This window comes from Chenopodium quinoa, unplaced genomic scaffold (assembly GCF_001683475.1).
Source record: "Chenopodium quinoa cultivar QQ74 unplaced genomic scaffold, ASM168347v1, whole genome shotgun sequence".
In the NCBI taxonomy this organism is placed as follows: Eukaryota; Viridiplantae; Streptophyta; class Magnoliopsida; order Caryophyllales; family Amaranthaceae; genus Chenopodium; species Chenopodium quinoa.
Genome location: NW_018743942.1, coordinates 1,173,103 through 1,245,191, shown reverse-complemented (window position 1 = coordinate 1,245,191; position 72,089 = coordinate 1,173,103). Strand labels below are relative to the sequence as shown.

General features: G+C 32.0%; 6 protein-coding genes across 6 annotated transcripts; 2 read left to right on the top strand and 4 right to left on the bottom strand.

Moving 5' to 3' along the window:
- Window positions 1–17,579: 17,579 nt before the first annotated feature.
- LOC110688883 lies at window positions 17,580–19,102 on the top strand. The gene is made up of 2 exons (XM_021865642.1): window positions 17,580–17,958; window positions 18,126–19,102. Exons 1-2 carry the CDS (start codon window positions 17,580–17,582, stop codon window positions 19,100–19,102), a joined length of 1,356 nt encoding a protein of 451 aa, XP_021721334.1.
- A 17,741-nt stretch (window positions 19,103–36,843) lies between these two features.
- On the top strand, window positions 36,844–39,762 carry LOC110688826 (40S ribosomal protein S3-3-like). The gene is made up of 5 exons (XM_021865582.1): window positions 36,844–37,137; window positions 37,229–37,400; window positions 38,902–38,956; window positions 39,039–39,170; window positions 39,275–39,762. Exons 1-5 carry the CDS (start codon window positions 36,960–36,962, stop codon window positions 39,467–39,469), a joined length of 732 nt encoding a protein of 243 aa, XP_021721274.1. The 5' UTR covers window positions 36,844–36,959; the 3' UTR covers window positions 39,470–39,762.
- Window positions 39,763–40,740: 978 nt separating this feature from the next.
- Window positions 40,741–46,289, bottom strand: LOC110688825 (beta-glucosidase BoGH3B-like). Its single transcript, XM_021865581.1, has 10 exons — window positions 46,208–46,289; window positions 45,314–45,572; window positions 44,996–45,200; window positions 44,773–44,863; window positions 44,499–44,644; window positions 42,989–43,232; window positions 42,771–42,875; window positions 42,465–42,647; window positions 42,156–42,360; window positions 40,741–41,463 (listed from the first exon to the last, which is right to left on the bottom strand). Exons 2-10 carry the CDS (start codon window positions 45,534–45,536, stop codon window positions 40,976–40,978), a joined length of 1,890 nt encoding a protein of 629 aa, XP_021721273.1. The 5' UTR covers window positions 45,537–45,572; window positions 46,208–46,289; the 3' UTR covers window positions 40,741–40,975.
- A 531-nt stretch (window positions 46,290–46,820) lies between these two features.
- On the bottom strand, window positions 46,821–48,380 carry LOC110688881. Its single transcript, XM_021865641.1, has one exon. The coding sequence runs from the start codon at window positions 48,378–48,380 to the stop codon at window positions 47,094–47,096; it is 1,287 nt and encodes a 428-aa protein (XP_021721333.1). The 3' UTR covers window positions 46,821–47,093.
- A 640-nt stretch (window positions 48,381–49,020) lies between these two features.
- On the bottom strand, window positions 49,021–50,130 carry LOC110688880 (glutathione S-transferase T3-like). Its single transcript, XM_021865640.1, has one exon. The coding sequence runs from the start codon at window positions 50,128–50,130 to the stop codon at window positions 49,021–49,023; it is 1,110 nt and encodes a 369-aa protein (XP_021721332.1).
- A 19,520-nt stretch (window positions 50,131–69,650) lies between these two features.
- LOC110688879 (protein FAR1-RELATED SEQUENCE 5-like) lies at window positions 69,651–71,369 on the bottom strand. The gene is made up of 2 exons (XM_021865639.1): window positions 71,278–71,369; window positions 69,651–70,167 (listed from the first exon to the last, which is right to left on the bottom strand). The coding sequence occupies exons 1-2, from the start codon at window positions 71,367–71,369 to the stop codon at window positions 69,651–69,653; spliced, it is 609 nt and encodes a 202-aa protein (XP_021721331.1).
- Between the last annotated feature and the right edge of the window lie 720 nt (window positions 71,370–72,089).

Sequence of the window (72,089 nt, the reverse complement as noted above, 5' to 3'; positions counted from 1 at the left end):
TTTGATTGCAAGACTTTTGTTTCGTGTTTTTTTTACATTTATGGAAATGAAACTTTTGTGTGTTTAGACAAAATTGTTTATTATGATCCCAAAAGAGTTAAGACCATGGAATCAAATCAGACTTACTTATGGCATTGTCTTCTTGGCCACATTAACATCAAATGCATCAAGAAGCTTCTACAAGAAGGAATTCTTGACTCATTTGATTTAGAACCTTTTGAGAATTGCGAAGGATGTTTATTTGGCAAGATGATCAAACAACCATTCTCTAAGTTAGGAGAAAGAGCAAGTGATTTATTAGGCATAATACATACCGATGTATATGGACCAATGAGTACACCCTCAAGGAATGGTTATCGATATTTCATAACCTTCACGGACGAATATAGTAGATATGGATATGTCTACCTAATGTCGCACAAATCTGAATCGTTTGATAAATTTTAAGAATTTCAAAGTGAAGTTGAAAATCAACTAGGCAAGAAAATCAAAGCGCTTCGATCGGATCGTGGTGGCGAATATTTGAGCCAAGAATTCGATGACCATTTGAAAGATCATGGCATACTTTCAGAACTGACACCTCCCGGAACTCCTCAATGGAACGGAGTATCCGAATGGAGAAATCGAACCTTGTTAGACATGGTAAGATCGACTATGAGCTTAGTGATCTTCCAATCTCTTTCTGGGGACATGCACTTTCAACCGCGGCACAAACATTGAATCATGCTCCATCAAAAGCTGTGGAAAAGACTCCATATGAATTATGGAAGAAGAAACCTCCAAGGTTGTCTTTTCTCAAGATTTGGGGTTGCGAAGCATATGTCAAGAGACTAATGTCTGACAAACTTCACCCAAAATTTGACAAATGTTTCTTTGTGGGTTACCCAAAGGAAACCAAAGGGTATTACTTCTACAAAAAATCCGAGAACAAATTGTTTGTTGCTCGTGATGGTGTCTTTTTGGAAAAGGAGCATCTTTCCAAAATGACAAGTGGGAGCAAAATCAAACTCAACGAAGTTCGAGAGGACAAGCAACAAGGACAAATTAACGATCAAAGTGCTCCTGAAGCATCTGTCAACATTGGTCAAAGTCAAAATGTGCAAAGTCAAACAGACAATGCAAGTGCTCAATCCATTACCCTACGTAGGTCAACTCGGCCAAGATCAACCTGATAGGTATCTCGGTGTTGTATTAACAGAAGATCAGAACATCCTAATAGTGGATGGAGATGAGCCGACAACCTACAAGCAAGCTATGATGTGCCCCAACTCTGCAAAATGGCAAGAGGCCATGAAATCCGAAATGGACTCCATGTTTGAAAATCAAGTATGGGACTTGGTTGATTTACCCGAAGGTTAAACACCTATCGGTTGTAAATGGATTTTCAAGTTAAAAACCGACAAAGATGGAAATGTATTCATTTACAAAGCTAGACTGGTAGCAAAAGGTTATAGGAAAATTCACGGAGTTGATTATGATGAAACCTTTTCTCCAGTTGAAATGCTTAAGTCCGTTCGGATTATCCTAGTGATTGCCGCATATTACGATTACAAAATATGTCATATGGACATCAAAATCGCCTTCCTTAATGGAATTTTGGAAGAAACTGTGTACATGACACAGCTTGAAGTTTTTATCGACCAAAACAACGCTGGAAAGGTATGCAAGCTTAAGAAGTCCATTTATGGATTAAAGCAAGCAAGCAGAAGTTGGAATCTGTGATTCGATGAAGCCATTAGTAAGTTTGGTTTTATCAAGAATCCAGATGAGTCTTATGTTTACAAGAAGGTCAGTGGGAGTGACATCGCCTTCCTAGTCTTATATGTCAATGACATATTACTCATTAGAAACATCATTCCATTATTAGAGTCTGTAAAGGCTTGGCTCGGAAAATGTTTTTCAATGAAAGACTTGGGAGAAGCTCAGTTCATACTAGGCATCAAGATCTATAGGGATAGATCGGAAAGGATAATAGGATTGAGTCAAAGTACTTATATTGATAAGGTAATAGCTCGATTCCAAATGGAAGGGGCCAAGAGAGGTCACCTACCCATGTCACATGGCATAACCCTAAGCAAGAAGTAGTGTCCAAAGACACCTGATGAGCGAGAAAGGATGAATCAGATTCCATATGCTTCGCTTATTGGATCGAACATGTATGCCATGATATGTACTAGGCCAGATGTATCGTATGCCTTGAGCACTACGAGCCAATACCAATCAGACCCATGAGAGGCACATTGGACTGCGGCCAATAATATCCTAAAGTACCTGAAAAGGAACAAGGATAAATTCCTGGTCCATGGTGGAAAAGATGAATTGGTTGTTGAAGGTGACACCAACGCAAGCTTCCAGATAGATAGAGACGACTTCAAGTCACATTCTAGGTACATATTCTATCTCAATGGAGGAGCGTATAGTTGGAAGAGTTCTAAGCAAAGCACAACTGCAGATCCTACAATTGAAGTCGAGTAGTTGGCAGCATTTGAGGTAGCTAAGGAGGCAGTTTGGATTTGCAAGTTCATTGGGGAACTTGATGTTTTACCCTCCATCAAGGGTCCAATAGACCTCTATTGTGACAACAATGAGGCTATTGCTCAGGCTAGAGAGCCTCAGGAACATCAGAAGGTCAAACATGTCCAGAGGCGATTTCACATGATTAGAGAATGGAAATCATAAGGTGAAATCAGAATTTGTAAAGTTGGAATGGATGACAATGTAGCCGATCCACTCACTAAACCTTTGTCTAAAGTGAAGCACAACAAGCACGTTGAGACAATGGGAATCGGGCACATCGGAGATTAGCTTTGATTTCCTTATTTTAGTGTTTTAATTAATTTTGGACAATTTTAATGTAAAGCATTATGATGAACCATTCAGTTTTGGAGTAATTAAATTTTTCATGCAATTTAAGTCACTCCGTTGAATATTTAACTGTGGTTTAGAATTAAATATTTAGTCTATTCGATTTTGAGAATATTCAAAATAGGGTATCAAGACAATGTCTTGGATAAAGAAACACCTATTAAGTGAACATTGAATATTTTAATCGAAAATTATCCCTAATCGAGGTCATTTAAATGGTGGACGCTTAGTGACGAATTGAAATTAGTGTGTAGTATGATTTATAGCACCGTTTCTTGTGCTAAGATGACATAAATGTCTTAAATCATTTACACAGGTATTGGTTTAGGACCTTACTAGATCGACCTATGAGAATACTTTAAGAGATTCAAAATTGTCATAAGTATACTTCTCATTATTGCTATCAAAACCTTTTTCCTCGACCATGAGTATTGTGAGTTCTCTTGTCTGAGTACTAGTCCGTTTTGGTGTCGGTCAAACGTCTGTCGTACATGGAGATTATAATGACGACATATGAGCGGATAGGTCCTCTTAGTAAGAGAAGCTTACATTAAAAGACTATAAATGTCCCCTACTAACAATAAGGAACATGTCTTTGTTGTTCACAAGGCCTCTCGAAGAGCGAGACTGTGAAAATGCATGGTCGTGCTCGGATGGATTTTAATGATCATCTGTTTATTGACGGTCAAACTCGGATTTCGAGATACACTTCTGGACGTAATAGGGATGACGAATAATCTTACCTTATAGTTCATGAAGAGACATTAAGTGACATAGGAAAAGGGCTATACACTAAAAGCTCACTTGTCCGGAAGGACGGGTGGGAGATTGAAAGGAATGGTGTCCTTTGAACAAGTGTATTATTTCGATAAGGGGTTCGAAATTATTAGAAAGCTAATTATTCAGTGAGGTCAAGTGATCGAAATGCCTAGGTGGAGGCCGCTTCTGATCAATAATATTAATGTATAATTAATATTACAGCTTAATCTTGACTAAACCCTTTGGGTCACACCCAAATAACTAACGAGCCAAAGCGACGAATTAATTCGTAAATAATTAATGAGTCAACCGAGTAATTAATATTTAGACGTCGAAAATTTGAGCTTGGAGCGTCAAAACCAAGCGTCGGAAGTCGAGTCGAAAATAGTACTCCCTCTGTCCCAAATTACTCGCAACGGTTTGACTTTTTACACTATTCACACACCTCCCTTTGACCATCTTTTTTAACTATTATATGAAAGTCAATGTAATCATGTAAAATGTTGTTGGGTCTATTTTAATGTACAGTTTCTTAATATAAACTTTTTATAACTTATATAAATATATAATAAAAGATATCAACGGTCACACATGTGCATCGGCAAGCGTGTTCAGTCAAAATTTTGCAAGTAAACTGGGACAGTGGGAGTAAAAGACGAGGCGTGAAAATACTAATAAATCAACAATGACCAAAATACCCCTAGCATCGGAATATCAAGTGCTAGGGGAGCGGCCATGCTAGCAGCACGCACCAAGTTCGGGGCTTGGCTAGCATGCCGCAGCTAGCAGCCCGCACCAATGTGCGAGGCATGCTAGCATGCAGCAGCTAGCAGCCCGCGCATGGCGCACGGCGTGCTGGCTGTAGACACCAAATTTTGATCCCATATTTTCCATACTTTTCTTTTTACTTTCAATTAACTAATAAATTTTGCATAATTTCATAATTATTATAACAACTCTAATTTTACTAAACAACAACCGCAATAAATTGGACATGAGAGACCAATCCAAGAGATGTTTATTTATAATTTTAGAGTATACAAAACCCTTACAATTTGTACTCCTAATTTATGAACAAAACACGAGGTTAATTTGAAGCACAACTCAAACCTTGTACACTCCGTGCCGGAAACTTCAAGTCGTCATTTATTCATGATTATGCAAATCATTAACGCCATTAGTAGCACCACTAACGCCATAATCAAAGCTAAATATAAATTTAGCACTCGAAAATGCTCGTCGAACGGAGATGGAGTTTGACGGTTTTGGTTGCTGGGAGCCATGGAAACCGAAGAGGAAAAGGCATGGGGTGTGTTTTTTGAGTAAAGGGTGATTTCGGATAAGGGAAATCTCCCTTTTATAGGGGATAAATCTTATCCGTATTTTTATCATATCTCAATCGTGTAATTGTTTAGTCTAATAATAGTAGTAAGTGTATCTTTTAAAAATAAAATGAAATAAAAACAATGTTGTTAGGACTTGTTATCACTGACGTATATAACAATTATTCCATATCCAGGTTTAGAGTATCAAATATTGACCCTTTAATCTATACAATTTGAAAACTGTGATCGTTCTTCAGTATCACTTTCTAACCCCGAATAAAAGTTTAGTACTACTGATTTTATATATCCTGTTATTATTATTCTAATATTTTCAATCATTTTTTTAAAAAAAAAGGAAAATACAAATCACAAAAGATGATTTAGCATATTTTGATAAATGGAAATGCATGCATACAAAATCAAATCCAATGCATGTATGCATGTAATACGGCTCCCCCAACACTACTACAAAAAATGGTTTAGAGAACAGTTAAAATAGGCTTTATAGAACGCCTCATGACCGTTCTTCTGCTAAGCGATGTATAAAGTATATAGAACGGTTTCATCAGGCGTTTTATATACTCAACTATAGAGAACGATTGTGCCTGAACACCGCTCTCTATTCCCCACCTAAAATTAGAAAATAATAAAGGAAAAGAGAACGGTCCTCATACATAACCGTTTTGTTTTTCTTTATTAAAGAGAACGGCAACCGTTCTCTATTCCTCCTATTTTTTAAAAAAAAAATGAAATTATTTGCGAGATTTTAGGTAGCTAATTTGCAAATTGAAAAACTTACTCGTAATAAATACATAGTAAAAGTCAAATTAAGATACCAACTACCAAATTATCAAGTACTGAAAAGTTATCAAAACTTATAATTAGATTGATAAAATTTTCATACAACTTCGCAAATGAAAAACGAATAACAAGTTTCAAATAAAAAAATCTACAAGGATCTCTTTTCTTTTGTTGATGTTGACCCGTAACAAACCATATATGCAGTACTTGATCTTCTTGTTTATGATCGATTAATCTGCATCAACATGAAAAGAAACATATGAGTATCGAATCTACAAGACATGTCCAATAATTATAACAAATATTCTAGATTGTTAAAAAAATCTTCCAAATTGAACAATTGACAATGATAAAAACAAAAACAAAAACAAAAAAAAAAAAAAAAAAAAAAAAAAAAAAAAAAAAAAAAAAAAAGCAAAATCTAAATTTCGAAGTTTGTGAGAAATATATTTTCAAAACATCAAAATTAAGTCCTGACTAAGAATCAAACAAAATCCAACAGTTAAATCGAAATCATAAGAATTTGATTATATCAGTATTACACAGTACAAAAATTTCGATCATATACCAAACATTGTTGGGTTTTTGCAGAAGTGTTCAAAAAAATTAAAAAGAATTAATTAATTTGGATTGATTTTGGCACATGTTAAAATAAAAAACTAAAACTTAAATCATATTACATCTGAAAAAAAAAGTTAAGTTAAAAAAATGATAAAATGAAACTGGATGAATATAAACCATAACAACATCTGAAAAAACTAAATTGAAACTAAATTTAATGAAATAAAAGAGGAATGATTTACCTTGAAATCGGATCTCATTGACTTCGATCTGTTGATATTGCTTTGAAATTGTTCAAACGGACAAACTTATAACTATCAATCGTGGCCATGGGAGCAATGGAAATTGCAGGAATAATATTATCATCCTTGTTGTGCCATTGTCAAGCGTCTTTAAGGTCAAAGCTTTTTTTTCCTTATTAATGAACCAATCAGTTATAATGGAGGTAGGAACTCTAATCGGGTCTGCCTATCTGAGGAGAAGAGAAAGAGGAAATTTGTGAGATGGGATGAGATTGAAGGCACTAAGCGGCGGTTGAAAAGTTAGAGCAAAGAAAGAAAGAGGATGGAAAGTCGTGCTAGGGTTATGTTATCTAGGGTTTTTTTTTTAAATCTTAAAATCAAATAGAACGGTTATCCATGAAAGGTGTTCTTTATGTAAAATCATATTTTTATAAAAAAAATAATAATAAATCAAATAGAACGGTTAACCAAGGAGGCGTTCTATAAGATTCAACATACAGAATGCTCATCTAACAAAGGCGTTCTAAAAACCCTGTAGATCGCCTATTATACTTAACCGTTGTGTACTATTTGTTCCTTTTTTCACTTTTTGTAGTAGTGCAACTTGTATTATTATTGTAGACACCCATTTGTGTCTCCCCAAAAAACCAAACCCAGTGATAAATATCTTTCGCGTCGAATCATAATCGAATAAAGTGAAAGTGTGGAAAGTTTAATGTTGCGGTTATTAAAATCTCTCTTTCTGTTTTTGAAAACTCATTCTATTTTATGAAAATAGCCAATCAAATTTATTTTCGTCCATGACAAGAGTCCAATAATGGTGTAGTTAGATGGGGCTTGAAAAGACCTTTCTAACGATATATTATAAGCTCAATTTCGATGAATAATGAGGAAGTTATGGCCAAAATACTAAACTGGGCCCGGTTTGGTTCTTAAATACGGCCCAATGATCTAGAGGAGGGCCTATTATGAATTATCATTCCTAATGCAATTAGGATTGATTATAGTCTTCTAGAATCTTCTAGAAGGTTCTTTTGAATCCTAGCCTAATGGGATTAGGATTAATAATTAAGTTTTATGAGTTTTATTTGGAAAAAAAGAAGTTTTAAATGAAATTACGATTTTACCCCTCGTACGGACTTTTACGACTTAATTTTATCAAAAAACAGAAAACGTGTGGAAAAATCTCCTACAACGCTGAACGTCAAGATGTCGCCTAGCGATAGACCCTGTCACGCGGCGACAGAGACTGTTGCGGCAACAGAGGCGTGTTATATTCCTCTTCAAACTCCAATTCTTTTTATCAAATCTGGACTATTTTCATTATAAATAGCGTCCTTAGACCTCCGTTTTAAATCATCAACTCTCATCAAGAAATTCTTGATACTCTCTTTCGGCCATTATTGGGTTAGAAATTAGACTTTAAGATCTTTCCAACGACATATTATATGACTTATTTGGACATCTGGATCAAAAGATATGATAAAAACAAAATCCGCAGAAAAGTTGTCTTGGCGCCAAACGACAGGTCTGTCGCCTGGCGACGAGCTTGTCGTCTGGTGCTGCTCCTGTCGTTGGCGACAAGAGGTCTTTTATTTCGAATAGGACTCGAACTCTTTTCTATCGTTTCCGTGCTATTTTTTCTGTAAATAGGGGTCGTATCTCCCCATATTTTTAATCATTAACCATCATCTCTCTCTTTCTCTCCCTAAAAGCTAGAAGCTTTATCTCTCTCTATTCTTTTTCTAAACCTTCCCTCTCTCAAAATTCCTCACTCATTAGTCCTAGACACACCTAGCCAAGTTCGAAGTTGTCTTTGCCCTAGGCGTGAAAGGTTGATAATTTCTGAGGGTTTGGTCCCAAATCTGTATTTCAATTATTTAATTTAATTGTTTGATTTATTATTTTCCTTGAATTTACTAACGGGTGTATTTTGTTATTATAAAGAGATACGAGGCATCCAAGTAAGTATTTTAATTGTTTTAATTGATCTTAGGATATAGAGATCATGCTTAGATTGTTATTTTGATTCCTAGTATCATGTTAGGATGTTTTATTGCTTCCTAGTATCATGTTTAGGGTAACAACTAAAAATTTCTAATATCAAGTATGATTGTTGTGATGCTTCCTATTTTCTTTCCTAATAGCATGTTAGTATCATGTTAGGGTTAAAGCTTTGATCTTTATTTTTTAGTGACATGCTAGGGTTTGTTATTAATCTTGTTAGTATCATGCCTAGGATCTTGCTATTATTATGCTTTATTTTTAACATGAATATGATTATGATAATCATGATTATTATTATTATTATTTTGATGATTATAGTCATTATTATTTTGATTATTATTATGTTTCTTGATTTATATTGCTTGATCACGCCTTTTATGCATGTTTAAAGGGAATTGGTATTTGTAATCACGCTTAATAAGATAATTAATAATCTTGTTTAGGTTGATATGATTATAATTCAAGTGATCGCCAATAATATATTTGTTTGTGCATTAATATTCAACCAACATAGATTAAACAGGTTTAGGGTTAACCTATTGATTGCATGTTAGTCAGAAAGCACACATGAATACGAGAAGAATAAAGTAGAGGCCTATTTTATAGGGCAAACTCTTTCTCTTTTAGATTGAATTCGTACCCTCATCCCCGAACTTTCAGTCTTGGTTCCAAACCTATTGAAGTTAACGATCTCTTGGATCGTTAAGGGGTGTAACCTTCACCTTGTGAACGGTTTACAAGTTCCTAAAACTTGTTGGCGACTCTTTTGCTCTACCTTCTTTCCCTTTGGACGCTACCATGCTTTAGTGTATGATCACAGTGGGGTTCAAGTTTGGGGTAATACTTGAAATTTATTCCCTATAATTTTTTTTTTTTGTTTTTGTTTAACTTATTTAATTTTGACTTGTTTTAATCCTACCATTTTACTTTGTTAATAACATACTACTATTTCATATTACATCTTGGATCTTCTTTCCTTTCAACTTCCCACCAAAACACCAATACCACTATACCTTCATGACTCACTTCTTTCCTCTGTTTTATACACTCAGAAATAACAAGTGTAAGTATGCATGCTATTTCTCTTCCTGGTTATTGCAATGACGACAATATTTGACAGTGAAAGAGTGGCTCTAAGCAAAGATACCTCTGCCGTTACCACTCACTTGATATGTCAAATCTCTACATAAAAAGAAAATGGTAAGCTGTGGTTGTAATTTAGCAACGAAAATCCGAAAATGGTGTGATATGATAATACGTTGTATCACTGAGCTGTGTTTCTTCCCAAACGGTAAGGTGATATGACCATCCACAATCAATGAAAAACAACATTTTTCTCCTTGTTATTTTCTGATAAATGAGTTTTGTAATAGTCTTGTTTAGTTATAGTAAGTTTGAAATACGGAGAGTAAATACACTCTTTGAAGGAAAGTAATACTAATTAACAATTGTATTAAAATTATATTAGTACTTTTAATTTTTTTAGTCATTAATAATATTGTCGTTTTTTTAGTAAAATTAGTAATAAAGTTTTGCATGAAGTATTAGGCTAATTCTATTTGTCCTCTACCTCATTAAGATGAATTTTGGTTACAATTTCTACCTAACTCTTGTATTCGTACATATTTATTTCGTATAACAGTATATTATTTGTATTTTGTATTCTAGCTCTCATTTGCTCCCATATATATACCACCCACTCTTCACGAGAAAAAGGGGGACGGAAAAAAAAAAAAAAAGGAGATCGAAGAGTACAGCTAAAAAAAAAAGACTTATAAAAGAAGTCTAAATTATATATATATATATAGGAAAAAAAATATATATTGTAGAAAGACTTGACCTCAAATTAAATCGATCATTTTAACACTACCTTGACTAATTCCTCAAGATAGCTACTCAAAGTCAAAGGTAATATCTTCTTTCTTTACATTTGTGATTTCATATTATTTTTTGCATACATTAACTAACTTTTCTAGACTTTTGTGTGTTTCATAACCCCTAGGGCACTATTCGTACTGGTTTCCTAATTGGGAAATCAAGTAGAATTTGACCGACCGCGAGCGAGTTTGAGCGTGAGTACACATGGTTTGTTTGATTTTTTTTTCTTTTTATATGTATCATCATTACGTGGAGTATGAAATGAAAGCAACGATAATTGTACAAAATGCATAAGGAAGCTCTAAAGAATGAATGATGGAATTCTAGCAAAATACCACAATCGACCATTATTTTTATTATGTAAAAAATCGTTTCTCATAATAAAATTAAGAAATAAAATTTTCACAGTAATATTATGTATTTAGGAGTTTATGAGACTTGGAATTTTATAAAAATAAATTTTAACCAACCCACAAAAAATCAGACATTAAGGCTTAGTAATACCACAAATTTCTTACTATAGGTCTGTCCATTTTCCAATTTCGACCAACATTATTTTTTAATAATAAAATTTGAATTGACTACCTAGAAAGTAGATTCCTGAAGCTTTGTAAATAGGGGTCACATGTTCTCATAGGATAAATACTCTATTTTTTATGATTTTTACAAAATAAGGTATTAAAATGTTAAACTGATTTGAGGTCGTTTTTACCAACCAAAAACACTTTTTTATTTGGCTTATCAAATGACTTCTAAAAAGGGAGAATTTTCGATATAGAATCATGCTTGTCCTTAACATACCATTAAAAGGAGCATTCCAATTTAGAAGTATTTTGACCATTATCACCCAATTCCCCATGAACGTTCCAAACTAGAGTAATTTTAAAGAAAATTCGTTATATTTTAATTCAACCGTTGGATGAATCCCAATTTTTGATATGTTATAGAAGACTTGTAGATCTTTCCAAAGAACTAACATATATTTAAATCCAACCGTTATAACATAAGTTATGTTGTCCGAAAGATTAGGAATTCTTTAAGCCCTTAAGAACTTTAAGGAAGAAGAGAATGAACATTATTATATAATTTATGTCACCCTATTATATATTCCCCTGGTAATTTAAAAAAAATATTTTAAATTAAATCATTTGAGAAATCTATGAATTACTCGTGTCTCAAATTAATATTAATCTCATATAATAAAGAGACACATATGTATCACTTCAAGACTAACACTCTTTTTTTTTTTAAAAAAAAAAAAAAACTTCTTCATATCCTATGGATATATGAAAGGAGCATTATAAATAATTTATTTATGAACAGAATGCATTCTTTTTAAAGAACCTTTGTTTAAGTTTTAATTCCATCACCGTTGGAAAGTGCAAAATTTCCTTATGCATTTCTTAATAAAGAAACAAATAACTTTTAATTAAGTAAAATATGGCTTTGCATGCTTGTATCATTTTATTAATAAAATAAATCTTTCGAGTTATGGTTTATGGCTTATATTTAAATAAGAGGGTAAAATTGAATATTCAATCATGACAGGTTACAAGATGATCTATTTGCCACAGAGAATTACACTTTTAAAGTTCTATTATCTATGATAGATCGCTTACGTAATCCAACATGATTAAGGTTTTCAATTCATTATCTATCATTTAGATTTAAGCCAAGTAAGTGTTATCATTAAATCAATTATCTAACTTCTATAAAACTTAGATTTAGTTTATTTTTGTTGTTTGTAGAGTGAAAACTATAAAATTTTCAAATTGAAAATAGACGTTATTGAATCATCAATAATAATTATTTGTATTTAGCTTTGACCTTTGACTTATTTATAAAATACCAATATTTAGAGCTAAGTTTTGTATAAAAGAAACCATGAAGTCAATCCATTATGAGAGGGAAAATATTATCTTTTTATGCTAGTCCAATGGCAATACATGCATGTATCATGATTTATTTATTAATTTCTAAAACTATATGGTGGAAACAATGTTTGGGAAAATATTATCTTTTTATGTTAGTCCAATGGTAATACATGCATGTATCATGATTTATTTATTAATTTCTATAACTATATGGTGGAAACAATGTTTGGATTTACAGGTTATTCTAATACAAGTAATAGCTAACATAATTGTAACCTTCCTCTCCTCTTCTCTCCTGTCCTCATTTCTTATTTGTTTGTAAGTTAGTTGGTAATTACATATATAACATATTACCAAGAAAAAAAAGATATACATACATACATACATACATACATACATACATACATACATACATACATACATACATACATACATACATACATACATACATACATACATACATACATACATATATATATATATATATATATATATATATATATATATATATATATATATATATATATATATATATATATATATATATATATATATATATATATATATAGGGGAAGGTTCAAGTGAGAACCTCTCTTAAAATAAGAACTTAATTTAAAGTAGGAACTTTTAATACTATCCATTAGATTAAAATGTACGGCCAAGATTAAAGGGTTTACCCCATATAAAAGCTTACAAAAATCAGCCCTTTCCCTTTCTTCTTTCTCTCTCCTCTTATATTGAACGATTTCCCAAGAAATTGTTTAAATCAAAATTAATTCACACTTTGTGTTGTTTAAAAAACTTATTCCCTTAATAGTGTCCACGTAGGATTGGGTGTTAGCTTAGGCTTTATTTTTTTTGGTTCGGTATAGAACCACAACTAGTAATAGCGGTTTTACATTTACATGATAAATTACAATGATGAAATTAGGCCCTCCAAAAATAAAGGAGAAAACACTATTTCTCTGTTCCACGTCTCCCCTGTCTTCCCATTTTCACTCTCCTCAACTTTTACTCTTGTTTTTTTCTTTTACAACCTCTTATTTCTCGATTTCTTCGAATGGGATTTTGCAATTTTGCATGAAAAATCGATGAATTTGGGAGAAAATTGAAAAGGGGTTGAAAAAGTGAGGGAAAATCACAAAGTTTTTGGAGGAGAGAGAATGAGAGTAGTAGAAAATTCAGGGATTGTACGGAAGAAATAGGAAGAAGAAGAAGAAAAGGAGAAAATAGTAGAAGAAAGAATTTCAGGTTTTATAAACCTCTTATTTCTTCTTAGATCTTCTATATTCTTCCTCTCTCTAAAACCAATGTTTAATTGTAATTTTGTTCTGGGTAATTTCATAAAAGTATGAATTTAAGAGAATATCTCAAACATATATATCTCAGCATTCAACCTCAAGAACTTCAATTCCCATGTATTTTTTTTTACTTCCTATTTTAATTTCTTTGCAATTTTTTTTACAGGTGATAGGGCTGTTAAAAAAAACTTGTAGATGGTTTCAAAAAAAAAAAAACTTGTAGATGATTACATGTAAATTGATGAGATGATATTTAATGGGATGGTTAAATAAACTTGCAGGAAGAACCTTCAATAATAGCAATATTTAATAGCAACATTGGTTCATCAAATACATTGCGGTTGTAATTGTAAAACCGCTATCACCAAATGCAGTTCTATATAGAACCTAGAACCCAAAAAAAAAAAAAAAAAAAAAAAAAGCTAATACCTGATTCTAAGTGGACACTGTTTAGGGAATAAGTTTTTAAAACAATGTGAAGTGGGAATTAATTTTAATTTAAACAATTTCTAGGAAAATCGTTCTCTTATATATATATATAGGACCAGGTTATAATGAGAACTAATCCTATAATAGAAACTAGGAACTAATCTGGATCGTCAGATCTAACACCAAAGGCGCGTGATCTAACGACCCAGAAATGTTCAAACTCATTTAATTAAATTCCCCAAAATAAGTGCACTTTCTATCCTTTCTTTCTCCTCTGGCATTTTCTCTCTCCTCCATTACAACGGCCTTCGAGCTTTCTCTACTCCATTGAAGGGAGTTTCGTGCTTTCACTACTCCATTGAAGCGCTTCTTAGCTTTCTATATTCAATTGAAGTAGTTTCTCTCTAAGGTAAGATATTTATTTTGTAGAACACCGATTTCAATTTCATTACTTTTACATCCAGTATAGTCGATTTAGGGTTCTTCAAATTCTGAAAATTATATAGCATAATTAGAAAAATTTGTTGTAAATTCATCAAGATCTTGCTAAAATTTGAAGTATGCTCGTTGAATGTGATGAATTTTGTTCGTATAACTTCTGCAATGACCCACAATTATTCGCTCGAGATGCAAATTGAGTTCAAAATAGGTATAATTGCGATATATGATTGTGAATTATGTGTTGTTTAATTATTTACAGAAAAAATTGCGATTATTTTAAATAGTTAGCTGCTTGTTAGCCATAATTGCTCTGTATAATTTAGTTATTAGAATTGAAGTTGAACCTAAGCTAGTGTTTCTTGCTTACATATTGTGCTTAAATTTTAAATTAAACGATTAATGTTTCCTACTATTTATATCAATTGTAGATAAAATCCAAATAGAAGTAAACTAATTCTTTTTTAAAGTAAATTAAAAATGTAAAACTATCTATACATATGAGCAATCAAAAGGTTCAAGTCAAAAACTCAGCTCTTGTTGAAGATGCTTCGAGTAGCCGAGGTTGTTTCCATTCGCATCATAATATGTCGATACAGAGCGATCTGTTGAAGTTCTCGATGAATCATGGTTATGGATATGTGTTTCCTAATTGTCCTAAGAAGGTTTTGAAAGAATACGTAGATAAAAGAGTGAAATATGGGAGTTTGGCAGTGTATAAGAATGACTTTAAATAGCAGGATTTGGAGGAAAAGTGTAATGGAGGAGTTATTGAAGTGCCTTATATTGATGAGGGTCTGACTAAAGCCAAAGTTTTGGATATGCTTCAAAGGGGAGTTTTGTTGCACTGGAAAGCTTATACTTGTACTGCCTGCTTAGAATCTGGTGGGAAGTGAGGGTATGATGAGCCTAATTATCAGTTCAACTATATATGTCCTGATAAAACCAAACCTTTTCAATGTGTTCAGCCTATAAAATCTTCCCAAAGTGCTCTGCTTGTTCATAGTAAATACTTCAATCTATGTGTAGTAACCTGTTAATAATGTGGCCATGAAGTACCTTTGTAAAAAAAAACTCCTTTGTTGCACTCACAAACTTTTTTTTGTTCTTTTCTTGCAAACACTGAATCACTGATGATATGTTATTTTTCTTGCAGAAAAGAGGCTTCAGCTCATAGGTTATTTATTTTCTTCCGATTGCGTTTACAATAAAATAGCTTTACTAAGGTTGCTTCTATATTCTTCAAATTACTTTATAGTTGATACAGAAGCTTATACAATGTAATACTTATCATGATTTCCATTTTCCTTAAGAGTAAAAGATATCATTATTTGTTTAGTGTGCTCTGATGTAAATGTTATATGTTGAGTTGAAAGAAAATGATCTTTTTCTTATTGTGGTTTTTAGGTTTTATATTATTGTTTGCTAGAAATATAACTTGTAGTTTTTCTACAGTTGTGTTTGGTTCATCATTAGGGGTTGTGGTTTTGATCGCTATTATTGTCATTTATACAAAAACAAGGCAGCAAATAAAAATATTTACCACTCTGTGGACTAAAGGAACTGCAAAAATGTGGAGGCTTTTCTAAAAAGATATGGATCTTTTGCCCTAAAACCTATTAGCTCAAGTGGTAGAGCGCTATGCGGATGCATAGAGGTGTAGGTTCGATTCCTACATAGGTTGTCTCTAAAAGTAAATATTAGACACTCTAAAGTAATTCAAAACATCTCAAAAGTAAATCAAATTAGCTCTAATGTATACAAACAAAAGAGGTTTTTTTTTATTATCTTTGTAACTTGAGGTTAACTCGATCCTACATTGGACACACCTGCTCTCATTCCAAACACTTATTTTGATAGATCAATATGATAAAGTTAAAAAAAATAAAAAAATAAAAAAATCTCAAAAGTAAATAGAAAATCTGAAAAAGTACATTAATATATCTCTAAACTAAATCAAAGTAACTATGAAAAGAAATCAAAAGTAGAGCAACATATGTAAAAAGTAAATCATAATTAATTAAAAGTAAATACAAAATGCTAAAAAGTAAATCAAAATATCAAAAAAGTAAATACAAGTGAATAATTTCAACATTAAAGTAAATAATATTTACTCAAAAGTAAAATAGAAAAACTCAAAATTAAATATTAAAAATAATATATATAATCTAATTGTTTGAAGTGCAAGTAGAACCTACGTGGGGTTCGACCCCACATCTTTTGTGCACTTGTACAATGCTCTACCTATTGAGCTGGCTGGTGTACATTAAAGCATTCGATATAAGGAAAAATTAATTAAAAGTAAGTAAATATTATTCAAAAGTAAACCGAAGTACATCAAAAGTAATAAACAACAAAAATATATAGAGTATATGCTCAAATTTCAGTCAAAGTGAGCAACTACCATTCCAAATATTCCAGGTTATCAATAAATAAACCTACGTGGGATTCGAACCCACATCTTCATGTGCACAATGCTCTACCTATTGAGCTTGTAGGCTAGTATATACATTAAACATTCAAAGTAAATAAATAATAATTCAAAAGTAAATAAAAATCTTTTAAAAGTAAATTTAAAAATTTATACAGTACATGATGCCAAGCCTTGATGGTGCACACCAATTCCAACATGATTAGAAGCAGAGAGATGCGCATCAGTGTTAACTTTCACAACCCCCGGCTGCTGGTGCACACCAACTTGCATTCAGGGCAGCCTTATTTGTCACAGCAGGCTTGAATACTTGCATAGAGTACTATTAGGAAAGATAATATTTAGGAAATATTGTGAAATATTGTGAATAGATATCTTAGGATATTTTGTGTTTATCTTGGGAATATTTGGCTTGCCCTCCAAGTTCCCGTTTCTATATATGCTTGTACATGGCTTCTCATATGATATACATTGATACAGAGAATTGTTTCGATTCTAATTTGTCATGGTATCAGAGCTTTCATTACGATCCATAATTGATTGATTGATTCAAGTGTGCGTGAGATTCATTCTTTGCGTATCACATTGTAAGGTTGTGAGAGTTCACAATCTATTGATTGAATTTTTTTTATTTTTTTCCTTTTCCTTAAACCTCAATTTTGTGAGTCATGGCTGGCGGATATGATGGTGGAAATAATAACAATTCAGGGAAGCAGAAGGTTGATTTCGTGTATCACTTGGGTTCGAGTGATGGTCCAGGCAATCTCATAACACCGATTCAACTCAAAGGTGATAACTATGACGAGTGGGCAAGGGCAGTGAGGACTGCTTTGAAGGCGAAACGCAAATTTGGCTTTGTTGATGGTACTATAGCCAAACCACAAGACTCAGAGAAGCTTGATGATTGGGTGGCTGTACATTTGATGCTAGTCTCATGGCTATCGAATACTTTAGACCCTGTGGTGCGATTCACTATTGGCGACTATGATGATGCGTCGCTTTTACAGACCAACCTTAGAAATCGATACTGTGTAGTGAGTGGCACTCGTGTGTGTCAATTAAAAAAATCCCTTGGTGATTGCAAGCAGGGAACGAATGAGAATTTGCTGCTTATTTTGGTCGCTTGGCCAAAATATGGGATGAATTAAATGCTTTTGTGACGGTTCCCAAATGCTCTTGTGGCAATTGCAATTGCAATATCGTCTCTCAAGTAGAGAAGATACGGGACGATGATTATGTTCATCACTTTCTAATTGGACTGGATGATGCTTACGGTCCAATTCGGGGTCAGCTACTAGCACAAGAGCCTTTACCGAATGTTGATCGTGCATACCAACAGGTGGTTCAGGCTGAGAGATTGCGTGGGTCGGATCCAACTCCTCCACGTGATAATGCTGTGGCGTTTAAATTGCAATATGATGGCAGGAAGCCAAAATCGAACGACAATGTGACCAAACTTTGCACTCACTGCAATCGTGAAGGCCATGATGAATCCGATTGCTTTCAACTCCACGGATATCTGGAGTGGTGGGGCGACAGGCCTCGAGGAGGTCGTGGTAGTACAACAGCTAGCCGAGGTGGAGGTCGTGCAGGGGGTCGTGGCAGGGGCTCGAATTCTGCTCCTGTGCGTGCAAACAAGACTAATGGTCAAGCACCTACACATTCTAGCAATAACTCGGCATCAAATTCCACTGATGGGGCAGCCCTTGCAGGGATCTCTTCGGCCCAAATCCAACAGCTCCTTGATCATTTGAGCTCCCTTAAACCCAAACTTCATGGTAAGCAAGACTTGGGATGGATTATTGATACTGGAGCCTCGAATCATGTGACTTGTGACCTTTCTTCCTTGACAAATGTGACACATGTTGATCATTGTCCGGTGGGATTGCCGGATGGAAAATATGCTAATGCCTCTAAAATCGGATCGGTGATTTTGGATGGAGGCTTGATGATTAAAAATGTTCTTTATGTGCCTCAATTAAATTGCAATTTAATTTCGGCATCTCAATTGATTGATGAATCAAATTGTGTAATGCAATTTACTAACAAATTTTGTGTTATTAAGGACCTAATGACGAGGAAGGTGATTGGAGCGGGTGAACAAGTAGATGGACTTTATTATTTCCGCGGTGTTCCGACAGTGAAGACTTTGAAGATAGATGGAGATCGTTCTATAAAGTTGTGGCAGTGAAAAATTGGGATGTTCATCAAATGGACGTCCATAATGCATTCCTCCATGGAGATTTAGAAGAAGAGGTATATATGAAAATACCCCCTGGTTTTGAGAAAAATAACTTTGACAAAGTTTGCAAGATGAAGAAATCATTACACGGTATTAAACAAGCTCCAAGATGCTGGTTTGCAAAGCTAGCTACAGCTTTGAAAAATTATGGCTTTAAACAGTCATATTATGATTATTCCCTATTTACTCTGACAAAGGGTAAAATGCAGCTCAATGTTTTAGTATATGTCGATGATTTGATTGTTGCAGGCAATGATAAAAATGCTATGCTCAATTTTAAATCATATCTGGGAAATTGTTTCAAGATGAAAGATCTTGGAGTGCTAAAATATTTTTTAGGGCTAGAGGTAGCCCAAAATAAACAGGGAATATATATTTGCCAGAGGAAATACGCGTTGGATATCATTACAGAGACCGGTTTACTTGATGCTAAACCTACAGAGTTCCCTATGGAACAAAATCACAGGTTAGCCTTGGCTCAGGGAGATTATTTTCATGATATAGAGAAATATCGTCGTCTCATAGGTCGACTGATTTATTTGTCTGTCACATGACCAGATTTGGCATATTCTGTTCATATTTTATCACAGTTTATGCAAAATCCCAGGATTGATCATTGGGAAGCAGCTCTGCGAGTAGTTAGATATTTAAAGAAGATTCCAGGACAGGGTATTTTATTGAGGTCCGACAGTGCTTTACAGTTGGAAGGTTGGTGTGATTCAGATTGGGCAGGTTGTCCTCTTTCCAAACGATCCTTGAGTGGTTGGTTTGTGCTTCTTGGTTTATCCCCTGTGTCATGGAAAACCAAGAAGCAACCTACTGTTGCTCTCTCTTCTTCGGAAGAAGAATATCGTTGTATGAATGCAACGACTTGTGAATTAAAGTGGTTGAAACGACTTCTTGGTGACTTAGGTGTTAGACATGAGAATGGGATGCATCTTTATTGTGACAGTCAGTCAGCGTTATATATTGCACAGAATCCAGTATTTCATGAACGAACAAAACATATTGAATCAGATTGTCATTTTGTTCGGGATGCAATTACGGATGGGACGATTATACCTTCGTATGTTCCTACGACGGTTCAGTTGGCCGACATTTTTACAAAAGCTTTGGGAAAGGCTAAGTTCGAGTTCCTTCTTCACAAGTTGGGCATTTGTGACCCGTATGCTCCAACTTGAGGGGGGGTATTAGGAAAGATAATATTTAGGAAATATTGTGAAATATTGTGAATAGATATCTTAGGATATTTTGTGTTTATCTTGGGAATATTTGGCTTGCCCTCCAAGTTCCCGTTTCTATATATGCTTGTACATGGCTTCTCATATGATATACATTGATACAGAGAATTGTTTCGATTCTAATTTGTCAAGTACTCTCTATAATCATGCAGTAGCTTGGTATAATTAAATGCTAGACTTACATGACTAGTCACAAGGTCCTGGTAAATACTCTCATCCCTGCAAAACCAAGCAACCCAAGTCAGAACACATATCAAACTTAGTTCTTTTTTCTCCACCTTATGTGCAAGCCACTATAGATGCTCAGCAAAGGAGCTTGTAGGCGCATCATTCAACGGCTCCACATAATTACTATGCTCCCATGTCCCAAATCAATTTTGCATCCCGATATTGGAACAAGGCATGAATGAAAGATTCACTTGAAGCCCCACATATCTAACAAGTGCAATCTGTTGTGACATGACAATAGTGTAAGCTCTGGGTCTGCATATAGATGGTGTTAGCCAAAAAGATCAAGTTTATCTACTCACATCTGTTTCATGATAAAAAAAAATAGCAATGCAAGCAACACATTGAATTTTGGATTGTGTGTGTGTGTGTGTATATGTGTCGCTATTAGTGTAAGAGACAACATATAGTAGGCAAAAATTTGTTGCCTTTGTAGGTTGGAATTCACCCGCTTCATATTGAAAAGTGTAGTTTGCTACTAAATAAACCATGCACACAATTATATACCAAACTCAGTCACTAACATCAACTCAAAAGTAACTACCATTAACTCAAAAGTAATCACCATTAACTCAAAAGTAAATAAGACTAACTCAAAAGTAAATAAAACTAAATAATAAAATTCCTCTATGAATTTCACAAAACTAAATAATAAAACTCAGAAGATGTGCGGAATTTCATAACTGAAATATTTGTACCAATGTTGACCTTCTCATCTGATTTTAATAGGGCCTTGCTGAGCAACAACCTGTGTGTTGAAGTAACAACCTGTGTGTTGAAGTCGCAAAACAACCTGTGTTTCACTCTCTTCCATAAGATTAAAATAGCTAGCTAGATACGTACCTTGCTAAGCCATAACCTGTATTGCAGTCGCAAAAGAAATATAAAACTAATATCAGCAACAAGACAATATCTGCAGGTATTTAGTGAAATCTTATGGACAAAGTTACACCTGGGCAATGGACGATAACCAAATGAGTAAAGACAACATTAGAAACTTCAAAAATAGTGGCTAAGACCAGATGAAATTTCCAGTATAGAAGCCTAGGACGAAAGTATCGATAAAAGCCATAATTTTAGAATATCAAATACAAAACCCCTAAAATAAGTCAAATTTGAAGAAAACCTCAATCGAACAAATAAGAAAAATAAATCAAATTATACAAATTCAAACTAATTATTATTTCCAATAGACATAATGTGAAATTATAACAATAACAAATCAAATATATGATTATAAAAAACGCAGACAAAAATTAATCGAATAAAAATGGCGAAAACCTAACTTCACATTCAAATCAAACAAACGCAAATTGATAAAAAAATTTCACAAAAATCACAAAATGTATAATAAATAAAAAAGAATTACCTCAAACAATGACGAAAATCAAAGAACCACAACAAAAAAATTGATCAGCGAAGAACAAAATCCCGATTTCTATACAAGATAAACGAAAATACACTGAGATTTGAGAGTAGAGAGAGAAAGATCAAGAGAGGAGAGAGAAACAAAAGAACTGTGAAAAGAACATGAGAAAGGTCATTCAACTGGCAAAATTACCAAAATGCCCTTAATGAAATTGAAATCCGTCGGATTGAGAGCAATCAACGATCACGATGAGTTCCTAGTTCCTATTATAACATCAACTCAAAAGTAACTACCATTAACTCAAAAGTAATCACCATTAACTCAAAAGTAAATAAGACTAACTCAAAAGTAAATAAAACTAAATAATAAAATTCCTCTATGAATTTCACAAAACTAAATAATAAAACTCAGAAGATGTGCGGAATTTCATAACTGAAATATTTGAACCAATGTTGACCTTCTCATCTGATTTTAATAGGGCCTTGCTGAGCAACAACCTGTGTGTTGAAGTAACAACCTGTGTGTTGAAGTCGCAAAACAACCTGTGTTTCACTCTCTTCCATAAGATTAAAATAGCTAGCTAGATACGTACCTTGCTAAGCCATAACCTGTATTGCAGTCGCAAAAGAAATATAAAACTAATATCAACAACAAGACAATATCTGCAGGTATTTAGTGAAATCTTATGGACAAAGTTACACCTGGGCAATGGACGATAACCAAATGAGTAAAGACAACATTAGAAACTTCAAAAATAGTGGCTAAGACCAGATGAAATTTCCAGTATAGAAGCCTAGGACGAAAGTATCGATAAAAGCCATAATTTTAGAATATCAAATACAAAACCCCTAAAATAAGTCAAATTTGAAGAAAACCTCAATCGAACAAAGAGGGGTATGGCGTTGGGGTCTATAATTTGTTGCGGCAAGAGTTTCGATCGGTATGTTTTATTTTTTTTAAAAAAAATATTTTTAATGCTTTATTCGGTTTTTATTTTGAAAATTTGGCTAAAAATAGTTTGAGATTATTGATGTTATTTGCAAAATGATATTAATTAAGCTCTTTTTGTTTTACTCTGTTTAATTTAGTGTATCAACAGTTAAGACTTTGAATAGAATGAAATGAATATGTTGTATGTTTTTCTTCAAAAAAAAAAAAAAAATATGTTGTATGTTTGTGCTTTGGCAATTAGATCGAGTACTATTAAATGTAACTAAGATTTATCAATTACTTAATTGTTCCAAATTATGGTCTTATTAAGTCATTTTTTTTAGCTCAACTTGCAAGTAATTATTGTTACGGGGACTAATTATTATAATAATGGTCTTTACAGGTAAATTATTATTTGTAGAGGATTCATGTATGTTTTTTCAATTGTTAAAATACTCAAAAAAAATTTACAAAATGATATAGGTTATTATTCTGGTCAGTGACAAAGCATGTTTAATTAGTCTGTCTTACTTTTTCATTACTACTCATTTTACTTGTTTTTCCATCTTTAAAGTACGAACAAAAATTATAATTATAGATTATATATTAGTACTAATAAACAATATACAACTCTTTAAATATATGAACATACATATAGGTAACGAATATTCGTTGAATATCTAAATTAGGAAATTTTGACATTTGCTACCACCGAAAGCACCTTGCTTCACATTTACTACCGCTTTAATTTTTTATTTTTTTTTTTACTACCATCCAAATCCCAAAATTTTAGATATCACTACCCTTTACCTTATGTCGTTACTATTTCCGTTAGTGGGTCCAACCACCTTACTACCACCTTCCAGCCACCACCCCATCTTCAACCACCCTCATTGCCACCATCGAACCTCCATTTTCCCACCAATGCCGAGGAAAAAATGATTCTTCGGTGTCGGCGACCCCATACATCCTTTTCCCCGCATCAACATCAACAAAACAATAAAAGCAGCAGCCCCGAACTTCACCAGCAGCCCCGAACTCCACCAGCAGCCCACCTCCTTCCCAAACGCCACCAACATCAACGTTGCCCCCAAATCGCACCAACCCACACCAACATATACACCGTCCAATGCTGCCCCCACACATACGTACACCGTCCAACCTACACCAACGCGCAGTTGTGCATGTCTCCTCCGCCACCAATACCCTGACTTGAATCGAAACGGCCCCCTTCCCCCAGCCAAAAACGGCCCATTTCCCTTCTCCCAACCTAAATCGACCCCCCTCCCCTTCTCCCACCCAAAAACCGCCACCAATACCCTAAATCCATCCCCCAAAACCACCATATAAGGGTTTTAGGGTTTTGTTTTCACCCGTTTATGGTGGTTTCAAGCAGCGTGGTGTTTTGTAAATGGTGGAGGTGGGGTTCGCCGGCGTTAAGAGAGCATTTGGGCGTCGGCACGGTCGACGGAAGCCGGAACAGGGAGGGGGGAGGGTGGTTGACGGGGAGGGGGATGTGGTTGGGTACAGTTTTTATTTTTTTAAAAGTTTTTCTTTTCTTTTTTTTTAAATAAATTAAATTATTATTTAATAAAATAATGGGTCCCACTTAACGGAATCTTAACGGTTTTCGTTAAGTGGTAGCAATATCTATAACTTTGGGTTTTGGGTGGTAGTAAAATAAAATAAAAAATTAAAGCGGTAGTAAATGTGAAACAAGGTCTTTTTGCTGGTAGCAAATATCAAATTAACATGTAAATTATTACCATAATAAAGTTAAAAACTTACCTACAACAACTGAATCTCCAGAATATTATGTGATAATAGCCTTTGGTACACAAAAATTTCTCCTACATAAATAAAACAATACAATGTAGGAATTAAAATACTTGGCCCAAAAAAAAAAAATGAATTCTTAGAAGAAAAAAATAGTAAAGTATTTCTATTGTTTTAAAACGAGGGTACTTTAAATATTTAATTATTTCAACTAATAATATCAATTATTATAATTATAAACTTATAACCTATCATATTGGTACTGAATCTACTAGCTATGTTACATATTTGTAGAGAATATTTATGATTAAATATGTAGTAGTTATTTTTTTGTTGTTGTTGTTATTGCTGTATTAGTCATTATACTGCACAATTGGCCTTTATATAACGAGGTTTAGGGTATATATTTCATATTAAAGTTAAGTTAATTAGTATAACCATCATAAATTCAAATTTTAAAACATCTTAAAAAAAAAAATTCTTATAATAATTACGGATGCTACAATCATATACAATAACCTTTTAATAATGCCTTATTATGTGCTGATAAGTATAACCACCGGAACGAAAATAAATACAAATATAGTACTACACATTAATTTGATATATCAAAATTTTTAGGACGAAGATGGAGTGAAATGATATCATTGCATCGAAGATTTACTTATATAGGCAGTCAATTAATCCAAAACATGAACAGTAATTCGATAACTATGCACATCAATAAAAAGTGCATGCCAAAAGACTGATAGTCTATAGCAGTTGTATATATCTTAACAATACAGAAGCTTATCAATTGAGATTTGACTACTCCTATAGCCATTGACGCATGTCAACTATTTAAAGAACACAACACACCTACCATTGATAGAAAAAAAAACAAAGACCATAAATAAAACCCCAAAAAAAAAAAAACACCACTGACACGTGAGGAGTCTGATGAATGACAGACAAGAGTGGTTAAAAAGGAGTCATTCATGAGTTCATGATATATATCCATTACCAAAATAAAATAAGATTAACAAATAAATAAATAAAACCAAAGCACACTCTTCAATACACAAAAAAACAAAAAAAGAAGGAAATTGAAATAAAGAGGACAATGGACAACGCATGAAATTTATATCGAAAAAAGGAAAAACAAAAATTATAGAGAAATGAAATGAAGGGACACGCATGTAAATTTTGCAAAAGAAATTACTATATACATGTACTTTCTCACCTAACTATGTTTTTACTTTTTAGAAGGTTATAGAAATAGAAGTCATATCACCCCTTTTTCAATCATCAATGAGCTTGAGCACCAAATCATTCTCTCTTCCTCTCTTCTACACCAAAAAATCATTCTCTTCTCTCTCTCTCATATTCTAACCCTTAAACATATATTCCTAACTATATTATTCCTCCCTTAAGCACTCCAAGGAGTCCATACTTAACCCGAGGTTCCGTCCTTAAACCAAGGCGGGAAAGGTATAAATAACTGACGGTTTGGACCAATTCAACTCTACTTTTTAATTTAATTATTTCTATTTGATTTATATCTATACTTTTTAGTATTTACAAATACAAACCATCATGCATATCATGCCACATGAAAATTTTATTTTTCACCAATGCCACATGTCAACTCATTTAACTCTTTTTTTTTCTTCTCTTTTTTGATTCCCCTTTCTCATATAAAAAAAAATGTAGCATTAATTCGTTACTATGTATGAATGCTATTTGGTACATTTTCCCAACTTATTACCTGACAATTACATTCAATTATCACTCCTTCATATTCTTTATTAACTATTTATTTTCTAATAAAAACATGTTATAAATTAAAAATTTATATTATATAGCTATAAACAAATTGTTCATTGAAGGGTCAGAAGGCTAGTTTTTATTGAAGTTACTAACAATTTATTCATGATGTAGCAATTTGTGAGTAATTAATTATTTTAAATACTTATTTTATTTTAATATTGCTAGTATCATGATTAGGTTAATTTATGATTTGATTTGACTAACGCTATTATTGTTAAATTGCTTCCAATATTAATGTTTATTCTATTATTATTTATTGATCAACATATTGCATGTTTAAAGGGAATATGTAATTGAAAATTACGCCTAATAAGATAATTTGGACAACCGGTTTATGATCCTTTTTAATCTTGTTGTTAATTAAAGTGGTCACAATATTTTAGAATAATGTGTTTCATTAATATTCAACCAATTTAGACTAATAATAGTTTGGAGAAAATTGAATTTTTGTTTGCATGCCTTTGAGATCGCAGGAATCACTTTTCACTATAAGAATCAAGTAGAGGCCAAATACGGGCAAATGTGACTCCATGACTCACTTCGTACCATCATCCCCGATCCTCCTTTCGTGGTTTTGAACCATATGGAGTTAGTAATCTTATGGATTAGGAATGGGGTGTAACCTTCACGGGTCAATCGTTGTTGCCTATCGTTGTCCCTTTATCGTGGTTGCCTTTTTATGATCCGTGAACGGTTTACCAGTTCCTTAAAAACTTGTTGGCATCTCCCTACTTTATTTGTCTCTAATAGTATACGTCAATTCCCACTTCCTATGAGTGCCATGCATATTCACGCTAACGTAGGCGCACTTCGAACAACGCTTATAGTTACCTAGAGTCAATGTTATCTTTAAGGATTCGACTTTTGTGAGGGAGAAGCCCTCTTTTGTTTCTGAATTACTGGATGCCAATTCCGGTAATTGGAATTCATCTATGGTTAGAGTCTTATTTCCGGATTCTATTGCACAGATTAGTTTGGGTTTGGAAAGTAAGGCTGAAGTAGAATATTAAAGATTTCGTTTACTAGAAATTCACTAGGGTTGGTTCCTTTTCCACTAAGTCTACTTATTGTTGGCTGGTTTTCCAATTGTCAAATACTGCTTTTTTCTCCTTTGGTGCCTCCTCATCCTAGTGGAAGCGTCTTTGGGGTTTTTCAATTCTTCCTAAATAGAGATTTTTGCTAGGGAACTTGTACACAATGCGTTTGCTACAACTTCCTTGCTTGATTTATAAGGGATCCTTGTTCATCTAGGATGTGTATTTTGTCAGCAGTCTGTGGAACAATGCATTTTATTCCTAGATTGCGGATTCACGAAATTGTTATGGTCCTCTTATACTTGGGGCCCTTGTGGTTGATACCTCATCTACGTTTTCGTTGGATGTTTGGTTTGCTGACCTTATACATCGCGATTTTCAAGTTCTAGGGACTGGGAAGGGTTGGCCTTTATCTTTAGTTTATGTTGGACTAAATGGTTAGCTCAGAATAACTTCTTCTTTTGATCGGAGGTTTGTTCTCCTTGTTCAATCTTTGTATTGCCCCAGCTGAGAGTTATTCTCCTTTGTTATATATTTTCCTACTTTTTGATGGTGCTTGGGAACGGAATAATCATAGGGCAGGTGCAGGTTGGACATTTATGGACATGTGTTCATCTTAGTGTATCGGTGGGGGTGCGTAGGATTTTTGTTGTGAACTCTGCTCTTCAATCGGAATTGAAGGCTTGTTTGTTTGGGATTCGTCATGTTCAGCAACAGGGTTTTGCTCATGTGTTGCTAGTTACTGATTGTGCTATTATTCCTACTGTTCTGTTTGGGAAAGCTCACAGGGGTATCTCTGTTATTTGGGTGATTAGGAGATGAAGGATATTATTTCTGCTTTTCAGTTGTGTCAGATCAATAAGGTTCCTCGTTTGATGGTCTCCTCGACACACGCCTTAGCTGGAGCGGCTTATCATCGTGATTTAGGGCCTGTTCACATTTATTGAACTGATTGGACCTGAACTTAATAAAGCTGAAATGAATAATTTATGAGAGAAGAAAATTAGAAGTTGAAGTGAATTGAACTGATTGAAGCTGAAGTGAACATGCTCTTATTTAGTTTTTGCTTTTTGAAATTTTCATCATACACCCAGGTGTACCATGCTCATAGTACACCCACTTAGAATACAAGAGTTATACAAACCCGGAAAGAACATCGTGTGCAAATACAAAGTACATGAGTGAAAAAAAATTCAAAACGATTCTCTCCTTGATTTAAGGGATTGATTTGTTATTTATATTTCTTGATTTATGAAATTTATTTATTATTTACATTCTATATTACTTTTGGTATATATAATTTCATTTTTATTTTAAGAGAGAGAAATGGGGGTTTTATAGAGAAAGAAGCCACGATAAATTTTGGATTTCGAAGTCATTTAATGTTATTATGGAGTTGATTTTATCATTCCCATGAATTTTGTAATTGAAAAGTGTAATTGACGAATTCGTTGTTGAAGAGAAGGTATTTTTCATTTTTTTTAATTTATTTTTCTGTTTTGATAATATTTTCAAAGGTTGAAAATGATGTTCTTCATATTCTGATGAATGTTCTTTTATCATTTTTTTAAATGGAATGAAATATGTTTTGGAATCTAATCAATATGGTTTTTAAGTACTAGCTTTATGTTCTTTATACGGTTTTTTCACCATATACCCCTGAGTTTTTTATATGGATTATATACGGAAGTCAAAATAATTTCCGACAGAAACGGATCGGTCGGAAAATCCGTCGTAATACCCCTTTCCGACGGAATTTTCCTCAAAAAATCAACTTTTTCCTACCAAAGGTTTTCCAACGGACCGTACGACGGAATTCAGTCGTAAAGGTGATTTCTGACAGAATTTCAAGCTTCGGCGAAGGAACTTTTTGGTCAGAAACAAACCTTTTTCTTGTAGTGTCACCATATACCCATGAAAATTTTCAAATTCACCATATACCCTTGAGTTGTACAAAAATTCACTATATATCCCTAATGACAACAAAATGAGTGGAAGTTTGATTTATTATGCATCGAAACCACCTTAGATCTCTCCCCCATCCCCGAAACCACTCCTTTCCTTTGTCCTATCCATGAAACTACTCCAAATCTCCATAATCATGTCTGTATGATCAATTTTGAGGATGAGAAAAAGAAATTTGGGGTGGTTTAAAAACGAAATGTGGGTGATTTCAGAGGTAAAAGAATGTATTTATGGTGGTTTCGGGTCATAATTAACCCTAACGATTGACAAAGTTAACAACCATAAGTCATTAAGGGTATATGATCAATTATTCTCTAGGGTTAATTTTGTTAATGCACAAAACTTCTTCTCTCTCTAAACCCTAACGCTCTGTTCTCTCTCCTCAACCCCTTAAAACCTTACCCTTGCTTACCCTAGGAACTCGCCGGAGTTCCGGCGCCGCGGCCGAACTCCGGGCAGCCTCCTCCTCCTCTTTTTCTCTTCTTCTAGTCCTTTCTTATCCCTTTACCCCTTCCTCCTTCGAGCGTCCTCTTTAGTTAATCGCCTTTTCGCTCCCGCCATCCATCTCTGCATGCTATTGTCGCCGGAGTTCGGCCGCGGTTCCGGGATTCCGGCTGTAGACACCAAATTTTGATCCCCTATTTTCCATAATTTTTTTAACATTTAATTAACTAATAAATTTTGTAATTTCATAATTATAATAACAAAATTTAATTTTGCTAACGACAACCGCAATAATTAGACATAAGAGACAAGTTCAAGTAGTGTTTACTTATAATTTTGGAGTATACAAAACCCTTACAATTTGTACTCCTAATTTACGAACAAAACACGAGGCTAATTTGTAGCATAACTCGAACCTTGTACACTCTGTGCCGGAAACTTCAAATCGTCATTTATTCATGATTATGAAAATCATTAACGCCATTAGTAGCACCACTAACGCCATAATCAAAGCTAAATATAAATGTAGCACTCGAAAATGCTCGTCGAACGGAGACGGAGCTTGATGGTTTTTGTTGCCGGGAGCCATGGAAACCGAAGAGGAAAAGGCAAGGGGTGTGTTTTTTGAGTAAAGGGTGATTTCGGATAAGGGAAATCTCCCTTTTATAAGGGATAAATCTTATCCGTATTTTTGTCATATCCCAATTGTGTAATCGTTTAGTCTAATAATAGTAGTAAGTTTATCTTTTAAAAATAACCTAAAATAAAAACAATGTTGTTACCAGTAACATATGTAATAATCATGTCGTTTGACATATCCTGGTCAATAGTATTAAATTTTGACCCTTTAATCTGTACATTTTTAAAACCGTGATCGTTTCTAAAGTATCACTTTCTAACCCCGGATAAAAGTTTAGTACTAACTGATTTGATGTATCCTATTGCTATTATTATTATTCTAATATTTTCAGTCACCTTTTTTTTTTTTTTTTTTTTTTTTTTTTTTAAAGGGAAATACAAAGCACAAAAGACGATTTACTGATTTAGCATATTTTGGTAAGTGGAAAAACATGCATTCATGCATGCATACAAACCAATTTCAATGCATTGCATGCATTGTAATACGGCTACTCCCCCATACTTGCATTTTTTTTGTTTTTTTTTATTTATTATTATTATTATTATTTTTTTATCTTTGTTTAACCCCTTAATTCAACTTGTTAATTTCCACCATTTTTTGTTAAGACCGTACTACTACTTCATTTATTTGATCTCTTTCCTTCCTTTCAACTTCCCACCAAAACACCACTACCACTATACCTTCATTTATTTCTCTTCCGGCTAATTACAATGGCGACAATATTTGACAGTGAAAGAGTGGCTCTAAGCAAAGATACCTCTGCCATTACCACTCATTTGATATGTCAAATCTCTACAGAAAAAGAAAATGGTAAGCCAAGGTTGTAATTTAGCAATGAGAATCAGAAAATGGTGTGATACGACAATACGCTGTATCACTGAGCCGTATTTCTTCCCAAACGGTAAGGTGATATGACTATCCACAATCAATGGCAAACAACTTTTTTTTTCCTTGTTATTTTCTGATAAATGGGTTGTGTAAAATAGTCGTATTTTGCTATGGTAAGTTTAATATACGAAGAGTAAGTACACTCTTCAAAGGAAAGTAGTACCAATTAACCATTGTATTCAAATTATATTAGTACTTTTAATTATTTTTAGTCATTAATAATATTGTATTTTGTTCAGTCAATAGTAATTAAGTTTTACATAAATTAGTAGGCTATTCTATTTGTCCTCTACCTCATTAAGACGATTTTTGTTATAATTTCTACCTAAATCTTGTATTCGTACGTATTTATTTCATATAACAGTATATTCTTTGTATTTTGTATTTTAGCTCCCATTTGCTCCCATATATATACCACCCCACTCTTCACGAAAGGGACAGAAAAAAATATCGAAGAGAATAGTTAAAGAAAAAAAAAATCATAAAAGAAGTATAAATTATTTCAGCATTACTATTAGACTAAAAAAAAAAAGTAATCAAAATTTTTTTATTTTCCGTAAAAAAAAAAATATTGTAGAAAGACTTGGCCTATTTTTAATATGATCGTTTTGATACTATCACGCTACTCTTACTAACTCCTCAAGATAGCTACTCAAAGTCAAAGGTAATATTTTCTTTCTTTTTATTTGTGATTTCATATTATTTTTACATACATTCACTAACTTTTCTACTTTTGTGTGTTCCATAACCTCCTAGGGCACTATACGTGCTGGTTTCCTAATTTGGAAACCAAGTAGAATTTGACCGACCGCGAGCGAGTTTGAGAGTGAGTATACATGGTTTGTTTGATTTTTCTTTTCTTGTATGTATCATCATTATGTAGAGTATGAAATGGAAGCAATGATAATTGTACAAAATGCATAAGGAAGCTCCAAAGAATGAATGATGGAATTCTAGCAAGATAGCATTTTCGACCACTTTATTTTATTATGTAAAAACAAAATCGTTATTTATTATAAAATTAAGAAATAAAATTTTTATAGTAATCTTATGTATTAATGAGTGTATGAGACTTGAAATTTTATAAAAATAAATTTTAACCAATCCACAAAAAATCAGACATGAAGACATAGTAACACCACAAATTTCTTACTACAGGTCTGTCAATTTGCCAATTTTCGACAAATATCCTTTTTTAATAATAAAATTTGAATTGACTATCTAGAAAGAAGATTCCTTAAGCTTTGTAATTTGGGGTCACACGTCCCCATAGGATAAATACTCTATTTTTTATGATTTTTACAAAACAAGGTATCAAAATGATAAACTGATTTGAGGCTGTTTTCCCCAACCAAGCATACTCTTTTTATTTGGCATATCAAATGACTTCTAAAAAGGGAGAATTTTCTACAGAGCATTTATATGCTTTTCCTTAACATACCATTAAAAGGATCATGCCAATTTCGAAGTACTTTGACCATTATCACCCAATTCTCCATGAACGTCCCAAACTGGAGTGTTTTTAAAGAAAATTCATTATCTTTCATTTCAACAGTTAGATGAATTCCAATTTTTGATATGTTATATAAGACTTGTAGACATTTCCAAAGACCTATCATATGCTCAAATCCGACTGTTAGAACATGAGTTATGGTGTCCGAAATATTAGAGACACTTTAAACCCTTAAGCTTTTTAAGGAAAAATGGATTGAACATTATTATATGATTTGTGTCACCCTATTATGTATACCTCTGGTTTTTTTTAAGTCATTTGAGGAAGTTATAAATTACTCATGCCTCAAGTTGATATTAATTCAAAAAAGATTATATCACTTTAAGACTAATACTTTTTTTTTTTTTTTTTTTTAAAAAAAAGTCTTCTTCATCCTATGGCTATATGAAAGGAGCATTATAAATAATTCATTTAGTTTGGAATAGAATGTCTTATAATTTTTAAATAAATCTTGTTTAAGTTTTAACTCCATCATCGTTCGGAAGAGCAAAATTTCCTTAAGCATTTCTTAATAAAGAGACAACTAACTTTTAATTAAGCAAATATGGACTTGCATGCTTATATCATTTCATTAATAAAATAAATCTTTCGAGTTATGGTTTATGGCTTATATTTAAAAAAGAGGGTTAAGTTGAATATTCAAACATGATAGATCGCTTACTTAATCTATTTACCGCAGAGAATTATACTTTTAAAGTTTTATTATCTCTGATAGATCGCTTACTTAATCTAACATGATTAAGGTTTTCAACATATACTACCTATCATTTAGATTTAAGCCATATAGAATGTTCATTCTGCGTAAGTCAATTTCATACAATCTAAACACATTTCCTTCATATTCTTCTCAATTCATACCAAATAAAATTCCTTTTTTAGCACACTCAAATAAGCCCACATAATCTCTTTTTGGAAGTTGGTCAACCCTAAATAAAGTTGTTAATTGAAACGCATTTTACAAACAAAATCATTCTCCTCAAAGAAAATCCTATGGTGTCTCTGATTCTAGTGACTTCCTCAACCTTGATAAATTGACCTCCACCTTGAAAGCAAGATTGCTTAACCTCATTCAAATGACCCTATATGGATCGACCACCTCTCCTAAAAAAAAATATACTTTCTTGCAACCTCGTATGAAATTTCGACCATGTATAAATGGACGTTCGTAAGAACTACGTAGGGTTTTGATCCGGGATTGGATTCAAATCCCACAATGAACGGTACGTAGTGCAACTTTAATGCTCAAACCCACCATATATCGTAAGGTTTAATTCACTTTTATTTTACATTTGAGTGTGATTGACAATGTGGAAATTTTCATGTTTTTATGCATTAGTTTAAGGAAAAGTATGTGAATAATCATAACCAATTAACAACGTATTAGTAAGAGCCTGTTCGTTAGAACAGAGGAAGAGACGAGTTCCAAACGTTCGATCTTCCTAACTTATACCCCGTACCTAGATCTCTGATTTTTCTAAGACCATACTTATATAGTGCCTCATCTAATGGAGTCAATGTCGTTTTCTATTTGAAAACGATCATAAACAAAAAGACCGTCTCTATTCGGGCAAAAATAGAGTGGCGACTCTAATTTTTATTTTGTTAGTCAAATTATCGACTTACGTGGGATTTGACTTCTAATTTTAATTAGTAAAATAAAGATGGGTACCACACCAGCGAGTCTGCTTCTCAAGTTTAATCCCTCTAGTTTGAAGGTGTTTTGTGTGATCTATCCCTATTAAAGAAGTTCGAGGTGAGTAATTCCGAACGCCGAATCCCCCCTTCCCCACCTTAGCGTGCGTGGAAGGATATCGTTTTTAAGGGTCTCTCTGCCGGCGAAACAAGGCCTAACGCCGCCGTCATAGGTCATTGGTAAATTTGACCGTGACGGAAACGGTAAAGTTAGGGTTAGGGTTTTGTGGGTCCTTGCGCTGGAGGGCTAGGCCTAACGCTGCCGTCAAGAGAAGTTCGTGACTGAAACGGTGAATGAAGTTAGGGCTAGGGTTTTGAGTTCCTTGTGTTCGTAGTTTCGGGTTTTCGGTTTGGACGGTGCTCTCCTCTGGTTTGTTCTCTTCTAAGTATGTTTTTTGATGGTAATTTTCAGAGTTTACTTGTCTTAGTTTATTTTATGGTATTCTTTAGCCCCCTTTGGTTGTTTCCAGGGCTATTGAGTTGTTTTGGCTATAGTATTTTGGATGGTTGTGTGCAGAGGGAGTTAGGATCCTTTGTTAAGGATTGTGGTATGGTTAGAGTGGTAAGAGAGTTTACAGGTGTGGTTGTTGGGGATTTGAACAAGAAATTGGCCTTGGCTAAGGTGAAGTGTGTATGTTGTTGGAGTGGTATTGGTTTGGTTTCTTTTCCCTCGGTTGTAATGATTTTTGGGATCATTACTCTTGAAATTTATTATCTGAAGCAGACACCCAAACTTTGTTTTGGGGTTTCTCGAGTTTCAACGTTGTCAAAGATTTCTTGCCAACAAGGAAAGCTATTGATTGGGAGGTCAGTAGCTCAAGTGACCCGTTTGATGACCATACTTGGTCATGTATTGATCCCGCTAGGTAAGGATAAGTTAGCCATGGTCAAACAGTTTCGAATCTCTCTATTGCTCTCTTTATGGCGTGTAGTATGTTTTTGGTCCTTAGTCTGTAAGGAGTCTCTAATCTGCGACTTATCCGGCCAAACAAGTTTAATTTTGTTTTTAATGTCAAGAATTGTTGTAAAGGCTTAAGTGTTAAAAGCCATGCTTTAAGTTTTAGTTCTTGTACTGTATTTTGTAAACTCTTTTTGTTTTTGTAAAAAAAAAAAGGGTACATGGTGTATTTTTGTGGAAACTCGAGGGTAAAGAAATGTATTTAGGGTGATTTTGAGTCATAATTAACCCTAACGATTGACAAAGTTAACAATCAAAAGTCATTAAGGGTCTATAGTGTATTTTGTGGAACTCGAGGGTATATGATGAATTCTAAAAATTTCATGGGTATGTGGTGAATAAACAAAAAACTCAGGGGCATATGGTGAAAAACCCGTTCTTTATATTACAAACAATGTTCTTCAAGGTATACAAATTAAGTATGTTCTTTTTACTTGAATAATATGTTCTTAAATTTTAAATTTTGAATTTTTGAAATTTAAAAATGAAATTTTGAATTATATTTGGGTGAAAATAATTTTGGATAGAGAAATTCTTGATATCTAAATATTTTAAAATGTTTTGACATTAAATTTTTGGTAAAACTATATTAATTATTATCTGTTATTTTTTTAAAAACATCATTTATCATAAATTATTGTTTTCTTTATATTTTAGTAATATGTTCTTTTATGAATTTATGATGTTCTTTATAAGCGCATGGTACACCCGGGTATACGAACCACCAATTGTTTGCTTTTAATTTGTGTTGTTAGTTTCCTTTGTCAAAAAAAAAAGAAAAGAAAAACGGGTAAGTATTACCTGTGTTAATTTTTTGAGTATTTTTTATGAGATACTTTTTCCGTTCTTTTTTTATTGCACTATAGGAGGTTGACACAAGATTTTTGGTAGTGGAAAAAAAAATGAGAGAGAAAGGTAAAAATACAAGATTGTCCATGTGATGGTATACATAAACTAAATAATCATGTGTTGAAAAATAAGGGCATATTTGGTATTTGTAATGTGAACACAAGAATTTATTTTCCTAAAATAAAAATGGTGCAATATTTGTGATATTTTCTTAAATGGCAAGTGGTACAATATTAAAAAAATGGAGGAAATATAAAATATTCCAAAGTTCCAATAAAAAATTAACGGAGGTAGTAAATTTTCTTCCAATAACCTCAGAAAACCCTAATATTTATAACACCCCTCAAAGTCCGTAACCACAAGATCCAAATTTCTGCATCAACCTCACTTCAAATTAGGGTTTTAGATTTGTAGGGTTATATCATTTCCGCCTCTTTCTCACTCACTCTCTCCTCGGAGATCCTGCAATCATGGCGACCCAGATGAGCAAGAAGCGAAAGTTCGTCGCTGATGGTGTCTTCTACGCTGAACTCAACGAAGTTTTCACTCGTGAGCTTGCTGAAGATGGTTACTCTGGTGTCGAAGTTAGGGTTACTCCTATGCGCACTGAGATCATCATTAGAGCTACTCGTACCCAAAATGTTCTTGGTAATTCTAATTTCCCCCCTTTTTTTTAGGGTTTTCCATTACATTTGATTCATTTTTTTGCGATTTTGATTTGGGTTTTTGATTGGATTAGGTGAGAAGGGAAGAAGGATTAGGGAGCTGACCTCGGTTGTTCAGAAGAGGTTCAAGTTTCCAGAAAACACTGTTGAATTGTATGCTGAGAAGGTTAACAACAGGGGTCTTTGCGCTATTGCTCAGTGCGAGTCTCTTCGTTACAAGCTTCTCGGCGGTCTTGCTGTCAGAAGGTATATTAATCTTTAAACCTTTTTTTCCATTGAATTTTAGTTTTGATTCGTTTAAGTTATCAACTTTTGTGAGCATTGATTGATAATGTATTGTTTGATTGTTATTTAGGGAAAAATGAATAATTATGTAACTTGTTTCATGCTGAGATCCTGCAAAATGTGCTTATGAAATGGAATTTGATTTATCTTGAATTTTCCCGATTTTAAATTGTTGTATTGAACTTTTGTAATGAATTTATTTGTTAATGGGTTGATTAACATATTTGCTAAATATATGTAGCCTTGAATGTTTTTGTCAGAATTATGTAATTATTATGCTTTCTTTTTGTTGAGTTTCTGTTTGTTTAATGACAATGTAGCTGCCAAATTTGATTAATTTGCATTTGTTTGAATTTGCACTTTTAGATGGAGTAATATGATTAATTGTTTTGCTTTGTGTGATATGTGCATTGATTATGCTGTCTTCTTGTAGCCTGTTGTATGTTGTATAACTTGTATTGTCCATTTAAATATCATTCATTGAACATTAATTGTTGTCATCCATAAAGCAGATTGGTTCCTCTGTACCGGTTCTGTGTCGGAAGGTGACTAGATTAAACCATCCTCCATGCTATTATCCTCGTGAAATAAGTTGACTATTCACTTAAAACCTGCTAGAGGGCACATCTATTAAGCCAGCCTTAATAACTTGTTTTTTGGCTTTAATTTTGTATGAATAATTCATATATAGTGAGCTATTTTTTGTTCTAAATAATAGTGATTTGTTGTTAAGATGATGAATTTCTAATGTTCTGTATAAGGCCGTGTTGTATAATAAGTGTTTATACCCTTCAATAAAGGAATTAAAAACCGAAATCAATAGAAAGTACTCCGTATCTTAGAAGAACGATGTTTTGGCTCAATATTTGTATTTCAGTATTGTGATAGACTATCTTTAATATTTCTTGTTTATCTTGTTGCCAGTAATATGTACAGGGCTATATGCTTCTTAACTTTTGGATATGTGCATAAAGGATATGTCTAACTTTCATCTTTTGTTAATTGCTTGAATGTTGAAATGATGTTTTTCACCTAATGTCTTCTACAAAGCTAGTTGGTCTTTCTGTACCAATCTTGTGTCGGAAGTTGACTATATTGAAGCCCTTCTCTTTCATTCTCCTATTGAGATATGTTAGTTTTCATGTAGTAGTGTTAGTGAGGGCACAAGATATGGTTATTATTTCCTTGATTTCGTCCTTTTTTCTTTTTTACTCTAAAAAGATTTAGTCTTTGGAAGTGTCGCAGTGGTTTGCTTTATTGATGATGTGATTGATGTCTAAACAATTGGGGTGAACCCATCTGATCTAGTCTTTTCTGGTTTCTAGAATTGTTTGTTGTGTACTCTCCATGAAATAAAATTTCATCTTATGAATAATTCTCTCCTTAAACATGCAACAGTTTCTGGCTCTAAGATTTTTCCTAATTCTAATTTTTCTGGTGGGTGTATGATTGTCTCTTTCAGGGCATGTTATGGTGTTTTGAGATTTGTCATGGAAAGTGGTGCCAAGGGTTGTGAGGTCTGTTAATAGTCTCCTAGATTTACCCTTTATAGTTTGCATTTGGCTGTTCCTTTTAATTTACCTTTTGTTTTTTGAACAGGTCATTGTTAGTGGAAAATTGAGGGCACAGCGTGCTAAGTCCATGAAGTTCAAGGATGGATATATGATTTCCTCTGGTCAACCAGTTGTTGAGTACATTGACTCAGCTATCCGACACGTGCTTCTAAGACAGGTAATCTTGATGTGCAAAATATGAATTTTGTATGGGTTATCTTTTATATTTGTGGTGTGTCTTTTTGCTGATGTCTAATTTTGTTTTGTATTGGCTTAAAACAGGGAGTGCTCGGAATCAAGGTTAAGATCATGCTTGACTGGGATCCCAAGGGAAAGATTGGACCTCAAAAGCCTATCCCTGATGTTGTTGTCATCCTCCCACCAAAGGAAGATGATGTCTATGCTAGGGTTCCAGTTTTGGCGCCAGAAGTTGATCTTGTAGATTCCAGTGGACCAGTACCTGTTGCCGTTGCATAAGCAGATTCATTAGCCTAGTTTACAGTACCTGTGATCCTTATTTTAGGTTTTCTTGTTTCATGACAGCTTAATGTTCATCTTTCGCTGAATTTCAGCTAAGATTATACAAATGCGTCATGGAGCTATTACATGCTGTAATTTCAATACTTAATTTTGAAAAAAGTTCTTTGTTGGCTTTAAGTTTGGGAGGACACTTCACCTTAGTAGAAGAATATTTAGCCTGATGAGTACTTTCCCTGATTTTGTGCTTTCATCAGGAATTTATTTTTAATTTAATTCTTATTCAACCTAAATAAGAGTAAATACAGACCATGAAAAGTCCTAACAGCATCATGTATGAAAATTGTCATAGCTACCAAGCGATATCAGAATCGAGTCATAGCGGTAAAGTAGTCAATTAATGTTATCTTTCTGATCATCTTTGTTTATTATTTTGCTTCATTGTCTAAAAATTGGAGTGGCTGTTTGTGACATGGAAGGCTGAAACTAGCTCAACTTAGGATCAATATGAAGAGTAAGATTTTGTAAATTTGACTAAGGTTTTGATTGTGTGTTAATGAGTGAAAAAAATGCATATTTGTGCTGAAAAACTGGAACATTTTATTCCCTGAAACTGAGACTCTAAATTCTTTTCATAGCTTTGGCTGAAATACAGAGGTTAAGCCGTAATGTTCTAGTTTGTCTTTTTTCAGCTTTAGATTTCAGGAGTGCTAAAGCAGCAGAATCATTTAGGATGCAAGTAGAAAGTGTGAAAGAACGGATGCTATTCTACTGGGAGTGTTTGATATTTGTTGTTTAGTTGGATATGATACTGTGATTACTGTCCTCTTATTTTTGATTGATAGCAATATAGCATGGTGAAGCTTGCTGTCAAGTGTTTGAGAAGACGCGGAAATGGCGTGACCAGCATGTCTTCATTGGGATTTATACTTTCAGAGGATAATTGGACATATCTATGCCCTGGCTGCTTGTATGTACAGTATGGAGAAGCTGCAGTAAAGGTACATGTCATCTATACCTATAGTTTAAAAAATAGTCGAGATTGTTTAGTTTTATACTAATAGACATTCGTAGTTACTCTAAATCTGCAATAACAGTCCCGTTCTAAAAGCAAATTGTAGGAATCATTACATATAAAATTTGTGATAATTTGTATTTTGGATTGTAGGAATCATTTTTCTTAATTATTATTCTTTCATCACACTTTATTTGGGGTGAATTATTAGTCGAAGTCAAAGCGATTTAGAATGAGAAATATTAAAATAAAGCCGTGGACAATCAGAGTAAAGACACTCTAAAATTTCAGTAAAATAGAAAAAAAAATTAACACTTATACAAGTGTTGGGACATATATTTAAGAAAAAGGCCATGCTTCCCTTGTGAGTTGTGACATGGAAGATTTAGTTGACTGTGGTATATTATTCTCATTTCTCAATAACAATCACTAAACAATAAGATGGATCACTAGGATTGTAAATCAAGGCCTAAGGCTACCCTAGCTGAATTCTAGTATCCCTTGCTAGGCTTCGTGGTTAATCCGAATCCGAATGGGAAAAGTGGATCATAATGTGGATCACCTACATTCATAGGGAGTTGATCAACACTCTTGAACCAAGTTCTAGGGCTCTTCCCTGTGAAACCATAATCACCAAACAGAACATCAGCAACACCCTGACCCTCAGTTCCTGGTAGCCAAGCAGCTACAAGGGCATTCATCTTGGAAACATATGGCTCGATAACAACAGGCCTGCCTGAGATGACAATGACAACACACTTCACTGCCCCACATACATTTTTAATGGTGCTGTAGCCGGGGTCAGCTATCGTTAGATTCATGCTGTCACCGAATGTCTCAGCATAAGGGGGTTCGCCCACCACAACTATGGCATAGGAGAATTTGTTGGACTTGACAAAGTTGCTATCAGGGTTCTCTTTGTACACTACTTTTGTCTTTGGATCAACTGTGCTCTTAATGGCTGTAAGGATCGTGGTCCCTGATTACATTAAGTAAAATTGCGATTAGTCGCATGTCAAAAAAAGCTCATCAAACTACAAAGAAACAAGGAGTAATGCAGCACACTCAAATGCAATAAAACGCACAAGTGAAAGCATAAACAATCAACACTCTGATAACTACTCTACCGTCCAAGATGCTGTGTCGACTGCCTGATCATTTTTTACTCTGTAGAGTGCACTGATTGATCAATGGTTAATATAAAAACTTTTTGTGATTAATACTTCTTCAATGCTGAAACAGCTTAGATTTGTTTTAGCTCAAAATAAGTATATCTATTTACTGCATCCGGTCCAAATTACTCGCAACTTTAGAATATTTTATATCTCACAAATAATACCCCAAAGTTGCGAGTAATTTGGACCGGAGGTAGTATAAATATTTTTATACTTTATTAGTTAAAAAAAAAAAATAAGCAAGGGATCTTTCTATTGAGTGAAGGTCAAAGTCATCACCTCAAAATATTAAGTCAAAAGCATAGGGTACCTGAATCTGGCTAAATTAAAAAAAAAAAAAAAAAAAAAACCCGAAAATAAGGAACATGGAGAAAATTATTACATCCACATGGTTGAACTATTATAAAACTTGGTCTAAAATCAAAGCACATGTTATGGCTGTAGACTTGCAGGAATGTGATTAAAGAAATCGGCAGTGAAGTGCAGAAGATATTACCTTCAGTGAGGTTGTTTCCACTGAGTCCTTGCCATTCAATAGTCCATCCACCACATTGGTTACCCAGATTGTCAGCATGGCTTCCAGCAACAAGTATCTTCGGCGCTTTCTTAGGAAGAGGTAGCATTGGCTTATCACCTTCCTGCCCGTTCTTCAATAGCACCAGTGATTTCCTCACTGCTTCCCTTGCTATTTCTCGGTGTTCCTGTTTTATTCAGTGAATGACTAAGGGGTCGTTTGGCATATAATTTGATGTTTCATTGTACGAAGGACTTAACAAATGAATGTAAGCTTATTAGAAGTACAAACCTTACTTCCCAGCTGGTGGACTTGGCTGTTATCAGCCAATGGGTACTCGAATAAACCCATTTGAAACTTGACTCTTAGAATTCTATGTACTGCATCATCAATTCTGCTCATTGGGATTTGATTATCCTTTACTAGGGAGGTTAGGTTACTAATGAATTCTGTGTAGTTGTAAGGAACCATGATCTGCAATGTTTACAGATGAAATGTTGTCTTAGAACACAGTAAATGAAGATAATAGACAGGTTTTATGCCGTAAAATGCCAGAGTATATAGCAGAATTGATTTGAAAGCTGGAGTTATAATAACCATATCAATGCCGGCGTGAATGCCCTCTAGTACAGACTTTGGATAGTCAGCATGTGGCGGTGAAGTAATCCTGTCGAGGCCCTGCCAGTCGGATATAACAAATCCCTGCCATTGTTTGTGTTTAAGAATCAAGAGTAAGTAACTAGTTAAAATCTGAACAGAAATATGCATGGAAGAAGTTTTTGTTTGATCGGTTAGCTAGAGAAAAGAAAACATACCCTGAATTTCAGTGTGTTTTTAAGGAAACCAGTAATGAGATTATAATTAGAATGCATCTTAACACCATTCCAGCTGGAGTAAGAAACCATGACTGTAGATACACCACTGATAATTGCGTTGTAGTAGCCTGGCATGTGAGTGCTGAGCAACCCATGAAAGTCTATGACCGTGTTGTTCTCGTTGATCCCGTCTGTAGTGCCACCATCACCCACATAGTGCTTGGCACAAGCAGCAACCTTGTTCCTGAATTTAATTAGATCATCAAGCCATGTATAGCATGACAAACTCAAAATACATAAACCAAACTCAGCTATTTTTTTAAAACTTGAGTGATTAAATTATGTCTGATTGATTTCTTTGCTTGGTCTTCTTAATTGGAGGTAACAATACATATGATGTTATCCATCCATCACAATGCCTATACAAAGGCAATATCATAACCTGAAACGGTGGTATGTATCATTCATACTCTGATCAAATTATTTAGCTCTTATGTTATTTATGGGATCAACGAATCACAGATACAGTCATAAGAGATACACAATTACACAGTCTAGGAAAAAGATTATGCCGCGGTTGTTTCAGATTATCTATGTCCCTTCAGCCCTTCCAATTCAGTCACTACCTCACTGGCATAGCCCAGAATTCAACCATGACTTTTTTTTAAGCCATATGACATTTAGTGAGTTGATTGTGTTAATTATTCAAATAAACACTCTGTCAACCATGTTTCAGGATTTTGGTTCCCCAGACTTTAAGCAACTCGAGAAATTATTTATTTGCAAATTGAGCTCTTATAGTCGTATATATCAAGTGGTTTTACTCAACACATATAATCAAGTCACTGGTGGAATTGTGGTCCAGATCACTCCTGTCATGCCATCAATATAGGCTTCATCATTTGACCAATAAACCATAGTTTATTGCATCTGACATACTTTTTCAATCCACGTTTTCTAAACAATCAGAAAAGCATGCTAGTGGATCCAATCTCAATTAGCAATCATACTAGACTATGAGTACATTCCAAAATTTTGTTTCAACAAAGCGCTATTGTCTTCGTCCTATTTTATTTGCCTCATCTCCTTTTTAAAGCGTCTCAATTTACTTGTTCCATTTTGTTTACAATTGTGCTTAATTTTTTCTCTCAACCTTTTCACTTAAATTAAATCATGTGCAAATAATTACGGAGCAAGTAAATTGAGACAGACAAAGTAAACATCTAATACTTCCACAATATAATAATGTCTCATTTACTAATTGCAACAATCTAGAAAATTATTCTTTTTTTTTTTAAATAATTTTTCAGCCATAATTTATTTTTTTGAAACATTTTCAGCCATAATTTAAAATATACACTATTAAGATAAGGTTGTTACTTGTTAGTAATAGATAAGACATTTGGGAAAGAGTAATGTTGCAGATAAGTTAAGATAGTATAGAAAATTCATCTTCTAAAGTCAGTGAACCAAAAATTCTGTAACAGAAATATGAAAAGGAAGAACTTACTGTCCACCAACAAAGGGTACACCCTTTCTTGAGTTGTGTGGGATTTCACCCTGTAAACCTGGTATAATCTCAGTCATTTTTTGGACTATTTTTGGATCTTCACTATAACTCTCATAACATCTTCCCCATCTTGGATCTCTGCATACCTGTTTAATAGTGTATAATGTATAGTTATATAATTGAATGAATATCTGAATATTATTGCTAATTTGAATCTACCTATTACTCTGAAATTATCATTTATTACTGTTTTGCTGTTACTGATCAAACATACCGCGATACAAGGTGCAAAAACATAAGGAATTCCGGTAGCTCTAACTTCCAATGCAGTTGCAGCACCAATTCTCTTAACAAGTTCAGGGTCCCTGATTCATACATACATAGAAAATTCATAGCAATGTATAATATGATTCAGGCACGCACAAAAACACAAAAAAAAAAACTCGTAGCTACTCTCTTCGTTCCATAATTAGTTAACATCTTCTATTTTGGATTACCTAGTAGCACCCAATCCAACATTGTGAGGGAAAACAGTGGCCTTGTAGACATTGTTGTGACCATGAACAGCATCAATCCCATAAATCATAGGAATACCGAGGCGAGTAGAGAGAGATCCTTGTTGGAACTCATTCACCATTTTGATCCAAGTCTCAGCAGAGGCCTGTGGAGCAGGAACACTCCCTCCTCCACTTAGTACACTCCCTTCAATATCGAACCACACCAAAATTCAACGTACTTTAGACATCGAAAAAATAACAAACATTCTAAAACACAATAGAAATTAGCTATATCATGTCAAATGTTGTGTAATTTACCAATGAAGTACTTGCTCATGACATCGCCGGAGGCTACACTCCTTTCAATCTGAGTCATTTGGCCAATCTTTTCCTCGAGTGTCATACGACCCATAAGATCACGAGTTCGAGCATTGATTGGTTGCTTTGGATCTTTGTATTTCACATAATCTGCATTTGCTGAAGTTGTGCAGCAACATATAGACAGCAAAATTGCCACCCAATAAATGGGATGCATTGCCATTTTGCTAATTTAAAGAAGCCTTCTTTTTCTTGTTCCCTTCAAATAAACAATGTAACAAATATTTGAGCTAAAATCATATGTAAAATGATGCATAAATATACATAAACTTGGATTTCTATATAATTTTTTTTTAAAAAATCTCATTTGACAATTTAATGTTCCCACGATTTCCCATCCCACATTGTCTGCATAAACCAACAAAATATCTTGTAAAATACCTTACAATAATGATATGGGACCATATACTATAATGAATATGTTACGCGGCTTACGCCCACATAAAATCATGCATTAAATCAAAACAACTAAGGGAATCAAAATTATGAGACAAATTAGGTACCACTCTTCCATTATTTCCATTATGAAACCTCGAACACTATTATAACTCGTGTTATAGACATAATTCCGTTTCAGGTCTTAAGTACCACCCGCTAATCCAGCTAATGGGATATCCGTGGACACTAAACTGTTATACTCTGTAAAACTAGTAAATCATCCTAACAAACTATATCATATGCAATAAATTCAGCAGCTAGCAATGCAAATTAGTACTTGTATGAGACAAAAGAACCAAGTATAATTATAAGCATTAAAAACATGTACAATATTGTACATTCTACTTAAAACTTTGAGTAATGCTTAATTAAAAACTGTAGTTATCAAGAACTTACAAAAGAGAGAACTTTCTGGCTTACAAAATACAAAGAAAGTAGATGAGAGAAAGAGAGAGGAGTTGAATGAGAAGTGAATAATAGTGAGTTGGAATGACATATATGTATTTATAGAAAGTCAGATTTTCTTACGTGCTTCCTCGTCTGATTTGATTACTGTTGAAAGGTCCAAAATAAGGAATTATATTATCTTTAGTGACACCTACATACATGTGACTTAGATTAATTATATCCAAATTATTTTATCATAAATGTGTTCTACAATTTCTATATTTTATTGCCGTCAACATTTTCTAATAATTGGTCATTCTTATCCTTATATAAATTATTTTGCTTGCTCGTTAATTATGGATCTTGATCGCCCCCTTTTATGGTAAGTGTAATCAATAATGCATTGTTTCTTATATGGTAGTTCTTATTCTCTCTCTTGTTCCACATCATCATAAATTCTTATTAAGCTCCACCCTTCATATACCCAAAGAAATGCACTAGGTTTTAATACTATATCTTAATCTCTCTCTTCTTTCTCTCTCTTACTTTTAATAATTGCTCCATCATTATTATATTTGTCCAACAACACTTTTTTTTTTGAGGAACACTTTTATTATTATTATTATTATTATTATTATTATTGCTGCTGCTACTACTACTAGTATATATGCTTGTTTTTTTAATTATTGTTTTTTGGTATTAAACAACATACAAATGTATTGTTAAATATGAGTTATATAATGTACTTAAAAAAAATTGGCATTAATATTGAATATGGAGATAAGAACTTTTGCATACAATAACACATTAACAATAGTAAAAAAAACATAAACACAATTAAAAGAGAAAAAGAAATACATTCAGAAATTAAAATTAATATGAATAAAAATACATTTTATTCCTCACCATCATGACCAAACCGATCCCAGATATGTTCCATTAAGTCATCTCGCAATTGAATATGGGTTTCCGTATTTCGTACTCTCATCCTATTCCTTAGGTATGTTTGCATATCGGCACGCCAACGTACATTATAATTAGTTGGCGAGTCATCATCATTTTCTGCTTGATCAAACTGCCTAAAATCTCCATACTCTTCATTGTGAAGGTAACCTTGTCGTTCATCTTCAACAATCATGTTATGCAATATGATACAAGCTATCATTATTTTTTGCACAACTTCTATTTTCCATATTAGTGCCGGGTTTCGTATTATAGCAAATCTAGCCTGGAGAACTCCAAAAGCACGCTCAACATCTTTTCGTACCGACTCTTGGCGTTGCGAAAATAATTTTGCTTTTCGACCTTGTGGAAGTCGAAATGCTTGCACAAAAGTTGCCCATTCTGGATATATACCATCTGCTAGGTAATATCCCATATTGTATTGGTGACCATTTACTTCAAAATTGACTGGTGGGGCTCTTCCTTCAAAAATATCATTAAAAACTGGAGATCGATTTAGTACATTGATGTCGTTTGATGAGCCCGGAACTACAAAAAAAGCATGCCAAATCCATAAATCTGCCGATGCAACTGCTTCTAATATTATTGTAGATTTACCATCTCGACCTTGAAATTGTCCTTGCCAAGCAGTTGGACAATTTTTCCACTCCCAATGCATACAATCTATACTTCCCAACATGCCTGGGAATCCACGCACCTCTCCAATGTGCAATAGCCTTTGTAAGTCTTCTTCATTTGGCTTCCTCAAATACACGTCTTGAAACTCGGCAATTATAACATCAACAAATCTACTTAAGGCATTGAGTGAGCTTTTCTCACTAATTCTAACATACTCATCGATTTGGTCAGCTGCTACTCCATATGCCAATAATCTCATAGCTGCAGTGCATTTTTGTAGTGGTGAAAAACCGGGCTTACCAACTGCATCATATTTTTGTTGAAACCATGGATCGCGTTGTTGGACTCTTTCAACTATATGCATAAATAACGACCTTTTCATCCTAAACCTCCGTCGAAATTGATCATCAGTATATACTGGATTCTCAGCAAAATAATCTAAGAATAACCGGTTGTGACCGGCAACACGATATCTTGGTCGATTGGGAGAACGATTCTTCCTCTGCCTTTGAGAAGTGGAACTCCTTCTAGTGAGCTCGGTAACAGTTTCAGCAACAATTTGATTGCGATGTGGCATTTCCATTACCCAATTACGAGCCATTTGCCATTTGTCGGACTTGTGAACGGGGGTTTGGATTTTCATGATCTAAGCTTGCAGAGCTTGAACTTGAACTTGAACTAGAAGCCATAATTATTTTTGAAGATACTGCGTATTGAAATTTTTGTGAAATAAGAGAGGAATTGAATTGTAAGTTGTGTAAACATTAATGTACAAGGTGTTATTATATAGATTTGAAAAGTTAAAGATGCTTGTAAATAATTGATGTGCCATGAAAGACACGTGACACACCATGCATTGTCACACAAAAGTCATATTATATCAATACAATGCTATTGATGTTGGCAGAAGAGCTCTGAGTACATCGATAATTCACCTGCAAAAGAAAATGCCTCAAAATTATTTATGTACGTGGTTTTTGACTCATGTTTCAGCATGTTTGTACTATTTGGTCTTTTGTCGTTTTAAAATTACAAACATAAGCATGTTTTTTTTGTTTTTTCAATACAACATAACGAATAAGATTAAGAATTACACTGATACGATTAAGAATTACACTGATACAATTAAGAATTATGCTGATACGATTAACTAATATCATTAACTAGTAGTAATTAAACATAACAACTATTGATAAACTACAATTACATTAAATTAACAATGATGTTTAAAAATAAAGTCATTACATGGTCATTAATTCGTCCCACAACTTATTTTTACGAGCTTCATCTTCCTCTGATAAAGTATCTTGACTTAGTAATGCTTGTAGTAGTTGATATTTTAATTCCTGTTCTTTCATGATTTGGGCTTGTCTTTTTCTTTCCTCTCTAATTCGTTCAACCTCAACGAACTCCTTCACTGCCTTTGCAGTTTCTTCGTTTGAATGTTGTACACTTGCAAGTTTCTCTTGCAAAGGATCAACAACATCAGTTGCCTTCATCTTCAATTTCCTTTTTGCTGCCTTTTGACCCCCTGGTCGTGTTAGGGGGTTAGCACTTTGTGGTGTTCTTTCTGCAGATGACGAAGAAAAATTTCTACTTTCGTCTAGTCTTGATCTTTTTTCACTCCCCTCACTTCCTCCAGATTGATTGATACCACTTGGAGTTTGATAATTTGGAGGATCAAATAAGGGTGTTGATGAATCGGTGGTGTACACAAATGCATTCATAAATTTAGGTTGGTTTTTTAATCTTTCATATGCAAAGTCAAACTTAAAATCTTCTTCCATATCAGAATAATAAATTGCGTTAGCTTCATTAGTGACATCTAAAGTGCACTCACCGCTTTTATTTCGTTGTTTGCATAGATCAACACATGCTGCATATTTTGCAACTGCAGGTCGTATTTTTTGCCAGCGACACTTGAGTTGTTGAAGTTCTCTTGGTCTTCCCCCACTACGATGCTTGTTGTAGTAGTCTACTATCTTACTCCAAAATGCTTCACCGGTTTGATTAGTACCATTTACTTTATCAGGAGCATAATTGAGCCATCCACTAATTAAAAGGTTATCTTGGGCCTTATTCCAAGATATCCTCCTCCCTTTACCACTTGAAATTGTTGGTGTTGGTTCATCATTATCACCTTCATTTTCTTCTTCTGCCACAGAATTAATGTTAATGTTACTAAGAGATACACCGGATCCCGAACCTCCACAACCATGATTAACCACATCCTCACCTTCAGATTCCCCGACACTTGACAAATTTGTACCATTTAACATATTTGTAAAATAATTTGAAGAATTTTGAGTGGAGTATGGGGAAAAAGATGAAGTTGAAATGTTATTCCCCATGTTTTGGTGATGGTTAATAGAAGGATGAAAATTAGGATTTATATTTGGATTTACTTGAAAATTTGGGTTTATTGGGTAGTTTGGATTGGTGGGAAAATTTGGATTATTGGGATAATTTTAATAAGTGGGGTAATTTTGATTGTTTGGATAATATTGAAGATTTTGATCATCCATTATGTAATTTGGATTTGTAGGGTAATTTATATTTGTTGTGTAGTTGGGTAATCTATAATTTGGATTATTTTTATCCATGTTGAGAAATATATATTAATTATGAAAGGAAAAATTTTTTACAAAAAATTGAAGTATGGTAATTTTGGTGATCAAGTTATCTACTTTTATATTGTAAAAACAAATTAAATAACCGTTACATATTAATATTACATTGTTAAAAAAATTTCAACTTAAATTCTTTTTTTTAAAAAAAGGTGATTTACATGCATGCATTCAGTAAAAGAACCGTTGGAGCTCTTTTGCATGCATGCATTTGCCATGTGTAAATGTTGGAGGCTTTCTGCATTTATCTGAATTTGCTCTGCCAAAATGCAGAGTTTCGGTGGATATTTTTATCAAAACGCACATACATTATAGTGGCACCCATGTCGTTTAATGCCAACTCATCACCAGTTCTTATTTTCAAGACCCATTGCTTATTTCAGAATCCCTTAACACAATTTCTAAATTAGAAACTCCCATTTCTCACCTAAGAACTAGCTCTTATATTTTCTCTCTCCTTAAGAACCACCTAAGAACCCCCCATTATTGATGCTCTAAATCCGAAGTGTCATACTTCATTTTTTTTAAATGCTAGCAGTCTAGCACTATATAATATTTTTGCTTTACACGGAGTACTAATTTTTATCATATATGAGTATATGACGGCATGATGCTCTATCGCCTTTTTATTTCAAATTACTTGCAAAGTTGTAATATTTTGTCTATTTACACTATTCACACACCTCATTTTTATTTTTCCTCTTTTGATAATATTTGAAAGCAAATGTTTGTATGTAAGATGATAACTTTACAATCAGTGAATTCAACATAGCAATCCCATAATCAATCAAATCACAATTTTCCCCATTATCATAAGATTTTATTCTTCACTATCAATCTTCCCATCAGCAAATCTACAATACGGAGTACCTAATTAATTTATAAAAATATTCCCTTTTTTACAAGATTTATAAAAATATTCCTTTGAATATCATTGCTCACTCATTTATTGTATACAAATATTCGAGAGATTGTTAATTTTATTATATACACCGGGTGTACAATACACCTAAAGATATTTGTGCTGTTAATTTTATATGATAAAATAAGCAATAATCATCGAAATGAGCCAATAAGACCCTTGAGTGCACCGTACACCCGAGTACACATAATAATTTCTACAATATTCACCTTCTATTCTTTTTACGTGCACTATCTCACGATTCTTTTTGTCCTTAGTATTTAAAAACTCATAAGATTTTAATATTTAATGATGTAAATTATTTTAATGCATAACTCACGGATCATGTGATAGAAAAAAACTATACTCGATCTATACTTAGTATTTAAAAACAAAAACCAAAGTTGTCAAATGTCCTCCTCTCCCTTTACTTTTCTCTAGAATCATTCTATTTTCTTATCTTTACATAAAACTTTTCCATCTCCCCGCTTTATTTCTAATTTTCTCAATAGATCTTTATATTCTATAACCTCCACTAAATCAACAATTGATTTTGTTAACCTTCTCCTCTTCTCCCTCTATCTTTCAATTCCATTTAATCACATTAGTCATTTAATTCATTAACCCTTTATGTTCCCCAATCTGTTATATAAATACATAATTTCAATGAAGTTTTTTTCGAAAAATATTGTGTAGAACGGACTCACGTGAGTCCGTTATAATAATCGACCCTCGCTCGGCCCGTTTATTTAAAGTTTAGCTCGTGCACGGCCCGAACTTTAAATAACCATGATTTATTTATTTATTTTTTTTGAAAAAAAAATATCAAAACTAGCGTTCTGCCTTCCTTCTTCTTCTCACCCACGTTTTCTGCATTCTCACTCCATTTTTAATAGTTACACTCTATTACTATGGACTTAACTTCACGTTTCCGAATTATTCGCATCACTACTTCATTTTCTAGCTTTAAATTTATTTGCATGTATTTATGTTTTACTTCTTCTATATAAACCCTAACATTCGTCATTTTCGATTCCATTAATGTCTCACATTCCGTCGATTAAAGATTCTTCTCCGTTAAAAGTTTACCTTAAACAAACTAAACAAGCACGAAAATGGGAGAAGACAATGAAAGATGTATTATATTCCAGTTATTTTTTAAGTTATGCTCTTTTTTTAAAAATTTATTTTTATAAGTTATTATTTCGTTTTGTAGGATCGATTCAGAACCTCCATTGAAGAAGCGTGGTCCTAAACTTGGTTCTAAACGAAGTCGAGCTGTTAGGTGTGAAATTATATTCTATTTATTTCGCAAAAAACATAGCATTCTGAACTTGTTGTTTCATATAGAATCTTTTTTCTTGGGAAACATACATATCTGGTTATTATATTGTAATTTGATAATAGATTATTTTTGTCAGGATTATCTTGTTCTTGTTTTGCCCTTTGGTGTGGATATGGTTGTGTCACTATTCATAATGCTATATCATGATGTGAATACTTAAGAGTTTTGCATTTAATATTTTTAAGTCAGAAATAAGATTATTATTTTTAGGAATTAGATATTATTAGCCAGGATTTAGGATGGTTTAGCTAGATATTAGGTAGTTCACTTAAGGTATTGGTGTATTTTAGTTAGACATATTATTCTAAAAGTCAGAAATTAGCAAGTTTTAGTTAGATATTAGCTTATTTATATCAGGGATCGGTCTATGTTTATCAGGCATAAAAAAATTAAATAGTTAATTGATGATGTGAATACTAAGAGTTTTGCATTTAACAATTATAAGCTAGAAATAAGATTATTATAATCAGGAATTAGCATGCTTTATTAAGATATTAGATAATTTAATTAAGTTATTGGTGCATTTTAGTCTGCTATAACATTTTAAAATTCAGAAATTAGCAAGTTCAAGTCAGAAATAAGATTAATATAATTGAGAATTAAATATTATTAGTCAGGAATTAGAATGGTTAAAAAATTCATCTCAGGTATTGGTGTATTTTAGTCGGGAATAACAATTTAAACGTCAGAAATTAGCACGTATTAGTCAGATATTAGATAACTTATATCAGTTATTGGTGTATGTTTATCAAGCATAAAAATATTTAATAGTCTTTGATTTTACTTAGAGGGGTTGTCAGTACTTTGTGATTTGGATAAAGATATTTAAAATAATGATATGTTTATTAGGAATAAGATTATTTTGGTCAGAAATGATTTATTTTTGTCAGCAAAAAGATATTTATTCTCATAAATAAGATACTATTATCATGAATAACATAATTATTATCATGAATAAGAATGTTTTAGATAGCTCTCAATTTTAATGTGATTTTTTTACTTTTCAAATTTGCAGTTTTTTTTACTGAAGATGATATTGAAGACTTAGAACTTGGTAATAAATCTGGTCCTAATCATCTTTGTCAAATTCTGGAAGATTTAAGTGATCAGCAAAAGAAGGATGTAAAAGAAATTGGTTTTGGTGGGTTGCTAAATATGAAATTGAAGGATAATATTAACAATCAGTTGCATGGTTATATAGTAACTCATTATAATCCCAAGGCAAGAAATCTGATTGTTGGTAAAAAGGAACATGCCATTCATATTGATAGTTCTGATATTGCTGATGTTTTGGGTATTCCTTATATTGATGTACGTACCCATGAAAGAGATTTAAATAAACAAGAAAGGCTTTAATCCTGATGACATTTTGAAGTTAGAGTGGAGGAAGTTTTGGGTTTGGATATAGAAGAAGAATTGGAAAAAGGAAATGAATATGAAACTAACAAGAAAAAGAAGAGGAAAACTGGTGATGAATCTGAAAAAGGTATTCAAAGTAAGAAGAAGGAATATGAAAGAGCAGCTCAAAGTAAGAAGAAGAAGACATATGTCAATTTTCTTACTTATCAAGCATTGTTTGAGAAATATAGGGGGGAGCTTATGAATTCAAGAGACTATTATGTTTGCTGTATCTAATTTTTTTGCTCCAATTGGTGATAAGTCCCCCAATTTTAAAATCATCAAGTCTTTGGAAGATGTACGTTTCATAAAGACTAACAACTAGGCTAGTTATGTGATGGATTGGTTATGTACATTAATAACAGAGTTTCAGGCTTTTGTTTTGAAGAAGAAGGCAGGAGAAGAATTGAAAACTAAATCAAAACAAGTAAATGGCTGTTTGGTTGCCTTTGTAATTGCTTTTTTGCAAAAGTTTAGTTTGGGACCACTTTAGATAGGAAGCCATTTGTAATGAATTGGTCATGTGAAACTCCGAATGAGAGGATTAAAGCCGTTGTTGAAAATATTGATTACGATACTATGAAATTGTATCCTCAGACATTACCATTGCAGTATGCCGGGAAAAGTGAACAGGAGCTTCTAAAATCTTTTCAGTTGGATAACATTGAGTTTAAACGTGAAGATACTGATGATGATGAAGATTCTGGTGAAAATAAGGAAGGTTAGGTGTACAATCTGCCCCCATTGATTTGAAAGCTGAAGATGACCAAGCTAGATATGTCATGTACATGATTCCTAAATAGTACCCCACTGATGATGAGATTGATAAAATGGATATTGATGTAAGTTTAAAATCTCATCTTTTTATTAATTTATTAAAGCTTTTGATTCAAGAATTCATACTGTATAACCTGTTGTTATGTACTAACTCTTTTTGTCAGTAATTTAGTGATTAATATAATATGAATGAGGTTTAATTGCAGTCAGAAATTAGTTTAGTTTTATCAGGAGTAAGAAATTTAATATCAGAAAATAAATTAAGACACTCAATATTAATATTATAAGTCAGAAATTAGATTACTTTCATTGTGAATATGAGAATTTTGGTCAGGAATATGAGAGTTTTGGTCAGGAATGAAATTCTTTTAGTCAGGAAATAACTTATATCTCAATTAGGAATAACATAGTTTCAATCAGAAATTAGATTATTTTTATCAGGAATAACAACATTTTAGTCAGGAATGTATTAATTTTTGTCAGGAATGAATTTTTTAAAGTCAGGAAATAAGTTATCTAATTCAGGATTAATATGGCTATTTCACTAAATGCCAATGAGTACTTACAAAATTCACCAAATGCCATCAAAGTTTTCAAAATTCACCAAATGCCACTAACAAACAATACAATGACACATCGTGCCACTAAAAGTATATGGACGTTAGTTTTCCATTAATGCAATTCTTATTTCACCAAATGCCATTACTTTGGAAAATTATTTCACAAAATGCCATTACTTTTTAAAATTAATACACAATAATTATCTATTTTAATAATTAAAAATAATATTTTTTTTCGATTTTCGTGACGAATATTGTTCGGGTAAGGTTTTCGGGGGTCATTTTGATCCTTTATGGGTACAAATTAAACTAGAAATTGGCTACAAAAATATAAATACCCCGTTTTGCATTTTTTTCCGAAAAAAATATAACGATATCCGACATACAAAACGCAGAAAATATGTTATTTTTTAGTCAATTTCGAGCTTCATTTGTTACTATAAAAGATCAAAATGACCCCCAAAACCTTACACAATCAATTTTGATGGTTAAAAAACTACGACACGCTAATCGAAATATTTTTCAACATAAAACGGAGCATTTACGTTATTTTTTTGTCAATTCCGAGCTTAATTTGTGCCCATAAAGGGTCAAAATGACCCCCTAAACTATACTCGAGAAATTTTTGCCACGAAGATGAGGAAAAAATATTATTTTTATTAATTAAAATAAATATTTAAAATGAACCAATCATATTATGACACGTGTCAAAATTTAATCTTAATAACTAATTTAACGGAGTTAATGGCCGTTAGTCATTAATGGCATTTGGTGAATTTTTTAAAAGCTCGATGACATTTGGTGAATTTTGAAAACCTTGATGGCATGTGGTGAATTTTTTAAGTACTTAATGACATTTGGTGAAATAGCCGTAAAATATTTATGTAAAAAAGGGTGAGAATCAAAATTAACAGCTAGTTTCCTAAATTTCAAACTAGTCGTTGTACCTCAAATTAAAAATAGAGGTATTTTTTGTAATTATTTAATAAATTTAGGGCATTTGGTAAATTATTTAACAAAGTTAGGGCATTTGGTGAATAAAATTTCATTGCTAACGGACCTTTAACATTAGGGGTATTTTGAGGTCACGGTGTGAATAATAATAAATGTCGGTGATATTTGGTGAATTTTGAAAAACTTGAGGGTATATGGTGAATTTTGCAAAAGGTCAAGGGCATTTGGTGAAAAAACCGAATACTTTATACATAGCAGTCCTCTTATTTTCTTAACCACAATTCTAACATCATGAGTTATATGTCCAAATCATCTTCCTTAATGTATGAGCATTGTTAGAAGTTCTAATTCCGTTAGCTTGCGGACAAGCCTAGACCGTTTACTAGGGCGGGTATGAACAAATTGTCAAGCCCACATAAAAGGGGCTTGAGTTATCTATATAAACCCCCGTTGGAAAATATATGAACTATAAGCCCGGTCCGTTTCCCGCCCAAGCCTGTAAATTAAAATTATCATTTCTACTTCATTTTACAAAGTTAAGGCATGGTCTTCAACACTTCTTTTTATGAGTAGAGGTTGTTTGCAACTCTGACGCACTCATACATTGAGGAAGAGGATTTAGACATATAACTCATGGTGTTAAATTTTGTTGTTAGGCAAATAAGAGGACTGCTATGTGTTGAGTATTTATGTTAAAAAAGTAAAAACCAAAACTAACGATTAGTTTTCTAAATTTCAAACTACTCATTCATTATTTGGTGAATTAAATTTTATTTAACAAAGTTAAGGCATTTGGTGAATAATTTAACAAAATTAGGGCATTTGGTGAATTAAATTTTATTGCTAACGAACCTTTAACATTAGGGGCATTTTGAGGTTGCTAACGGACCTTTAACGTTAGGGGCATTTTGAGGTCACGGTGTGAATAATAATAAATGTCAGTGGTATTTGGTGAATTTTGAAAAACTTGAGGGTATTTGGTGAATTTTTCAAAAGTCAAGGACATTTGGTGAAAAAATCGTTTATTATGTTCAACTCATTCACTCTTTATTCTATTTTTTTATTAGGCCGTGAAGAAGAAAATGATGAAATTTGGTCGTGACTTGAAGATTGTATCAGAGAACCAAATTCACTTTGCTATTTATTTGAAGGATGAAGCAATAAAAACTTCACAAGAATCTCAATCTCAAGGAGAAGATGATGTATATTCCAATCATAAGTTCTTAGCAAAAATTGATGAAATAGTGTCAGCTGCTATGTAGAGCAAAAAGTTAGCCACTGAGTTGGATAATTTTGAACTTAAGCTTAAGGTTGAAGAAATTGTAAGTTTAATTACCTTTATCATTATTTTTTATATGAAATTAATTTAAGATTTGTGTTTGATATTATTATTGATTTTATACAGGTGAATAATGTTATTGCTAATCTTGATTCGGAGAAAGTCCTAAGTCAAGATATGCCTGAAAGTGATAAATTAGAGGATGCAAATAGAGAAAAAGAATTCAATGAAGAAGAAGAAACTGATATAATTGAAACTGGTATGCCTGAACAGATACTAGAGAAAAATACAGATGAAGACAAAGTCTTGACTGTTCACCAAGGAACTGTTGTTGATGTTTCACTTGGTGTAGAAGCTACTGCTATTGACAAAGGAACTGATGTTGCTATTTCAGTTGGTGTTGAAGCTGCTGCTGTAAATTCTGAACCTGGCACAACACTATCAGAAAATGTGGTTAGTTCAATTGGTGGGGAGGGTGTTCTTGGTTGTTCAAAATCGCCTCCTAGGATACCAAGGAAAGCTAGGGGACTCAATGAAGTTTATTCTGCTGGTTTGAATGATAATTAGGCTAGGGTTGTGCAAGAAGGTAGGAGTTTTTCCATGGGAGCTCATTCTATGCCAAAGTCTAATTTAATTGCTCCTTCTCCTCCTTCTCCTCAAGCATCCAAAGAACAAATGCAGAAATTACTGAAGAAGAAGTTCCAGTAACTGATGAAAAAGAAAGAAAAAAATGACAAAGATGATAATAGCACATCTAAGGTCTAATATGTGTATTTTATTTGAATAATTTATTAAAATAATTATTGTATTTAAATTTGATATTTTATATAAATAAATTTATATATTTTTTTTATTTCTGTTATACATATGTTTTCAGGTTATTACTAAATCTGATGATGTAATTCAGAGTAAATTTACAGAAGAACATCATTCACCTATTGATGATGTGAATCAGGTAATTTTTTATGTTATTTTTTTCATGAATTAAAGTATTTTGGTCAGGAATTAGTTTTATTTTGTCATTTCTTATGTAAGTTTTGTCAGCAATTAAAATATTTTTGTCAGGAATTAAAATATGTCTGAAAGCAATAAGATTGGTTGGGTTAGAAATTATATTTACCGTATCAGGATTAAGAATATTTTAGTCAGGTATTAGATGATTTTGTCAGGAATTAATTTATTTTTGTTAAGATGTAAATTATAACTCTAGTTGTTAATCAGGAATAAAGTTGTTTCTATCAGATATTAGATTACTTCAATCTGTAATAAGAATACTTTAGTTAGGAATTATAAATTTTTGATTAGAAATTAACTTTTTTTTTTTAAAAATTAATATATTCTTAATCAGGAAAAAAATTTATTCATTCAGCTATTAGATTACCTTTGTCAGTAATAAGAATTTTGCTATTCGGAATTAGAACTTTTAATTCAGGAATTAGTATAGGTTATTATTGTCTGGATTTAGAAAACTTTTTTTTTTATTTTAATACATTTTATTTTTCTTGTAGGAAACTCAGCCTAGAGATACAACTATAGTTTTAGATTTATTGAGAAACAAATATGTTGCAACGGAATCGGTTGCAAATGAATCTATTCTAACTGGAGTTTTAGAATCTCCTACTGCTCAATCCTAACCTAATTGTAATAGATAAAACTCCTACTCCTACGCTGCTGATTTGTCTCAAGATGAGTTTATGGAAATAGGAACTTAGCCTCCTAAAACACACATTCAGTTAATTGATGTAGACAAAATTTCTACTGGTGCAAATGTTCCTCCTGAAATTACCTTTATTGCTGCTGATGCATATGCTGAAAAACAGGCTGAGAGATCGCAATATTTAAGAGATAAACAACAATTGGAATTGCAGGCTAATTTGGAAGCAACTAATTTGGATTCAGATTGGGTATATCCCCCTATTGATAAGATTCCGATTCAAAATCAACAAATGCTTGTGTCTAGGAGTTTGCAGGAAAATAAGCCTCTGTATCTGAAAAATTCAAGTGAGCATGAAAGATATATGTGTGACTTCCTCTTTTTCAGGAAATATGATGAGGAGCAAGAGTTAGATCCTACAGGAGAAAATGAGGGAGTTAAGGCGCGTAATAGGAGGCTGTATGTGGAAGATACTGGTGATGTTATCTGTCAGTTTACCACTGAAAATCCTTCCCAAAGCGATATTATTTTGGTAAAAGAGGAGTTTTGTCGCTGCGCCCCTCTGTTTGGATTAATAGTGCTATTCATGATGCGTGGGCTTCCGTGTTGAATCTTAAAGAGAGCAAAATAACTGACAGAGAAATTTTTCAGTACAAGAGATTTGTTTTTTATACTAGACTTGCTGTAAGTTTTTTCTTTTTCTTTACTTATTATCTTTGGAATTTTTATGTATATAACATAATATATGTTTTTTTTTTATCATAGTAGACTATATAGAGATATATAATAAAGAGAGAAAAATATATAAAAAATGTCAAGATCATCAAAGATCAAGAAAAAATTTTGAATTCTTTGGAAAATGATCCAGTAGAACATGCAAAGTTTAAGGATGGGTTGAAAAAAAAGGAGCTTGATATGGAATTGAAAACACATGATGCTAATGATGTTATGTTTCCATTGATAAATGAGTTCAACGTTTTCCGAAGCTCAACATAGCTGAAGTAAAGTTGGTAAATTAAATTTATTTCTTGTTTTACTCGGGTAATATATCTTTATATTCAGGTACTAGCTTTTATAGTCAGGTATTAATCTATTTTTGTCATGTATAACGATATTTTGTGTAGAAATTAGACAGTAATTAGAGTTTTGGATTTAATATTTTTAAGCTTAACATAATATAGGTCAGGAATAAATCAATACAATATTTAGTCAGGAATTCAATTACTATGACCAGGAATAAGATATTATTTGTCAGGTTTTACTATGCTTAGTCAGATATTAGATAATTCATCTCAGGTATTGTTGTATTTTGTGAGTCATAACAATTTAAGTCAGAAATATGATTATTATAGTCAGGAATTAAGTTATAATGATAACGAATTTACAAGTTTTATTCATGAATTTTAATCTAAGTCAGATGGTGTATTTTTATCTAGGATTATAACATCTAAGTCAGATATTAACATTTTATAGTCAAATATTAGATAACTTATGTCAGGTATTAATCTATTTTAGCCAAGCATAACAATATTGTATTCAGGAATTAAATAGTCTTAGAGTTAGAGTTTTGTATTTAACATTTTGAAGTTTAACATAATATAGGTCAGGAACCAAACATTACAATATTTAGTCAGGAATTAGATTATTATAATTAGGAATTTGATAGTACTAGTCAGGAATTATCATGTTTTAGTCAGGCATTAGATAATTCATCTCATGTATCGTTGTATTTAGTCAGGCATAACAATAAAAAAAGTCAGAAATTAGCAAGTTTTAGTCAGGTATTGGTTTATAAGAAATAATAGTTTAACTTTTTTTTTGGTTGTTGCAGTTAACCTTTCCCATTTGGTACAATAATCCCCATACTCTGATGGTTTTCAATTTTATTCCTGGTATAACTCCACGTATAGATTGGATAAATAACCGGACTGACATTAATCGAACTCATTTGAATGGAATAGATAAGTATTTGGTAAGTTTTTGTAAACTAACTATCTCATTCTGTTTCTTAAAAATTACACTTTTAGATGTTTTTATATATATATATATATATGTATATATATATATATATATGTATATTTACAGATTAGAGCTGTTAATATTTATTTGCAAAAGAAAGAACATCCATTAGCGAAAAGTGTTCCTAAGTTGCCATGGCATACTCCATCTTTTTCTTGGAAGACGAACACAGAAAATTATGATTGTGGGCTTTTTGCATTAATGTGTATGCAAAAATACACTGGACTAGATGGAGAACTTCTTGATTTAAAACATGTAAGTGTTTTTCTGTCTTGATATTTATTGTGATTTATACTAATTATTTTTTAGTGTTCTTATTTATGTATAAATTTGCAGAAACAAAATCGAAAGTTGTATATATGCAGAATAGCTTATAATTTGGTTAATAGAGAAGACAATTTTTTGCGCAACAAATTGTGGAATGATTGCATTGCATTTTCTATTACCAAAGACAAAATTTTCAAAGCTCAGCCTGCAAGGAAGAAGCTTGAGGCTCAATATAAAAAGGATAAAGCTGCTATAGAGAAAGAAAAAGAGAAGAGATACAACTTGGAGCAGAAGAAACTAAAGGAAATGGAAAAACAACAAAATATAGACAGTAGTTAGATAATTTTATTTTGTATATATATTTCCTTTTTGTAGTTAAATATTAGGTTCGTTTTGGTTGATAAATTTTTTTTTTTACAGTTATTATATATGTATATATTTTTCTTTTCTTTATTATTATCAGTCTGGTATACCTGTGTATTTTTGCAAAAGTTAGATTATTTTTATCAGTAAAAACAAAAGAGTTAGGAGATAGTATTCAAGAAATAAGGATTATTATCAGGGAATAAATCATATTATTCAGGAATAGCTTATGTTGTTCAGAAATTAGATTAATTCTGTCAGGAATAATAAAAAATAACAACATTTAATTTTGATTATAAATCTAAAATATCAAATTCAAAATATTCTAGAAAAAAATATAATTTTTTGTACAAATATTTTAATGAATAAAAATTATTTGATGAATGTCTCAATATTAAATGAGTTGTGGATTTGAAGTTTTTGTACCAAACTCATTTGGATATCTAGTTGTTGTTCTTCTTCTTTCAAAATGCCCTCTAATTCTTTTGTTTTTCTTTGGCCTTCCTTTTGTTTTTGGTCGTTTTGGATATTTTACAGCATTCTTTCTCTCTTGTTCTTCATCAAGATCACGAGTTTTTTCTTCATTTGTTTGGAACACTTCTCTTACAGATTTGTACATTTTTTCCAAAGCGTCGTCACATAATTTTGTTGCTTCTTCGTTCCCTTGCCATATTGTTACAAGGTTGTAGAAATTCTTTGTTATTGATTGCCTCCAAGGAGTGTTTATTAATGAATGGCCCATAGTTGCATAACAAAATAAAAAATACTACACTTGTCATAAAATAATATAGGTCAGGAATAAATATATCTATATCAGGAATAATATTATTATTGTCAGTAATAACAATATATATATCAGGAATAAGATTATAATGTCAGGAATAATATACGTATAGACATGAATAAGATATGTTTAATCAGAAATAAGAATCTAAATGTCAGGAATAAGATAAGTTTGGTCAGAAATAAGTTTAAATTTTTTAGTAAAAACAATATTGTTTTCTCCTTGGGCCATAAGTGTTCTTGTATCATGAAAAGTTATAAAAATATGAAAATTTAATATATTTTAATTTATCATCAAAAAGTTATACAAATTTGACTAAAGTCATAAAAAAGTCATATAAAACTAAAAAAGTAATTAATTGCAACTTCAAAAAGTCATTCAAATCTAAAAAAACTAAAAAACTATTTAATTGCATCTTCAAAAACTCATACAAATCTGAAAAAACTGAAAAAGTCATATAATTTCAAAGTAATTTATTGCATCATGAAAAAGTCATAAAAACAGACAAAAGTCATAATTTCTTTTGTTATATTACATGTTAATTATTGCTATTCATATATAACTGTTTTCTATTTAAAGGCTGTTTAATCAAGTTTTTCCTATAAAAAGACTTAAATTAACAACCTCTATTGTTTCTTTATAAGGTTGAGTCTTATATCAGTAACTTTGCAATAAGTTATATTTTTTCTTTTGTACAATCTTGAAGACAATGGCTGATTTCTATGAAAATTTTGGCAAAATGTTATGTTAAGTTCAGATCAACTTATCGGCTTAGTTTGGTAAATACATTAAGCTTTATACTTATACATTTGTTTTGTATCTTAGTAAATATTTAATGTTTTCATTCTTTTTTTTGTGTGTGTGTGTGTGTGTGTGTGTTTTTTTTTTTTTTTTTTTTTTTTTTTTTTTTTTTTTTTAATTTCAGCCACTTCCTGCATATTGGAAAGGTTTTCTTTTAAAATTTAGAGGTCCAGTTAGAGTCTATCGTGGGAATAATGGTAGATTTTGGGAGGTTAGAGTGTTAAGCGTACCACAAAATACAAAAACCTATGGTGGTTGTTTTATTGATGATGCATGGACAAGCTTTGTATCATCCAATAATATTGTTGAAGGAGAAAGACTGGATATTTATCATGATAATTATTCAAATTTTTACATTAGAATTTTTAATGCTGATGGTAATGAGAGGGTTCCTACTGAAGCATAAAATGGTATTAATGTATAAGTTTCTCTGTTAAGTTTATGTTTGTAATAAATAAGTTTATATTTATCAGAAATAATAATATTTATATCAGATATAAGATTGTGTTTGTCATAATTAAATTGTTTTATCAGAAGTAACTATATTTATTTCAGGATAAAGACTAGTTTTGTTAGGAATAATATAATATTTGTTAGGAATAAATTCTTATAATTAGGAATAATAATACTTTCATTTTATATTTAATTAACAAATAATAAATTTTAAAATAACAAAGTATGTACGTACCTAATTCATTCTCATCCCATATCATTGATTTAGCAAGCTTTATCCAACATTTCAGAACGTATCTCTCTAGTATAGCATGTATGTTGTACATTTTCATTATCTTGAGGATGTGAAAGCACAGCAATCCGGTCTCTGTGACGCACATACAAGAACACATAAACTCATTGTTTTGACAGTAATATATAACTGGATAGGTGTGCTTATAATCTTCATCAAGAGAAACATCAAAGAATTTGACATATTGCATTGAAGTTGGCTTTTCCTTTGCATATGCTCCTAGACTTGTGTCAAATTCTAACTTAAAATCCTTGTATAAGTTTAGAGTATAAACTTCAGCAGCATGTTTTAATATTTTTGTTGTTGTTTTTTGTTTCTTAGTAGTATATCTGAATTTGTCACTCTTTTCAGTACTTCTCCATCTTCGCACAGTAGTTTCAAATATGTGAAAGAACTCCAAAAGTTTAGTGGTTCTGCTGGCCTTAAATGAAATTGCTCTTTTTGTTACTTCTACACTTTAAGATGAAAGAATTCCAACAGAGAAAATATCCTTGCTCAATGTTGTGCACCATTATTCTCGTAGCCCGAATAACCTATCAAACCACTTTTTTTTCTAATCCATGCTTTTGAACCATCTTGTTCCAAACATCTTCAAATTCAGATTCTGAATCACAACCACTTAAGCACTTGTGAAACATATTCTTGAATTTAGGATTGTTTTTTAGAGTTCCAAAGTATGATACAAAATTCTTTTGTAAATGCCATAGACACAGTCTATGTCTTGAATTTGGATACACTTGCAACAATGATAGAACAATTGATTATTTTCTTTAGTTTTTAAAATTTTAAAATCAGAAATATGATTATTATAATCAGGAATTATATGATATTTATCATTAGGAATTAGCATGTTTTAGTCATGATATTAGATAACTTATGTCAGTAATTAATCTATTTTTGTCAGGCATAACAATATTTTAGTCAGCAATTAAAGAGTCACGGTCAGATATTAGATAACTCACGTCAGTTATTAATCTATTTTAGTCAAGCATAACAATATATTAGTCAGGAATTAAAGAGTCTCAGTCAGATATTAGATAACTCATGTCAGTTATTAACCTATTTTTGTCAGGCATAACAAAAAGTCTAAGAGTTAGAGTTTTTCAATTAACATTTTTAAGTTTAACATTATATAGGTCAGGAATTAAATAGTTTTTTTAATCAGGTTTAACATAATGAAGGTAAGGAATAAGATAATATTAATCAACAATTGTTATGTTTTACCATAATAAAAGTCAGAAATTACCAAGTTTAAGACAAAAATAAGATCAATATAATCAGGAATTAAATATTATTAGTCAGGAATTAGAATGGTTTAGTCAGATCTTAGATAATTCATCTTAGGTATTGGTGCATTTTATTCAGGAATAACAATCTAAAAGACAAAAATTAGCACATTTTTGTCAGATATTAGATAACTTATATCAGGTATTGGTGTATGTTTATCAAGCATAAAAAAATTTAATACTATTTGATTTACTTAGAGTGGATCTCAGTACTTTGTGATTTAGATAAAGATATTTACCTAGACTTTTGGATAAAGATGACAAAAATGTAAGAATAAGAAATAAAAAATTATTTTAAAAGTATTTTTTTAATCTTTTTTATTTGTCTATAAAACCATGATTTGCTCATACATTTTGCATGTTTCTGTTCCCGTATATTCTCTCTCCTAAAACAAACTCTTTTTCTTTATTGCTCAATTATGGAAAACAATTCGTAGTCATCTACTTCATCAAACGATCCAGAGGAAAATGTTTTTGACAAATTTGAAAAGAGATTAAATATTCTATTCGAGAGAAGAGATAGAGTGAAGGATGGGTTGATGAAGCTGTATGAAAAAGTTAAAAAGAATAAAATCGAAGAACCGAGGAAGAAAAAGAGGGAGGAAGAAAAATTCCAGGAAGAACAAAACAAAAAAAAGAAAAAGGACGATCAACAAAAGAAGGATCAGGAAGAAGAAAAAGAAGATCAAAAGAAAAAACAAGTTTAAAATCTCAAGAAGAAGATTAAGATTCTAGGTTTTTTTCTTTTTTTTTTTTTTGTTTTTTTTTTCTTCTCTCTCTCTCTCTTAAGGATTAACCTCAATCAATATCATTTTAATATATGAAAAAAATTATATGTAAAAATTGAAATTTCAAAAATATATGGATTTTTTTTACTTTTACCACCGAAAAAATCGCGAAATTGTTTTTTACTATCAAATATTTTAAAAGTTTTATTTTACCACCAAAAAAATAAAATAAAAATTGTTTTATACCACTTGCTGTAAAAAACCTAACGAAATATTTTAAATTCTTCGATTTTTGTGCCAAACACATCATATTTAGGGGTTTTAGGGGCATTTTGGATCTACGGATCTAATTTGAGGTTGGAATCGACAAAAAATTATCGAAAATGCTTCTTTTTATGCGTTTAAAAATACCTCGGTTTGCGTGAAACACGCAAAACGAGGCATTTTTGATCATTTTTTGTCAATTCTGACTTCAAATTGAACGCGTAGGACCAAAATGTCCCTCTAAACCTATGAACAACATGTTTTGCACACGAAAATCGAAGAGTTTTTCTTTAAATCGTTAAATAACGGTTTTCTTGACGGTAGGTGGTAAAAAACAATTTTTAGAAATTTTTTTGGTGGTAAAATACAACTTTTAAAATTTTTGGTAGTAAAAAACAATTTCGTGATTTTTTTTTGGTAAACGTCAAAAAATCCAAAATATATTATGAGTATATTTTTTTATATATTACATTTTACGAAATATATGAAATCTGTAGCCTATATATTGCTGAGTATTTATTTAGTATTGTACTTTGATTTTATTTTGTTTTGTTATTGCATATTATTTTAAGTTTAACTTGGTATGTTTGATTTATGAATTTTAATATTTTAGTCATGTATTGTCTTTTTTTTTTTCAGGAATTAAATTATAATAATCAGGCTATAATACTTTTTGGTCAAAAATTAGTATATTTTAGTCAGGAATTAGATTTAAATTTTCATATAATGGTTTATATTTGTCAGAAATTAGATTACACTAAATTCCTTATATAACAATATTTTATATTAGGGCTAATTATAATACGTGGACAAATTAAAAGCCAGGAAATGATGAATTGATTGATTTAGAATAAAATTACTTGAGAAGACGCGCAATAATAACTGATTTGAGTAAAGTATTAAAAAAAATCATATTCTCAAAAAAATCTATACACCCTTTCATATTTCTCTTCTGTTCCTTAAAAAACCCATCCATTTCCAGAGCTTCAACAAAGGAGATTTAGTAGTTTTATTCAACTTTTATTCGGATTCAAATTAATTGCAAGGTACATTGTTTTATTTATTATTTTTATTGTTTTAATATTGAAATTAAGTTGAAAATATTATTGATATTGTAGGATTTAGAATTCTATGTTGATCATCAGTTTTTTTTTGTAGATGTATATAATGTGTTATAATGTGTGGAATTTATGTATTTTGTTAGTTCTGATTTGAATTTTCGGCTTTGTTACTCAAGTAATTTGATGCTTATAATTGGTTGATGTTCATTGCTATTATTTTTTAAAACAGAGTATTTTTTAGTTTGAAATATTTTAATTTGTGGTTGTGTTAACACTATGATTATTGGGTGTTTTGTTAGTGTAAATGGATCTAGAAGACTACCCTCACTACATGGCTGCTCTAGAGGATGCCCCACATGCTTTATCTATTCTTGAAATCTATGCATGTATATCTTTCCTAAGTGCACCCCTCGAGCCCAAGCAATGTGTAATTGCATTTGTAGGCATTGGAATGATATGTGGTATTTGAATACCTGGATTCCTCATGTTGTTAGAGCTAGACAGGACAGTGAAAGGTGGTGGATTGCAACTTATATTATGAGGCATAATGGGTATGGCTTTCATAATTCAATGGTTCAGGATTGGACTGAGTTTCTGGATGGTTTACGATGGCTATTTAGGGATGAGGAAGATACGTGGACTAAGAAAAGGAAGAGGGAAGAAGTTATTCAACCTGCAGAGAAGATTAGGCTAGAGTAGTAAAGAATGAATTTTTTTTGCTCTTGTCATAGTTTAGTGTGACAGTGTTCATTTGCTTTTGTAAGGCATTGTCACTAGTATGACAAAGTATTATGTACTTAATTGCCAATTATTAATAAAATGAAGAAATTTAAATACTAATTTGGACTTAATTTTTTGTTTTTGTTTTGGTTTATATTCTTTATGTTTTAATTGTTTATTCTTTTTTGTGCATAATGTTGGTGAATGAAAAAACACTCCTGAATAATTGGACTATTTTACCTCAATCAGGAATAAAATTCTTTAAGTTAGAAATTAGATTAATTTCATCAGGAATATTTACATTTTAGTATAGAATTATACTAATTTAACCAGAAATTAATTTATTTTTGTAACTAAATATATATTTTTAATCAGGAATAATATTATTTCTTTCAGGATTATTTTTTCTTTTAGTCAGGTATTAGATTATTTAGGGCAGGAATTAAATCATATTTGTCAGAAATTATTTTTGTTGTATTTGTGTTAGGAATTATAATATTTAATTCAGTCATTCGTACATTATAGTCAGATATTAGATAATTCTTGTCAGATATTACTATATTTTAGTTAGGATTTAAATAGTTTTAGAGTTTAATTAGATTGGTTGTGAATAGTTAGTTTTGGATTTAACATTTTTAACTCAGAAATAAGTTTATCTTAAACAGGAATTATTGACATAATTTCTTTCATCTTAGGCATTGGTTGATTTAAGTCAGGCATAACGTTTTATTCAGGTATTAGATTATGTAGGGCAGGAGTTAATTATATTTATCAGGAATTAAAGAATATTTGTCAGGAATATAATTATTTTTATAATTAAATACATTTTAAAATGAGAATAAGATAGTTTCATTCAATTTAGGTATTAGTTTACTTTTGTCAGGATATAAAACTTTAACATCAGGAATAAGATTTCTTTCATCATGGTTAAATAGTTTGAATTCAAGAATTAAAAAATTTGAAACTGTTATTAATATATTAGTCAGTTATTGCATTATTTTTCAGAGGAATTATATTATTTTTGTCAGGAATTAAGCTACATTAAAAATTACTTAGACTGTGTTAAGTTATAGAATATAAATCACATATTACAGTATAAAATACAAATATTATGAAGCTAAAATTGCTTACCTCTGGTATGGAGTTGCTCATTGCAAGATCTTGATCAGTGAAGATTGATTTTGGTTCAATTCCACACATTGATTTTTTGAAGATTGAAAGCAGCCAAACAAATGTTGCAGTCTTTTCATCAGTTATGAATGCACATCCGAACATTGTTGTTCTCCAGTGCTTATTTATATTAACAAATGGAGCACATATCAACCCATATTTGTTTGTTTAGTATGTTGTACCGAAGATTAAAACATCACCATAAGCTTTGAAATCTTCAAGTATTTGAGAGTCACGCCAAAAATAGCTCACAACATTATCTTCTTCTCCAAATTTCAGTCTATAAAAGAATGAAAGATCTTGATCCGCTCTTTCTTGAAGGGTGTCTAATACATTCTGCATGTCTCCACCTTCAACCATACTCATTTTCACCCTTGATACATAGTTCAGGTGATCTCTCTTAGTATGACCTACACATTCTTCTCCTCCAGCTTCATTGCTTATATAATTATAAGCATCCATTGGTTTAATGCCACTCTCAATCATGCTCTCAATTAGCTCACCCATTGGAGCTGATATTTGCCTTTTTGATCTTAGATGATGTCGTTGAACTGTTATTACCAGTTCATGATTATGTTCCAACTCATGTGTAAGAACAGCAAATCTACTTTCTGCATTTTTCTTAAAACGAATATGAGCTTTGCATCCAGTTCTTGTCTCATTTACTTCCCTTTCTTTTCTCTTTCTTTCATCAGTTTTACCCAATATAGGTATTTCTACTTAATTCTGTTCACCTGCAATCTTCATTTTACCCTTTGTCTGTCCTTCCTTAGAACATCTAAAATAAAACTCATATAGTAAATCATTATTATCTCTTCTCTTTGTTGATTTTCTGTCGCCAACCAACATATCTTGAATGAGCTTTGTATACAAAATATCCATCATTGTAGTTGGATATATATCCTGCTAAACATCTACTTATGTTTTCATCCTTGTCATATTTGTAATAATCTGCAGCAAAAGTAAATATAAATTATATAAAAGTCAGGAATTAAAATATTTTTGGTGTAAGAAATTATAAAATTTAAGTCAGGAATTAGAATATTTAACTCAAGAAATATATTAATTCAGATAGTTTGTAAGGAATTAAAGATATACAGTCAGAAATTAGATATTATATAACATGAATTATAGTTAAACTATCGGGAATTAATTTTAATCAATAACACGAATTAGTATGTTTCAATCAGGAATTAGATGTTTTGTGTCAGGTGTTGAACAATTTTTGTCATACATTACAATATTTAGTCAAGAATTGAATTAGAAAATTACTATGTTTTAGTGAGAAATTATATTATTTATATATCAGGTATTAGTATATTTTTGTCAGGCTTAAATATACTTTAGTCAGGGATTAGACTTGTTTTGAAAATTACTGATTTAATGAATTAACATCTTTTATTCATGAATTAGATAATTTATATTAGGTATTACAATATTTTAGTCAGAAATTCAATAGTTTTTGGTCAGTTTTAAGATAACATAAGTTAGGAATTATATATTATTACACAGGAATTACAATTTTTAAGTCAGAAATTAAAATTGTTTTGAAATTCATTTCATCAGAAATAAGATTAAATAGTTAGATATTTGATTAAATGATACAGGAATGAGATTTACAAAGAAACGAATTGAATTAAAAATTAATTTTTATGTGTAATTACTATGTTTTAGTCAAGAATTACATTATATATGCTAGGAATTAGTCTATTTTTGTAAGCATTAAAATATTTTTCTCAGGAATTAAATTGTTTAAGATTATTTTAATACATCATTAATTTTCAAACAAACGTACCTATTATATTTGCTAGCATCTTCATCTCTTTCTTCATCATCTCTTCCTTGATTGGTGTTCTCTTCTATAATTACATTATCTGCTGCATTCATTATTAGTGCTCAACACTTTAGGTATACAATTTGAAACTAAAATAGCTTTGCATGCAAATTATAAGTCGAATTAACTACGATCTAAAATCAAATTATCCTTGCATGCAAATTATAAATAGAAATGAAATTAACTACGATATGAAATTAAATTAGTATTGCTTGCAAATTATAACTTGAAATTAACAACGATCTGAAAATAAATTTGCCTTGGTTGCAAATTATAAGACCAATTTAACTCAAAATTAAATACGATCTAAAATTAAATTAACAATACATGCAAATTATAATTCGAAATTTATTGTATGCAAATTTAATTTGCATCCAAAATTGAATTAACTTTTTGCGAAAATTTATAAACTCGAAATTGATTATGAACTAAATATGATATGAAATTAAGTATAAACTAATATTAAATACAATCAGTAATTAAATGCAATCTGAATTTAAATACGATATTAAATTATGTAATTAAATTGAAATATATTGTACCTTTTTCAGCAGTAATTGAGCTCGAAATTGATTATATAGGTGAATCAGATTCTTCTTCAATTATCATTATGTTGTTTGATTTCTCCTTTTTTTTCATTTGAATTTTCAAAAATTTGAAAATTTGAATTCTCTGATGTTTGAGAAAATGAAGGAATTCTTAGTTTCGCGAATGAATGCGTTGGCAATTTTGTTAGAAAATGTCGGCACTCGAAATTTGAGGAAAATGATAAA

Excerpts from the sequence above, each read along its gene's own strand:
- LOC110688881 (XM_021865641.1), bottom strand. The coding sequence starts at position 48,380 with ATGGCTCGTAATTGGGTAATGGAAATGCCACATCGCAATCAAATTGTT.
- LOC110688826 (XM_021865582.1), top strand. The coding sequence starts at position 36,960 with ATGGCGACCCAGATGAGCAAGAAGCGAAAGTTCGTCGCTGATGGTGTC. Across the intron at positions 37,138-37,228 it reads TCGTACCCAAAATGTTCTTG|GTGAGAAGGGAAGAAGGATT; the intron begins GTAATTCTAATT and ends TGATTGGATTAG. Across the intron at positions 37,401-38,901 it reads GGCGGTCTTGCTGTCAGAAG|GGCATGTTATGGTGTTTTGA; the intron begins GTATATTAATCT and ends TGTCTCTTTCAG.
- LOC110688880 (XM_021865640.1), bottom strand. The coding sequence starts at position 50,130 with ATGGGGAATAACATTTCAACTTCATCTTTTTCCCCATACTCCACTCAA.
- LOC110688879 (XM_021865639.1), bottom strand. The coding sequence starts at position 71,369 with ATGAATGCAGCAGATAATGTAATTATAGAAGAGAACACCAATCAAGGA. Across the intron at positions 70,168-71,277 it reads GATGCTAGCAAATATAATAG|AAAGAGAAAAGAAAGGGAAG; the intron begins GTACGTTTGTTT and ends AACTGATGAAAG.
- LOC110688883 (XM_021865642.1), top strand. The coding sequence starts at position 17,580 with ATGGCTGGCGGATATGATGGTGGAAATAATAACAATTCAGGGAAGCAG. Across the intron at positions 17,959-18,125 it reads CTGTGTAGTGAGTGGCACTC|AGAAGATACGGGACGATGAT; the intron begins GTGTGTGTCAAT and ends TCTCTCAAGTAG.
- LOC110688825 (XM_021865581.1), bottom strand. The coding sequence starts at position 45,536 with ATGGCAATGCATCCCATTTATTGGGTGGCAATTTTGCTGTCTATATGT. Across the intron at positions 42,876-42,988 it reads AAAACACACTGAAATTCAGG|GGATTTGTTATATCCGACTG; the intron begins GTATGTTTTCTT and ends AAACAATGGCAG. Across the intron at positions 42,648-42,770 it reads TTCACGCCGGCATTGATATG|ATCATGGTTCCTTACAACTA; the intron begins GTTATTATAACT and ends TAAACATTGCAG.